Consider the following 71,227-nt stretch of genomic DNA (forward strand, 5'->3'; position numbering starts at 1 on the left):
TGGCAACATCCCATCTAGTAGAAAGAAAGGAGATCTGAGGTGAAAGAAGAGACTTATAGACAGAAGGGAAAGGGAACAAAAAAGTTATACTAGCAAAAGGTGGACTGGCTGTGTCAAGGTCACTTTCCTTTAAGAGATGACAGGGGTCTATCAGGCAGATTACCCTGCTAGTGCTGATCAGGTAATTCCTGATTGACTGGTTTAAGATTCCATTTCGGAGTCAAACTGTAATTAAATTAAGTCTAAGTTTGGTGATGTGGCTTAGCATAAGTATCTCCATATGGGGGCCTGTTGTCTTGTTTTAACAAGATAAACAGATTTGATGGAGAGACATTTCTTGGAATGAAAGCCACGGGCTCTAGATAAGAAACCCTTTTTGTAAATTATGCTCTAATCTAAAATCTGGGTATATGTTTGACTTCATTGGCTCAGTTTAGCCAGAAAAAAAGTAGCAAAGGGAAATTTATGACTGTGGCATAGAAATGTTTTAAACGTATGTTCCTATCACTGACCAATTCCGGCCTACCAGTCTTAATAAAGCTATCTCTCTCCCCCATCACTCTACATCTCAGCCACTTCATGTGTCTTCACTATACCTGTCAATTGGTACTTGAAATACTGTACCATCTATTTCTTTTTCTGACTCACTGCCCTCACTGTGATGTCAGCCACTCAAGGCCGATTTTTGCATTGCCTGGTTCAGAACCTCCAGTTCCTGGTAAAGTGCCAAAACTATAGTGAGATTCAAAATATGTGTCGAATTATTAAATACATATCGAGTAATTATATTAGAATGAAAATACTTTGCAAGTTGTAAAATCAAATTATAACTTATTTTCTCTTTTCTTTCTTTTTTTTTTTTGTGAACTCTACCCCAAAAGTGGGACTTGAACTCATGACCCCCAAGGTCAAGAATCTCACACTCTACCAACTGATCCAGCCAAGAATCCCTTTAACTTATTTTGAAAAGCATGGCATACATAGTACATGTTTAGTGATACCAACTTTTTGACAACTGGTACCCTAGTGAAAATAAAAAGTACACTCACTGATTCAAAATATCTAGGGGTGCCCAACTGGTTTAGCCCATAGAGTATGTGACTCTTGATCATGGGGTTGTGCATTCAAGCCCCACACTGGGTATAGAGATTACTTTAAAAAAAAAATTTTTTTTATTTTTTAATGTTTTTTATTTATTTTTGAGAGACAGAGAGAGACCAAGCGAGCAGGGAGGGTCAGAGAGAGAGGGAGACACAGAATCCGAAGACAATCTCCAGGCTCTGAGCTAGCTGTCAGCACACAGCCTGACACGGGGCTCGAACCCACGAGCTGTGAGATCATGACCTGAGCTGAAGTCGGACACTTAACCGACTGAGCCACCCAGGCGCCCCTACTTTAAAAAATGTTTTAGGAGCATCTGGATGGCTCAGTCAGCTCAGCGACCAACTCTTGATTTCAGCTCAGATCACCTCACAGTTTCATTAGTTCAAGCTCCACATAGCGCTCTGCACCCTGACCATGTGCAGAACCTGCTTGCAATTCTCTCTCTCCCTCTCTCTGTGCTCCTCCTCTGCTCTCACTCTCTCTTTCTAAAACTTAATTAATTGTAAAAGATAAAAATAAAAATTTAAAAAACAAATTTAAAACAATTTAGACATTATCTGCATAAAAATCACACACATCAAAAAGAAATCTATTTTTTAAAATAATGTGTACAACTCTGTGACCATACTAAAAAACCACTGAATTGTACACTTTATTTTCTTTTAATTTTTTTAAACCTTTTTAATGTTTATTTATTTTGAGAGAGAAAGAAAGAGACAGAGCACAAGCAGGAGAGGGGCAGAGAGAGAGGAAGACAGAGGATCTGAAGAAACAGGCTCCAAGCTCTGCACTGACAGCAGAGAGCCTGATGCAAAGCTGGAACTCATAAACCATGAGATCATGACCTGAGCCAAAGTCAGATGCTTATCCAACTGAGCCACCCAGGTATCCCTTTAGTTTTTGAGAGAGAGAGCACAAGCAGGGGAAGAAGGCAGAGGGAGAGGGAAAGGGGGTGGGAGGAAGAGAGAGAGAGAGAATCTTAAGCAGGAACCCCTAAATTGTACACTTTAAATGGGGTAAATGTATGGTGGGTGAATCATTTCTCAACAGAACTGTTTTAAAATTGTATTAAAACACTAGTGGCACAGAGTCTGCTTGGAATTCTCTCTCCCTCTCTCCTTCTGCCCCTCCCCCAGCTCGTGCACACAAACTCCCTCTTCAAAATAAATACATAAACATTTTTTTAAAATGAAATAAAATCATATTAAAAATAAATCAAGTGCACAGTTTAATGTGGAGAGTGGTGGTTAAAAGCCAGCACTGGGGCCGGGTAGCCACTTCCAGCTGTGTGGGCCAGAACTTCCCTTAACCATTCACTTCACCTCCTCGTCCTGAAATTGGGTGATGAGTCCTCTCTAGATAGGTTGTTGTGAGGATGGCATAAGTTAATACATGGAAAGTCCTGGAAAACAGCGTGCCAAGTAGCAAGCACTTACTTAGGCTGCTCTTGTGGACGAAGCTACTGTCAGCCAGGGTGAGGGGTGCTCGTGCCCTTAAGGGGATCATAGCCCGAGGAGCCGACACATCAGTAGAGAAGTTCCGTATGTGCTTAGTGGTGGCCTGTGTGTCAGACAGATGAGGGGGTGACCTCAGATAGGGAGCGGGAAGGTTTATTTTACAAGGTGCTGACTGTCAACTACCCCTGGGAAATGAAGTAGACAGCTGCGAAGTCTGGCTGATGAGAGGCAGGAGGAGCAGCTGGACAAGGACTAAGGGGCCTGTGGACCCGTGGCTGCGAGGAGGGCATTCCTGAGCTCTAACAGCCGTCCAATGAAAGGTCAACGAGAAGTGAAGCCGCCTGGCCTCAGTTAGGTCAACCGTTTCCGCTTCTCTCCTTTTGCACAGGTCTTCAGGCTCATACTTTCCCCTTAGTTTGAAGCGTTCCCCAAGTCCAAGGTCCCCTGGCGGCTTTCTGGCCTCATTCCACGGAGCCCGCCACCTCCTGCCGATTCAACAGGCAGCCCTGCTCTTGTCTTCCTCCTCCCTTACCTGCTCTGGGCTCACCAGCTGTCCTGTCCCTTCACCTCAGCTATCCTTCACAGCCTCTAGGGTCCCAGTTATTGAAGACCATGACTTCGGGAAGACTGTGACCATTACGGGGGCGCGAACGTAAGAATGGATGGACAAAGACACGGCACGATTTGACCGGAGTGCCGACCTTTACTGGGCGACAGCGACGTGAGTGACTGCGCATGCGTAATAGGGAGGCTGCTTGACAAATACGCAGTAGAACCAGAGCAGCCAATCTGCGCGAAGGTGGGCGGGACCGCTTCCGCTACAGGAAAACCCGGCCCACGCTGCTTGGGCCCTAGCCTCACAAGTGGCTTCGCCCCCGGCCCGGCCTCAACAGCCGTCCTTTAGTGCTGATTGGCTGGAAGCCACTGCGGTCCTATTCTGATTGGCTATTCCTCAGTCCTTTGAGCGAAGTGGGAGGCTGGTACTGAATGGCCTCTAGGAAGGAGATTCCTGGACGCGCAGATGTCATTTCTGGAAGGCCTGATTGGGCCAAAGAGAGCCAAGCTTTCACTACACACTCCGAGGGGACTGGCTGCCACACACACCCACATATCCCCCTTCGTGAGACACCCCCCCCCGCACCATTTCCTTATCCCCTCTCCCAGAAGGCACTTAGAATCCGCAGCAAAGGACCCCTTTTGATGTCTCCCCAAGTCACAAGAGTTAGCTGAGCCTAGCGCCTAAAAAGTGAGCTCTCAGACCGCCCCTACCCTTCAGACGGCCCTTGCATCCTGTCTTACTCTCGCTAGCCTCCTCACACAGGCTGTGTTTCTAGCTCCACCCCCTCAACCCCCATCGTCAAAGGCCCCAGATCTGTGGGCCCCAGACCAGTAGGAGCCCAGCACTGTGAACACATATATAGGGGGACATGCTGAAAATGCAGAGAGAGGGGAAGGAGGGTGGGGGATTTCTGAGGGAGACAGAGCACAGGAAGTGGGTATTTAGTGTGTATTTCTCAAAGGGATGAAACATTGGAGACAACTGGAGTAACCTCTCTCCTCACGAATGGGGTCTTTTCCCTACTCTACCAGATGCCCTCGAAATAGACAATCTCAGCCTTTTGAGGTCTGTGACATTCATTCCATCTTGGAAGGTAGGAAAAAACACATTGTACTCCTACTATGTGCCAGGCAAGATACTAGCCACTTCCTTTTTATTTTACCTCTGGTCAATCTTAGATAATTCCTATTTTATTACCTTTCTTCGGTGAAGTGAATGGCTTTGAGGATGCATCTCTTTTTCACAGAGCAATAGTTAGTGTTTGCAGAAAGGGAAAAGCAGTTTGGAGCTGTGAGGAGCTGTGGCAGTGATTGACATGAGCAGAGGCGAGACCCTGAGCGTCAGTGCTGATTTTCAGGCAGCCACTCTTGGCAACAGACTTCCACACAAGGCCCTTTATAATTCCTTGCAACACTGACTCCAGAAGGGGAAGAAAGTGTTCAGAGCTGAATCGCAGTTTTCTCTCTCTCTCAACTTTAGTACCTCCAGGATCTCATCTGCACCTACCCAACCAAGTGTGGCTCTCATTCACCCACTCCTCTCAGCTTTTCATCTCCTGAGGTGTGATTTTCCTGGAAGCCTCAGTTTCTTATTACCCAGCTCTCCCATTTGGTAGATAAGAAATCAGACCCAGGGCACCTGGGTGGCTCAGTCAGTTAAGCATCTGACTTTGGCTCAGGTTATGAACTCTCAGTTCGTGAGTTTGAGCCCCGCAAAGGCTCTATGATGACAGCTCAGAGCCTAGAGCCTGCTTCTGATTCTGTGTCTCCCTCTCTCTATCTGTTCCTCCCTCTGCTCATTCACTCTCTCTCTCTCAAAAATAAAGGTTAAAAAAATTTTTTTAATTAAAAAAAAGAAAAAGAAATCAGACCCACATGGATAGCTCCAGAGATTCTGATGAGGAATGCATGTCCAAGAATCAGGGCAAGTGGCCAGCCCTCCTTGAAGGTGATTTCCTGAAAACAGCCTTCACTGCCAGTCCAGTCTCTCATTTGAGAGGGCAACTGTTCATCCTAAACACTCCTAATGAATGAAAAGACAGTTTAGTAAACACTTCTTACTATGCAAAACTTCTAAAGGTTTCAACACCCAGTTTCATGACCATTCATAAGTACTGGTTTTAATTCTTAGAAGATAAATTCACTAACCTGGGAACTGACTTTATACCACTTCCAGCAGAGAAGGCATTGCTGCCTGCCACTGAGTAAATGGCCGGCCTGTGAGGCCCCTCAGACGGGACAGATGCACTACTCAGCCACGGGGCACCTTACACTTACAGCCAGTTTGGGCAAAAGGAAAAGATGAGGTGGTGACCTACCATTGTGCTTGCACAAGTCACACACAGGCAGCTGGACTCCCTCTCCCTGGTTCTGCCCCAGGCTCAACCTACCCCTCCCTTACCTTAGACTAGTGTCAATACCACCGGTAAAGGTGAAGTTTTCTTTCAACCTGTTAAAAACGATAATATCTCTAGGGCACCTGGGTGGCTCTGTTGGTTAAGTGTCCAGCTCCTGGTTTCAGCTCAGGTCATGATCTCATGGTTTCTAGGTTCCAGCCCCACATTAGGCTCTGCATTAACACTGTGGAGCCTGCTTGGGATTCTTTCTCCCCCTTTCTCTCGGACCCTCCCTAGCTCGCTCTCCCTCTAGCTCTCTTTCAAAATAAATAAACTTTAAAAAAAAGATGATAATATCTCATGGTGGCAGATGGGAGTGGAGGATTCCTGAAGAGGGCAGAAGCTGTAGGGTAGGGCAAAAGTGCTAGAGCCTTTTGGAGAAGTGGATCTGAGATCCTTTTAATATTTCCTGGAGACCTCCCAAAGCAAAAAGGGCACCTGGGACTTACAGTGTCCCCTTTTTACAAATGCCTGCTTCATTGCTGCTTACTCCTCCCTGGAGCCTGGGGGGAGAACTCAACTGACAGATCTGATAAGTTGGGCTGAAACCCCACTCTGCTACCAAGGCACAGTGCGACCTTGAGAAAGACCTTTTCTTCTCTGGAATGTGGTTTCTTCATGGGGGTATCTGTACTGAAGACCCCCTTTCTCTTATGCTGCAGATGTCTCTGTGTGGCTATCAGGGCCATTCCCAACTATAGTTACAGTGAACTGAGCAGCACAATCACATGTCATCATCACCACAAACATTCAGAATAGGCTCGGTCATGGTTCCTACTTTATGGATGAATAAATAGGCAGGAAGAGGGTAAATTAGCTGCTCAAGTGCACATAGCAACTAACTAACAGAGCCTGGATTTGACTCCAAAGTATGTGCAATTAATGGTTTTTTTGAATCTTGAGGTTAACAAACTTTCTCACGCTGGGCCTAGGGGGCATTCATTCCACAAATACATATTGAGAGCAGGATCTATACCCCAAACCTTGAAGGGAAGTCCTGTCATTAATTCCATTTTAGAAGAGAAAGAACTGAGGGGCACCTGGGTGGCTCGGTCGGTCCAGGGTCCGACTTCAGTTCAGATCATGATCTCATGGTTCATGAGTTCGAGCCCCACGTCGGACTCTATGCTGACAGCTCAGAGCCTGGAGCCTGCTTCAGATTCTGTGTCTCCCTCTCTTTCTGCCCCTTTCCCATCCATGCTCTGTTTCTCTCTCTCAAAAATAAATATTTAAAAAAAATTTTTAATACTAAAATCCTTTAAAAAAAAAAAGAAGAAGAGAGGGAACTGAGACTCAGAATAATGAAGGAGCTACCTCAGCTCACCCATTAACCAAATGGCAGGCTGGGAGTCAGCTCTAGCTCTTGAACTCTGTAGAAACTGAATCTTGAAGACAGGGAGCACCACAGCAGGTTTTCATGAAGAGGTGTGACATTCACACTAGGAATATCCTCCCCCTTCCTCCCTCCCCTGCCCTTCAAGTCTTTGTTTTCCCCCTGACCCCAGCACTGGGAGCCTCTGGTGGCTTCTTGTCCTCACTGATTCAATTCAGTCAAAATCTATACTGGTGTCCATGAATGGCAATTGGGATTAAGGGAGGCAACAGTCCTGCCTTTAGATCACCATCCACTGGTAAAAGCAGCAAACAGAGAGGAATTGGGGAGGAGGAAGAGCAGAACAGAGTCCTGGGGTCATCCAGGGCCAAGGGCAAAGGCCAAAAGCATGTGGAGGAGCAGCACATGAGGCAGATAACAGAGGTGCACAGAAGGAAGCAGCGCATTCTTCAGCCGGAGCTGACAGTCCTCCTCCTGGTACCATCCCTGCCCCACACTCTGTGGAGTAGGCAGGAAACCAGGGCCTAAGCCAAGGTGGTTTCTAATCCTAGCCATCAGTCTCCCTGGGCTAAGTGGGTGTCGGAGGCTGGTCAGAGGGTGGGCGATCCTGAAGGATGCCATCAGCCCCAGCCTTCCCCCTCTATAAATACCCAGTCCAGGGAAGCCTGGGTGGCTCAGTCAATTGGGCGTCCGACTTCAGCTCAGGTCATGATCTCGCAGTTCGTGAGTTCGAGCCCCGCACTGGGTTCTGTGCTGACAGCTCAGAGCCTGGAGTCTGCTTCCGATTCTGTGTGTGTGTGTGTCTCTCTCTCTGCCCCTCGCCCGCTCACACTCTGTCTCTCTGTCTCAAAAATAAATAAACATTAAAATGTTTTAAAAATAATAAAATAAAATAAAATAAAATAAACACCCAGTCCAGGGAAAAGCAAGGGGATCACTGAGCAAATGGAGCCTCAGGCTAGTCCCTGGCTCCTAGTTGATTGGATTACACCCTACACAGAAGTCCTGGAACCCCCACTGCTGGAACAAGAACCCAGAAACATCCTGTGTCCCAGCCCCCTGTGGACCCCTCTTTTAGGATCTAGGTGAGCTAAAAAACTCATCCCACCTTCTCCTCAAGAGAAAGGTCTGAAACCCAGCCTATCCCTCTAGCACCACCACTTTAGCCTCTGATGGCCCTGGGGCCCCCAGGAGCTCAGCTCTGCATGGGGTGTGGCAAGACAAGCTGTCTCCAGAGCACACAGAGTTGGGGGGTGGGGGAGGGAGAAGGAGCTACAGCAAACTCAAGGAATCTGACTAGTTCCCTCCTGCCTGATGGCATTGTTGCCCTGGGCGGAGCTGCTGGGTTTAAAGAGCCGGAACCCACCTGCACTGAACACAGCCCCAGAAGCCTCTCTAAACCTGCTTTCTGCACCTGGCTCTCAGGTAAGCAAGTATCTGCTAGGACTTCAAGGCTGCTAAGTGGAAGGGTAGGGGAAGAAGGGTGAAGGTGGAGGAGGTACCTGTCTGAGGAAGGGGTGGTGGATGCCTAGGTATCATCAGTAACAGGATCCACTTTTGAGGGTTTTGAGGATTGGAGGCTGCTTACTCTATGACCGTCATATGGACGGTAGGTTAGCGGCTGGAGGAAACAGAAGCCAGGCATTGCCTAAGGAGTATGTAGAGTGGAGTTGCAACCCTCAATATTGAGGAATCCCAGGGTGGTGAGGGGGGATGAGTCCAAAGGAGGGCTCGCTTCGGAGACTGTTAAAAGCTGACAAACTCCCATGTCCAGAAGCTGCACATTAATAGTCTCTCCCATTCAGGGCAAAAGGATCCCATGTATGTATGTGTGTGTGTGTGTGTATGTATCAAATTGGCTCTATTAAGCAATTCACATATCAGGCAGCATCCCATCTAACAAGTAAAAGGCTATGTATTTGTCTATTCTAACACATTTCATTCCTTACTATGTGCTAGGCATTATTCTTGGGCTTCACATATAGACTCATTTAATTCAATCATAACCTTTTGCAGTTACTATTAATTATCTTCATTTTACAGGACACTGAAGCGTAGAGAGGTTAAGTAACCCACTGAGTCACACAGCTGATCAGTGGTTTTGAGGGCATTAGAGTTCCAGCCCTTTGGGCCCAGCAGATAACAAACATGGCTTCAGTTTGCAACAGCTGACAATATCTATGCTTGCCTGCAGCTAACAACATGCAGAAAGCTGGAAGGGGTCTTATCTCAAGGAAACAGCCACCCTCTGAACTAGTAAATAGGGACATAGATAGTTCTCACTCCAAGGAGAAAGAAGAAAGGAGTAATGATCCTTCCATCCACACACAGTTTCCTGCCAATAGCAGTCTGTACTCAGAGTGGAATTTGAGGCCTCCATGGAGCAAGATCCCAGGCTGGGGCTGGGGTGGGCGGCTCTCACCTGCCTCCACCACCACCTTTCACCTGCTCAGCTGCTCTCCTCTGCTGCTCAGTCCAGGGTGGCCCTTTGCGGAGACTATCTTGGAATTCATCCTGCTAGTGCCTGAGGCCCAGACCTTTGGGAAAAATAGCTCAGGTTGCCTTTGCCTTTTAAGTGGGGATTAGGAAGGCAGCCACCAAAACCTGAGTTAAAACAGTAGCTCCGCTCCTCTGACCTAGGGTCAGGCATCTGATTAACGACTTCAACAAAGACTTTAACAAATCACTTACTATGTGCGAGCACTGTTCTAAATACTTAATAGTAGTAGCTCAATATATGTCACTCCACTAGTCATTACCATCATCATCTCTAGATGAGGAAATAGAAATTAGTAACTTTTCCAAAACCACCTCATGAGCCAAATGCACCCCTGGGATGTATGCCCTGGCTCTTTGCCCCAGGCACTGTGAGCCTGGGGCAGGTCAGGGCTCTCTGACCCAAGCCTGCCACCCTCCCCTGCAGCCCTGCCCTCAAGGTGTGTCATGAAGAGAGTGACCCGGGGCCTTCTTACACTGGCAGGTGAGTACCCCCTCCCCCAGAAGTGAACCTGCTGCCACTCACCCTCCCACCAAGACAGTGAAAACGAGGGCAGCATCTCCCAAAGGGGGCCTGATGTCGAACAAATGTGTTTTCATTTAAACTGTCAATTTAAAGAGCAGCACTAAGGAAATAATAATACAGTTAGGAAGTGGATATTGCAAAAGCTGTCCTAACTAATTGAACTTTGGAAAACCGTAACCATCTGTTGGCATAAAGAGAGAAGCACTTCCTAGGGCACCTGGTAGCTCCGTCAGTTAAGTGTCTGATTTCGGCTCAGGTCATGATCTCACAGTTCATTGGTTTGAGCCCCACACTGAGCATTGCACTGACAACGGAGAGCCTGCTTGGGATCCTCCCTCTCTCTTTTTGTCCCTCTCCCACTCACAGTCTCGCTCTCAAAATAAACAAATAAACTTTAAAAAGAGAGAGAGAGAGAGAAGCCTTCCCTATTCCCTAACAGGGCGTTGGCCAGGGTCTGTGTAGGAAGCTTCTCAGTAGAGGGTAAAAAGATACCAATACACCATCCCATTTCAAATGCAAGAAAGACTAGCAGGAAGCAGGAGAAATAGCAGGAAGGGTGAGTTGCAGAGGGGCCGCAAGCCCATGGGATGAGAGAGAAAATCCCAGGGCTGTATGGGAGTGGGGAAGGTGGGAGGAAGGGAACTGGTGACCCTAGGGTACCCCCTACCCATGAAGCTGGTTCATCTTTGCCCCCTGGGCTGAGGGCCTGCCTGCTGATTCATTTTGAGTCCAGTCACGACCTAATACCACATCCCTCTGTTTTTCCTACCCAGGCCTGCCTGCCTTGGAAGCCAATGACCTGGTTGGTGAGTAAGGCCCCAAACTGCCCTGCTGCTGCTGCCCCACAATTTCCCTCTAGACCCCACACGCTGCCTCCTGGTTCTGGTCCTTATTCTTTCTTCTTCTTCCCCTCCACCCCTTCCCACAGATAAAGACAGTACCTTCTATTATGGTAAGAGCTGATATCCCTCACCCCCCACCCCTACCCTACCTTTGTCAATCCTAGACCTCTTTGCTAGAGCTTAGTGAGGGCTGATGAAGAAAGAGCAGCAAGATGGGGCTGGGACTGGGGACTGCAGACTCAGCATGGTCTATGAAAAGAGTGAAAGGCCAACCTGCAACATGATCTTTGGGAGAACTTCATACCAGCAAGGAGGGAAGGTGCCCACAGGATATTTAGAAAGATTTCTGGGGGAGGGGCTGGAGGCCACTGGGTCCCCAGGTATCTCACCTAATCCTCCATTTACTCTCTCATTTGCCTTCCCCAGCACCCAGCTCTCGGCCTCACAGTGCCCCAGGCAGGTTTCCTCTTCCTTGGCCTGGCACTGTCCTCCAGTGTCCCTACACACTCATCTCCCCCTAGCCTCAGCTCAAACGCCACCTTTCAGAAAAGCCTTCCTTCGTTTTCTGTGCTCTTCTGCTTATGTTTTTTCCCTAGTGCTGTTCCCACCAGACATTATACAGTATAACTATTTACTGGCTTGTCTTTCTTGTTGCCTGGAATGTAAGTGCATTTGTACAAGCAGGTGATGATAAATATCTTTGAATGAGTGGAGCGGAGCCAGGAGGGTGCCAGCTCACTCCCTCTGCTCCCCCAGACTGGGAAAGCCTGCAGCTGGGTGGGATGATTGTTGGAGGGCTCCTGTGCATCGCTGGAATCTTGATAGCTCTGAGTGAGTGGTGGGCTGGCAGCAGCGCATGGGGGAGGGAGGGAGGGGGCCCAGGCTCCCCAGGTTCTTTGCATTGACCATCTCTTCCTCTCACAGGTGGAAAATGCAAATGCAAATACAATAAGAAGCACAGGTGAGATAGGGCCCCTAGTCTATGTATGCACCTGGAGCTGAGCACACCTATTTGGGGGTAAAGTTCTGCAATTTAGAGGAAGAGGAGAGCCTCTTGACTGTCCCTTGAGCTTGCAGTCAGATTTGTCATTCACAGATAATCAGCTCCAAATCACCCCAAATAGGGAAAGCTATAACCCTTGGTATTGTTCTTTTTTTTTTTTTTTAAGTTCATTTTATTTATGTTGAGAGAGAGAGACAGAGGCACATGTGCTCAAGTGGGGGCAGGGCAGAAAGAGAGTATTACAAACAGGCTTGGAGCTGTGAGCACAAAGCCCCACAATGCCCTGTGGCGGGGGCACCAGGAATCTTGGTGGGGGATAAGGGCCGAAGGGGAGATGCTAATTTCATGTGTTCCTTTCTCAGCCCCTTACCTGAGAGAGCCACTCCACTCATCACTCCAGGTGAGACGGGGGCTTCCTCGGCTTCTTTGAGAGGCTTCCAGGCACTCAGGCAGGGTGGCCACAGTATTTGGGTTGTTAAATGCTATGCCATGTGTAAGGTGGGGCAGTCCTATGCCAGCCCAGCCTTGGAGTCTCCGGAGGCTGAGGGGTTGTCTTGTAGTGACCATGTCTGTGAGGACCTCACCCCCATTCTCTCCTCAGGCTCTGCCAGTACCTGCTGAGCACAGGACCAGCTTTGCGGCATCTCCGTACCAGCTCCCATGCTGTTCCCTCCCCACTTGGGGCCCTTATTCTCTACGATGGCCCTTCTCTCCAAAGCTGGGCCCTTCAGCTTCCGTCTGATCAGGACACTGTCCAAAGCTTATTTCTAAATTAAACTGTCTCACTCCTCCCTCCAGTGGTCTTGTGACTCTCTGTGGGTCTGGTTGGGGATAGGAAGGCTGGGCAGAGACTCTGACATCTTGCCCAGGAATGTTCAGGCCCCTCAGTGGCTGCTGGTGAGGGGGTCCAGTGGATTGCTAAGGTTTCCTGTGGCCACATGTCTATCCTAAGGCTCACTCCCTGCATGCCCCCCACTTTGAAAACCTCCTGATAATTGATCTTCTGCCCCTTTCCCTCATCCATGCACTGTGCAAGATACCTCAATGTTATATCAAAAGATCTTATAATTTCCACACCTTGCCTAGAGACCCTAGAAGTCCCAATGAGCCAAGTACCCATGACATCCTCTAACCTAGAATGATCCCCAGGGGCTTGCCCTCCACTAAGGTGCCACCTCACTCAGTGAATGCTGTCTATCATTCATACAGCTCAGTAAATGAAGCAATTCCTTTGTTGATTCACCCCTGCAAAACCCTATATAACCCTCAGACCCACCCACAGACCCTCTGCCCACCCTAGGTAATACCCTACAGAACCATACTATGAGCTACATGCCAAGGAGCCCTGCATAGTGCCCCAATCTAGGTCCCCTAGTATGTCCAAGTCCACTCCCGGAATACCTCACTTGAAAGGTACCTACATGTACTGGGTGGAGCTGGGGAAATCTCTCTTCCACCTCAGTAGCCATCTGTCCTGCAGCCTCATCCTTCATGCCAACCTCCACAGCCCAGGATGGAAGGAGCTTAGGTGCACTTGGGCCAGCCCTTGCTCCCTGCACAGGCCCTGGAGTGGAGGCAGGTCCAGCAGCAAAGATCTGACCCATTACGGCCAGACAGCGGTGCACAGTCTGGATCTGGGGTGATAGGACAGCCATGTTGGTGCATCTTGGTGTTGCCTCAACCCAGCTCTAATGGTGCACTGCTCCAAACCCTCTCTCCACTTCTTAGGGTGGTGTGGGGTCCTGAGGAAAGTATCTGCCCTAGACTTCAGGCCCCTGACTTGTAGACTTGGGTTAGGAAGCCACAGCAGGGGAGTCTGAAAGCTGAGGACCCTGTCTCCTGTTTGGCAGCACATCCCAGGCCCTGAGGTCTAAAAATGAGACTCCTAGATCTGCTTAGGGCCCTTGAAACAGGACATATAAGGAGATGGAGGTGGGGGAGGGTTCCAAGGCTGGCCCAGAGCTGCAGCAGGAACTCCAAGAGCCTGAGACCCAAGACACCTGACTGAAAGTACAGCCACTGTCTCAGTGGGTGACCAAGGGCAGCAGGGAGCCATGGAGGTTAGTGGCTGTGCCAAGCTCATCACCACCAGGACCCATCCTATAAGGCCCTCACCGCCCCAGGATTCTGAGCCTACACATGTCGTGAAGGAGATACAAGTGTTTCAGCAGCTGGAATGTGTGGGCAGCAATTGGTGATATGATCGGGTTAAGAGGTGACATTTGAGCCTGAATGATTAGAGGCGCCAGCCACACAAACATCTTTCCTAGTGGAGAGATCAGAACATGCAATCAACCTTTTGCAAAGACCAGAGGCAAGTCAGTATGTCTGGAATATAGGCGATGAGATCAAAGAGGAAGGAGGCAGGTGGGGTCACTGCAGGCAGAACCACTGTCCCCTCCTGAGGGCGGGACACGGAGCAAGAGGAAACCCAAAAGCATGGGGCTCATGCAGCCCAACACGGAGGCAGCAGCCACAAGCGCTGGGGAGTCAGAGCCTCAGAAAGTGGCTTCCAAACTCCTCTGCAGTCCTGGGGAGTGGGGTGCCAGTCCCTCTCCTTGGAGGAGACCTGGAGGATGCTGGTGTGGGTGGACTGCATTTGAGAAGGTAAAAATGAGCTCCATCAGGAAGGCAAAGTCTGTGGCCATTGGTGGGGCAGACACAGAAGCCCCCTGGTCAGAACACCCCCCTCTGAGAAAGGGAAAACTGTTTTTTTTTTTTTTTTTTTACACTTAAGTTTATTTAAGTAATCTCTACACCAGGGCGCCTGTGTGGTTCAGTTTGTTAAGCCTCTGATTCCTTTTTTTTTTTTTTAACGTTTATTCATTTTTGAGAGACAGAGTGTGTATAGGAGAGGGGCAGCTAGGGAGGGAGACACAGAATCTGAAGCAGGCTCCAGGCTCTCAGAGCCTGATGCGGGGCTTGAACTCACGGACTGAGAAATCATGACCTGAGCCGAAGTCAGATGTTCAACCTCAACCGACTGAGCCACCCAGGCGCCCCTAAGCCTCTGACTCTTGATTTCAGCTCAGGTCACGATCTCATGGTTCCTGGGTTGGAGACCAGCATGGGGCTCTGCACTGATAGTGCGCAGCCGGCTTGGGATTCTCTCTCTCTCTCCCTCCCCACCCCTCTCTTTCTCAAAAGTAGATAAATACACTTAAAAAGTAGTCTCTATAACCCAATGTGGGGCTCAAACTCATAACTGGAAATCAAGAGTTGCTTGCTCCTCTGGCTAAACCAGTCAGGCACCCTCCCCTAGCTGCTTTCTTCCCGAAACACTTAGGTCTCTACAATCACAACCCTGAGAAGCTCTGATGTTGGAAATCCTACCAGTAAGAAGGAAACCCCGCTATTGACTTGGAGGCCTTAATTACTTTTTTGAAGTTTATTTACCTTTTTTTAGTATTCTCTACACCCAAAGTGGGGCTTAAACTCATCAGATCTACTGACTGACCAGACCAGCACCATGGCACCTAAGTTACTCTGACTGAATATTCAGGGATTACAACCTGGGCGCCCACTCCAATAAAGGGTTTCTGGACATGACATTCCACACCCATCATAACATTTTAGTTCCCTGGCTCCACTTGGTGGCGGACCCCAGTCCCAGTCCTACTTTGCTCTCAGCCAACCAAACACAGCTTTATTGCAATTTTGGATGAACAAATTGCACAGTTCCCTCAAGTCCTATAAGCAAGCACTCTGGGGTGAGGGATTCTGCAACCCCTACACCCTCGACATGTGAGGCTCCCTCATTGCCCAGCATCAGTGAGCCTGACTTTGTACAATTACAGGTGGGGACTTGGTTTAGGCTGCTTCTGTGTGTCTAAGGTTGGGGCAAGGGGCTCATGGAGGACGTCTGGGATCTGGCTTAATTATGGGTAGAAGTCAGGGAGTGTGATAGGGAATATAATAGGGAGTAAGTTAGCCTGTGGGTTAGGCAGCTGGGCCCAAGAGTTGGGCTGTGGGTCCCATGAGAAACAAGTCCAGTCCCCACCTTCTCACCTCACCCCCACCCCAGTCAAGAGAGGGGAAAGTAGCCATAGGATGAGGGGTCTCTGCCCAGGCTTCCCTGTGTAGGATCTCTCCCTGTGCTTGGAGACGCCCTCCCTGGGTCCAGTTCTCCTTGAAGGGGCATGGCTTTAGTCCCAATTCCCTTCCTTGTGTCTTCTCCCAGAGGAGGGGTTGCCCAGAGAACAAGAGATAGCAAAGGATAATTTCTAAATAATTGAATACTTAGTATGTGAAGGACACTGTTACAACATTTCACATGTTAACTCAATTTGTATCATTCCATTTGTGCATAGGAGGAAACCAAGGCTCTCAGGGGTTCTCGAAGGCCCTCTTGCTTCTGAGTGGTTTCTGAAGGACTGGGCTGCCCTGCATTTCTGGTATTTATTACTATCTGGGAGAAAAGCCAGTGACTGTGCCTGCTTGGGGACTATATATCCCTCCCCATTGTATGTATATATGTATGTATATGTATTTTTTATATAAGAACTATGCCCAACGTGGTGCTTGAACTCACTACCTGGAGATCAAGAGTTCTATGTTCTGGTCTCCTGGTTGACTCAGTCGGAAGAGCAGGTAGTCTTGATCTTAGGGTCATGAATTTGAGCCCCTGGCTGAGCACAGAGATTACTTAAAGAAGTTAAAAATATATATATTGCATACTCTACTGAATGAGCCAGCCAGGTGCCCCCTCCCCATTTTTAAATTTAAATAATCTTATTCTTTTTCTGATTGCAAACATCTTTTATGCTTGTAACAGAAAACTTGAACACTACAGAGATGCTGAGTATATCATTTTTTCAACTCAGCACCCAGAAATAATCAAGGTAAAAGTTTGATAATATTCTATAACTCTGTTATATATAATTAGTATTCTACATATATACATATATAGTACTCTGTAGTTCTATGGAGACCCAGCCAGGTTGTTACATGAATCAATAGGTCATTACTTTGTATTGCTGAGTAGGAGTCTCAGAGAGAGCTTTTAAAATAAGGGCCTATCAACTAGGAAAAGTTATGTTTTATTCTAAGACCAGTAACTTAAACACTGTAATATTTGTTTCCCAGAACGTAGAGCAGCATCTAACCCTCAATTTTCTAATTTTTAAGTAATTTCTACATCCAATGTGGGGCTCAAACTTAAAACCCTGAGATCAAGAGTCACATGCTCTACTGTCTGAGCCAGCCTCAGCCCTTACCCTCAATTTTTGTGTAAAATGCTGTAAAACCCAGGGTAACAAGTAAGGACCAGTAGCTAACATGAGGGAGTGTGACAGACTGACTAGGTCCTCTGCCTGGCTCTGTAGTGGGATTTACCACTCAAGTTTCAACTCAGTCATTAGAGGAATATTCTTAAGGGAAAATTAGAGCAACTCTGCTCAAAATACACCAGATATCAAAATACACCTATTTATCTTACAGAAAAATCCTTTTTATTTTAAAGTTTTTAAATGTTTTTATTTTTGAGAGCATGAGGGCGAGCATAAGCAGAGAGGGGCAGAGAGAGAGGGAGGCAGAGGACCCAAAGTGGTCTCTGTGCTGACAGCAGTTAGCCCAATGCAGGGCTCGAACTCATGAACCATGAGATCATGACCTGAACCAAAGTCGGATGCTTAACCAACTGAGCCACCAAGATGACCCCCCAAAATCCTCTTAACATGACCCATAAGCCCTACTTGTGACCCCTAGTATCTACCAACATTCCATCTTCACCCACTCTCCTTTCCTACACTTGCCGTGCTTCCTAGCTTTGTACTGTCTGAACACCTGTTGTTCTGCAGCCTCAGCCGTAAGGCATTGCACTCCTCCCCCTGCTGGCCATTCCCCAATTCCGCAGCATCCCTGCACCACCAATGAATTCCTCTCCTTTAGGCCCTTTTTGGAGGCCTCCTGAACACACTACAACTGCACCACCACGATTTGTCCTCATTACTGATCATTGCTGCTTCTTTGTACTCAGCCATAATTCATATACTATTTATGTTTTATTGATTTACTTGCTACGGTCTCCCACCCCTACCAGGATGTAAATTCAAATTGGTGCCTACAGAACTTTCTGAGTTTGGGTCACAGATTTGGCTCTTCTCAAATCACCATTTTATGGTTTCCACTGAGTACATATTGGCCATTTTGAGCTTTTTGTATTCTCAGGGTAATTTTTAAGTCTGGCTGCATGCCTGCCACCAATCATCGCTTAGATGATAATAGCACATGAGTCTTGTTATTATCCTATGCCTCCAATTTATGTACACAATATCTGAACCCAATCAAAAATATCCAGGCATAAAAGACAAACGACACCAGACAACATAAACACAGAAAAAGAAGATGCATTTCAAGGAAAGAGATGGTAGATGGGGAGTCTCAGAAAATAGCAGAATGGATGCATTGTGGGCTAAGCTGTGTACTTCAAAAAGGTATGTTCAAGTTTTAACCCCCCAGTACCTGAGACTAGGACCTTCTTTTGAAATACGGTTTCTGCAGATATCATTTTAAGATGGGGTCATACTTGATTAGGGTGGGCCCAAATTCAATGACTGATGTCCTTAAAAGAAGAAAATTTGGACACAGGTAGAAGGCTATGTGACAAGAGAGGCATGGATGGGAATGATGCAGCTGCACACCAAGGAACGCCAAGTTTGGTGGCAACCATGGAAACTAGAAAGGCATGGAAGGATTCTTCTTTGCAACTTCCAAGGGAGCATGGCCTTGCCAACACTTTGATTTTAACTTCTCATCTCCAAAACTATGAACAAATTAAATGTCTTGCATTATGTAAAAAAAAAAATCAAATGAAAATTTCAGAACTAAAAAGTTTTTTTTTTTTTTTTTTTAAGTTTATTTACTTATGATGTCTACACCCAACACAGGGCTTGAACTCACAATCCTGGGATCAAGAGTGGCACACTCCACCAACTAAGCCAGTCAGGTGCTCCAGAAATAAAAGTTCTTAACTGATAACTGAAGCGTAACAAGTTAGGCTTAGCTGCAGAGAATGAGTGAATTGGGAGATCGATAATAAGGAATATCAAGATAATGTAAGGAGAGAGATGCATTAAATAATTTAAAATTCAACATTTACAAATGACTTAAAAAATGCACATATACTAAACCTGAAATAAATGGAAATTCTCCTAAATTTAAAATTTTAAATGTTTATTCATTTTTGAGAGAGAGCACGAGTGGGGGAGCAGAGAGAGAGAGAGAGGGAGGCACAGAATCTGAAGCAGGCTCCAGGCTCCGAGCTGTCAGCACAGAGCCCGATGCGGGGCTTGAACCCATGACCTGTGAGATCATGACCCTGAGCTGAAGTCAGACACTTAAGCAACTGGGCCATCCAGGTGCCCCAAATTCTCTTATTTTAATAAAGGGAATGAGACCAAAAACCAATCAGTATTTTAAGTTTTTTTAAAGTAATCTTTATACCCAGGGGGGGACTTGAATTTATAAACCCAAGATCAAGAGTCAAATGCTCCACTGACTGAGCCAGCCTGGTGCCCTGCCAATCAGTGTTTTAAGGGAGAAATAACAAAAGCTTTCTCTCTGAAACTGGGAATAAGGTAAGGATGTCCTCTGACCCCAACTTTGTTCAGCATCATGTTTCTAATGATAAAAACCAAACTTTGATCTAAGAGCAGACCACAAGGCAGGAAAAGAATAAAGTACATAGGGATTAGGGGGGGAAAAATCAATAAAACTATCATTGTTTGCAAACAGCATGATTTTTTATGTAGAAATTCTACCTTTAAATTAGCACTGGTAAGTGAATTTAGTGAACTCAGCAAGGCCACAATCAATATAAAAATCCATAGTATTTTGGGGGGCAACTGAGCATCCAACATTTGATCGTGGGGTTGTGAATTCAAAGTCCACATAGGTGTAGAGTTTACTTTAAAAAAATTTTTTTAAATCCTAAATTCCAACAACACTAAGCAAATCAAATCAGAGATACCATGTAAAATATAATAAAATACTGGAAGCAAATCTAATGAAATATGTGCAAGAAATTTTACACAAAAACTAAAACCAAAACTGAGATGCCTTAAAAGAGCCTTATGACTTGATACCTCTGCCAACACCAGAGTATGGGTGGTGTTAGTGCAGAGTGTTGCTCGGTAGCTCCAGGAGCTGCAATTTGAATAGTGAAATAGCTCTGTGAATCAGGGGCATGGCCTTGATTCCTGACACTCAGGGTTTGAGCTGAGACTTGTCAAGAGACACCACACAAAACCATTTATGAACACAGATACCTTGATTATGGGGCCTACTCTGTCCTCTGTGGCAGATGGTGGGGTAGCTTGCAGAACCCCTGGTCACCTATTGATCGGGTAGGAGCAGTTATTTTCATGTGTAAAATAAATCCAAAATCCAAAATGTCTTACCAAAAATTACACCTCTTAGTGATAAAGGGTCTTGACCTTTACTTCAGAGGAAATATTCCAGATGTGCCCAAGGCCAAGTTAGCACACATTTCCTGTAAAGCCTCAGATTGTACATACAGGAGGCTTTGTGGGCTACATGGTCTCTCATGAAAGCATCCACCTCCCTGCCAATGTAGTACAAGAGCAGCCACAGACAAACACATGGACATGGCTGTGTGCCAAAGAACTGGCAGCAGGCCAGATGTGGCCCCAGGACTCTAGCTTTGCCCATCCTTGCCCAAGACTATCAGACTTTAACATAGTGGAGCATGGCAAGATGATCAATGTCTCCTCAGACTACTAGAACACAGCAGGAAGAGTTACCACAGCCCTCAAGAAGACACAGAATGTGTTCTAATGTAATGAGAAGTTAAAATTTTTAATCTCCTCCTCAATGCTGATTGAAGAGAATGTATTCATTAGGTCAGGAGTTCTCAAGTGCTGGAGACTTGATGTATACAGGCAAGGGCACCACATTTTAAGCATGGAGTTATACTGCGATAACTCCTTGATTAATTCCCTGATCATCTGCCATCCTCTACGAGAATGCATCTGTTTGGTGAAACCAGACAAGCAAATTAAAAGGGCATTTTCTTGCCTTTTTAGTCTATGAGCATGGTCCAAACCTCAGACGTGGTATTTCTCCGTATTCATGGTCTTGGATGGGGAACACCATTTGAGAGGTTCCCCTTGGCCTTTCATACCATTATGGCTCTTAATTCACAAGCCAGGGATCCGGGGTGGGGGGCTGCCAACTGCCTAGTGTACCCCTTTGTACTAATTCACTCGGAGATAACTGGAGCGATCTGCAAACTTGTTTGGCCTACAGTGAGATGAACTTGGCCTGCAAATCCATTTGTCCACCTGGCCTTCTCATGCTCCCACTCTAACAAAGATGATCCTGATTTTCAATTAGCTTTCTGCTCATATAGCCAAAGAGGAGGAATAGCTAGCTGGAAGCAGAAAGTTGACAGACCTTAGAGCTGTGCCTGTGTGTGGCCCGTCCATACAGGAGTCTTAGTCTTCACCACAGACCTGGCAGACCCTTACTGCCTTTTGGGCTTTACTGTCCATTAAGGCAATCATGCTTACCTCACATGTGATGGAATCCCTTACCCTATTTTCTTGTACTTCCAACCATGGCTGAATTTCCATTTAGCTTGAAAAGCTGGTTCACTTCCTTAGCACATTCCCTTACCCTTATTAACTTAGAAGTGCCCTTAGGCCCTTCCACAGAACTTTTTAAAAATTAAGTAATCACTATGAAGTGATTGAAGTCACAACCCCGAGATCAAGACTTGCAATGCTCTTTCAGCTGGGCCTGCCAGGACCCCTTCCACAGCACATTTTTAGCTGGTTTTTCCTGGCTGCATATACTAACCGCTAACATGCCCACCTGAATCTGATGACCCCTTTCTCAACACCCAGCATCCCTTCCTCCCATAGGTTGCCTTCTTGAAGCTTCAAGAGTTGACTCCAGCAGATTGTTAGGATGGACGCCAAGCATTTTACTCAAAATTGAAATCCTGAGTCACAGGAGATGCTGGTTATCATTTTACACTCAACCTACTGGTCTAGCATCCTCCAGATCCCCTCCTGGCCACACATATGAATCAGGCCCTGGCTTTTTGGTAGCATGTGCTTTTCCTCCTGCAGTGGGGCCTCCCTTCTGTGTCATGCTATATCCTAATACTAGTTCTTTGGAATAAAAACAACAAAATCTCCTTGAAGGTGCTAAATAGCAAATATTTTAGGTTTTGCAGGCTGAGGCTTATTTTTCAGTCTAATAAGAATGGAATTCATTTGGAGATTTTTAATTGGGATTCCCTGACATGAAGTCATCTGTAAAAACCATCTTTAGGTCACGAACCATGTAAAAACAGGTAGCGGGCTGGATTTGACTGGCAGTCTGCCAATCTGCTCTGGAAACAGTACTTGAGTTGTTTGATGAAGAGGACCTCTTCTATAAATCACCTACCACAGGTGAGGCCTCCAGATAGTTTTACTTACAGGAGGGAGCCACTGCTGCTGGCCCAGCAATTTCAGATAATATAGCACATTCTTCCAGAAAACCCATCCCAGGTTCTTGGAGCCCACTCCTTATCTGGACCCTAAACCCTAGCAAGAGAGATTTATATGGGGCAATATACTTAAAACCACTGCCCACTCAAATCTTGGTCTTCCATGGAATCTTGTCATTGCAGGTTTAAACTCCCAGGTGCTCTACCTGCTTTCTGGGTCTTTTTTACAACCCAGAGGGACCTGCATTCCTATGGTGGACCATTGCTGGAGGCTTGGGAGCATGGTAGACCCATGGGATGGGTAGAGACCCTGTGAACATGGCTCACACCAGGTGCCTCCCCAGAATCTCAGGTTACCTAGTCCTCAGAGTGGATTTTCCTAGTTCAGCCTGCATCCCGGCGCCTCTGGCAATTCCTGGGCACTGCCCATTTGAATCTGCAGAACACCTGCTGGAAGAATGACAGGTAGGGTGGACCTGTGAAGCCATAAGAGGCCGAGGTAAAATTCCATAGTCTACGTAAATGCTTATAAGCTGTGAGAAGCTGCCCAGAATTTGGACACAGGTCTGTCCCAAGCTCATTATGTGAAGTCCACAATAACCTGTACCTGCTCATCTGGGAGTGTTTTGAGCTAGTACGAAAAAAAATTAGCATTTTATATTTAAAAAACGAACAAATGGTGGTTAGTGACTGCCAATGTAAGGCACCCAAAATGAAGGACCTCTAGCTAGAAGAGATGAACAGGACTCCTACATTAAAATAAGGGAAGAGCAGGACATTACAAATGGCTAAGAACAGCACTCTGGTCTCATGGGAGGCTGGGACTGTGTGCTTCTATTTTAATACTCTTGGGGATTTGTATTCAGTCACCATTTCTGCCACTCATTTAATATTTTAAAAATCAAACTTTTAATTTAGCCTTGGCATAGGAATAGAGAAATCTTTCATGTGCTAAATTATTTTGAAATTCACACTGAAATACAGCAGTATTAAAACAAGTTCTCTTAAACCATCCATTTTGCTACTTTTTGGTGAGTATATAGTCGGTGCCAGTCATTGTGGAAAAATCTTTATTTTAAGAAAAAAATTTAGTTAACAAAAAAATTTAACAAGTTTCACTTAGCAAAATACACCCAAAAGGAAATCACAGTACAAAGAAAGTTTTAAGTCAAGGCCTCACCAATTCCTACAGTATTAGTAATGTGTCTCAATTTTCAAAACTAACTTATTTTTAAAAGCTTAAACTTAACCTAAAAGATTTTAAATGAAAATAAACTAGAATGAACAAACATGAGAAATGTTCCTTTTTGAATTAGGGATCTAGCACCTTGAGTTTTCCAAAAAAGTACGTCTCCCCAATGTGTTCACGGTGATGTGGTGTAAAAGATCCATTTAATGTACTCAAAACTACTTTAACTCAGATAACATCACTCTGAAGTATACTACCAAAATGTTAATTGAGAAAAGCTGAAAATAGTTTTAGTTTACTCAATATCACATGCTAGAAGAAAGTTTGCATGAGAAAACACTGAAGAGGTAATTTTTTAATCCAGATTTCACAAACTCATGGTGCAAAATGGGTCCCACATCTTTCTCTAGAGTAGTAACTGCTTTTCACTGCTTGTTGGCTGCCTGTGAAAATTTGATTGCAATAACTCAAATGCTCCTACAAAACTAGTCATACCCACCCATGCTGTTCTGGCCTCCATAGCCAGCCCCATAACAGCCACTCACAGACTGGCTCTCGAGGCCACTGTAAGTGGACTGGGCCGACACCCCCATGCCTTGCATCATCTGGCTGCTATATGCCCCATTGCTGGCCCCAGTTGTGGAATTCAGGAAAAGTTCTATGTATCTGTGTTGCATGTTGGCCCGGTCTTTGGACATTGCTGCCACAGCTTCTTCGTGAGTGGCAAACTCAACATCGGCTTCGCCCGTCACTCTTCCATCAGGGCCAATCTCAATATGGACTCTCACAGGGTTGAGTGGAGAGAAGAAGTTGTAAATGTCGTTCTCTGTGGCTTTGTATGGCAGCCCTCTCATGTGAACACAGTGTCCAGTGGTACTCTGGACAGTGAACTCGCCGTCTCCGTATCTGTGGTCATACATGCCTGAGAGACAATAACTGAGGTCTCTCCCAAACAGATCAGTGGTGAAGCCGTAGCCATCGCTGAGGCCGCTGTACTCCTCATAGCCCCCATAGCCTGCACTATAAGCACCAGACCTCATCCTCTCCAGGCCTGCTTGCTTGACAATGCCAATATACCTTCTGGCTGTGCCAGGGCGGTCATAGGGCCCTGGCCGCTGTACAGACATGAACTTCAGAGGGGGATCCGAGTATGACCTAACTTCTTCCTGACTGCTCTTAAACACTTCAATATACCTGTGCCCTATTCTCTCCTTGTGCTTCCCTAGGGCCTTCTCAGCTAACTCCTGTGAGGCAAACTGCACAAAGGCTTCCCCTGTAATCTTGCCCTCGGGGTCCACAGGCAATGTGATCCCGTTTGGCACAATTTCCAACCCTGAGAAGAACTGAACAATTTCTTCCTTGGTGCATCCAAATGGGAGTCCTCGGAGCCGCACGAAGCCATCATTGGCGGTGTCGGCACTGTTTGGACCACTGTGCTTCAACACCCAATCCATCTCGGTTCTGTGGGACTTGAACACCTCAATGTACCGGTGTCCCATGCTTTCCCTGTCTTTTTTAAGGGCCATTTTTACATCATCTTCTGATTCAAGTTCAACAAAAGCCTCACCACTCTGCCTGCCTTCTCTAGTGTAGATGAAATGAACGCCTGCAGCCCCATCATGTATTGTGCAGTCAGAAAGGAAATTCTGCACATCCTCAACAGAGCAGGACCAGGGCAGGCCACGGAGCTTGACCACAAAGCCTTCACCTCCCTCGGGGCCCAGCATCATGGACACTTGAGAGGATAGACGTCAAACAAGCTTGGGTGCAGCTTTTTGTGGCTGAAAAGAAAGCAAAAACTACTTTACATAATTTTTCATTTATTATGTACAAGAATATGCAGTAAATGTTTTGATTTTACAGACAAAAAAGATTAAATATGTTAAGAAAATATACCAAATACATTTGAGCTGAGTCAATCCCAGATCGCCCCCCAAATGTACATATTACTCAGACTGAAAAAGAATTAGGAGACTTAAAAAAAATAAAATAGGTTTGTCACTCTCAGTTCTATTGGTCAATTATTTTAAGTTCTAGAAGAGAAGACAAAAGAATGAAGTCAGTCAATATTTAGAAACAGAGAACTTTTCAGAACTGGAGGAACACAGGAAATTACACTGGTTGAGTAAAAGTCAAGAGGATCGGTGTACCCTGGTGCCATGATCACAGAGGAATTAATACTGGTTAGGTTAGACCAAGAGCATTTTCTTGTTATTAGAGAAAAAGCAGAGCAAGTAACATATGAAAGGTCCAACTGCATAAGTATAAGGGAAAAACAATTACTGACAAACTACTACTGAGGCATTTTTATAATTTAAATATTTGACAAAAATCACTCTATGCAGCACTCACTTTTGCCAATGTGCAAAAGGATGATTTTGTAATGATTTCAGTCCTTCCCCCTACAACAAAGGGAACTCATATGCTTTCTCCTTTTATTGTACGTGCCCAGTGAAACAGCCCAGGAAGACTAAGGATCTGTTTCACGATTGTACTGAGTGGCTTAGCAGCACACATTTTGGACCAGACAGTTCCCTGTTGTGGGGAACAGGCCTGTGCACCGCAGCATGTCAGGCAGCATCACTGGCCTCTAGCCACTAGCTGCCAGAAGCACCTCCCTCTCCAGTTGTGACAACCCCAAATCTATCTCCCAACATTCCCAAATGTTCCCTGGGGGTAAAGTCCCAGTCCCAAGTGGGAATGACTACTGTAGAATCGGGGTCACCAACTTTAAAATTGGCCCCTGATACTGCCTACAGTTCTACCACACCCCCAACTCTCCCACGGCCCTGAGTAATCTCTGGCAAACTCCCCTAATCTTCTCATCTTTGGGTGATCATCTAGTTCCAAAAATTTATAGGGAAGAAGTTGCTTCTCCCATTAGCTGACATTAGCAGGATCACAATCCTGCTCTGGTCCCAAATCCATTCACCCTCGAGAAATTCTTTATCTTCAGTCTTCACTGAACACAACCTCCTTAGTAATGTGTACGCCCATAATGCCATAATCTACCTTCCTTGACCCCAACTTTCCCTCCAGCTACTTGCTGACCCTCTCAGTAAAAATCTCCTCAGAAGGCAGGCCTCCACTGTCCCCTCTACTGCTCACCATAAAAAGGGCAAAACCTTTCACTCCACTGGGAAGAAAAGAGAATTCTCTTATCTTCATTTTACTTGTTCCCACAGCAGGATTTAAGCACTCCCTTCAGAAATCCTTTCTCCCTTTGGCTCTTATAATGTAACCATCTCCTGGTTTTAGATAGGTTCTCCCAGCTTCTTCCTGTGAGTCCTTCTTCAACATTCAAATGCAGGGAATCACTGGACTTGGGAGTCCTTTTCTAGGCAGCCTCACAGGATCCTGGTCAACTAGTTCTGGGCCAAAGACACCCAAGTCCCCAGCCTTAGGCTTCCTGAGACCCAGACAGGTGCAAAACTCCCATCCACAGCTTCTATACACCACAAATGAAAGCAGCATTTTTCTCTGACACTCTTTTACAATGCTCTGGCTGCAGGTATAAAAAGCCTTACCTGTCATCCCAAGGTTCTAGAAAGAAAATGGAGTAAACCTTGGACAACTTCACCCAATGAATTCATTATCTCTCTGGAATGATCCCATTCACCACCCTAACCCACATTCCCAAATCCTATTCAGGAACTCTTGCATTCAACAAATAATAAAAGTTTCTCACAATTCTATACTCAGTCCCTAGCCATTCAAGGCACAGTAAGAGCTCAGTAACTCCTTCAACTGTCAAACTTTCTTTCTGCATTGCTATAATATCACTTTCTACTTCCTCATTTCTAAATTCCAGTACCAACAGCCCATGCCAGGATACTCTTACCTGGTTCTTCTTCTCCAAGTGTAACGGCTAGCTCTTACTGCAACCCAATCAGCAGCTCAAAGTGTTCTCCTAAAACTGACTTTATGTCATTCTCCTGTTCTAAGTTCTCAGTGGCTTCCCACTGGCATTGGAGCACAAACCACAGTATTAAGGGAATGCTCAGACCTTGCAACTCTGGCCTCCAACACAATTATCTAGTTTACAGAACTCCTATTAAAATAACAAAAAAACAAAAAACCCTCCATTATCCATTTTCTTATGTCTGGAATGTGCCAAGCTTTCTGCTCCCTTGCATTTCACACACATGATAATTATCTCTCCAAATACACTCCACCCAACCTTCTGTCTAGTTAAATCCTACTAATCCTTAAAGTCTCAGCTTGAACATATTACCTTTCCACAAGATCTTCCCCTTTGAATTAAATCTTATGGTTCTACAAATGTGTCTTCAAAACTGCTTGGAAAGCCTACCAGGGACAGACTGTGTCTGTTCCATTGGTCACTGTGGCCCCACCCCCAGCACAGCAGGCCCAAGATTAGCAAGAGATTAACTGATGGCCATGTGAGGTCAACACCTCCCTCTACAATATGGTAGTCTAGGCTGAAAGACATGCAGGAAGCATAAGAGAACACAAACATTTCATAAGAATTACTTAAAATACCTAACATTGTACAGATTATAAATGCTTTGCTTCAGAAAATAAAGTTTCAAAAGCAAAGTGACTTCTCTGAAAAGTACATTCTTTTCTCAAACACATGTCTACTAATATTCAATACAAATTAATTTATGCTCTGGAATTATTTTTCTCTTCCACTTCTCACAAGAAGTCCTAGGACTTGTAATTCCTTATTCTTCTTTCAACGAAACTCAAACCTAATTTTAGATGCAAACATAACTCAGTATCTTCACTTTGCCCTCAGCATCTTCTACATTTGGATTCCTTGTGGAGTTCCACAGTAGTCAGGACATTAACTAAAACTCAGTAGAAGAATGCTATGGATTTCTGCTCAATCTTAAATTTAAAGCTAAAAACAAAACTTTCATTTCACAGTAAGAAAATCTCCTGCTTAAATATACGAAACGTAAACAGAAATTACTTTTTTTTAAAGCGCTCACCTTAAAGAACAACCCGGGGGGGGATGCCCACAGTCTGGAGACACTCCTGGTAGGTAACGAATTGTCCTAAAAAAGAGTGATATGGCCGTCTGCCTCAGTGCTCCAGCACTCACCAGAACAACCAGGGGTGGTGGTGCTGGGGCTGGGATGGGTTTCAGTTCCCTTTCTCCAAGAAAGGGCAGGTTGAGACTGCTGCAGTTCCTTTATAGCCAGAAGTTTCCATAATTAAAGCACACACCCAAGACAGCCCCCACAGCATTTAAAAGGTTTACCTTTTCATAGGGTAATACAGAGGATAACGGCAAGGAAACACCTCACTAGCCTTGATGAGACTTAGAAAACTCTTAAGCTCTGAGGAAATCTAAATACCGAGGGTGGGAGGGGCTTCTTTAGGGAGGAAATGGAGTAAGGCCCGAACAGTCCCTGGTAGGGACCTCAGCGGCAAGAGGTGAGAGACTCCAGATGCAGCCAGACCTTTTCTGGGATGAGCTCCATAGTCAGCTTGCTAGAAACCGTTCAACGGAACTTACAATTTACAAGAATCCTTGGGGGGGTCAGGGTGGAGATATTCAAGTCTTTCCTTCCCAGTTTTATTTGGTAACTTCATTTCTTGTGACCTGTATTTGCTCTAACATTGATATTTTATTTAACTGACAAGAATATAAGATGTTAAATTACGCTTTTCAGTTAAAAAAAAAAAAAAAAAAAAAAAACAAACCAAACATCATCCCTACCACTGTCCACCCACAGCCAAGTGATGAAGGTGTTCCAAAGGACCAGGATATATGAAGTCCAAGGAGTACATGGAGGACTAAACTACATTCTTAGTTTGGAAAAGTCCAGTTAATTTCACTGAGAGCAACTGTGTTAAACGTAAATTTGTCTTAAGAGTCTCCTGTGATTATTACATAAGATACTATCCTGGTACTGTTGGGGGAACCCTGTTTGGGGGAACCCTGTATAACAGTAAAGAATTAACAGTTTAAGAAGCAATTAATTTCAAACTCCCTGGAAGATGGTTTTCAAAAACCTTCAATCGTCCCTCCCTCTTGTCACCAGAAAAGAGTGGAATCTGAAAGGTAGAACCCAGGCATCTTAAATGACCTGATTCCCTTCTTTTATGGTTTACTCCAGCTCCTGGCTCCTTCCAGTGTGTTCTGCAGACCAACATCTTGGGGACCAGACCCTCCTTGGATATGCGCGTGCAGGGGCGGCCAGACACACTAAGGCCAATTTTCACAAGACTAAAATGGGTGTGCATGACCGTGAACACACACGTTGAAGCATACAGAGCACAAATCTCACAAGTACCACGTTATCACTGGAGTGTGAAAAAAAAAATACTGCTCTTCGGTCCCACAACTGGAGATTCTAATTATCTGTACTGTACAGGAAGTTGTTAAAATGTGAGATTCTAAAACAACGCATATGATGGGATACGACAAAATTCTGCATTTCTAACAGACTCCTAGGGCTCCTGGGAGGCTCTCCAGAATGTGCTCTCTCCTTCACTCTACTGGTTAGACGGGATTTAGTTCGGATTCAGGTAGATCCAATCAAGATAAACAGGGCGCGCCTCCAAGTGCCATGACTGATTAGGTTTATCTACGGAGTACACAGGGTGGCTTAAACCCCCATCTTGTTCAGGAAAGGGTATTCAATAGGACCTTGGCTTTACCCCCTTTTAGGTCTGTGTTGCAGTAGGACCTAGGGATCAATTTCGCCTTTATTTGTAAATAAATATTAACCTGCAGCCGGTTGCACGCAAGAGCAAGGTTGTCCTAGGTGTCTTAATTACTCAGAAAGTTCTACTCTTAAACTACAGTGAGAAAGAGACGCTGCCTCAGGATTACGCAATTAACATTTTTGCTCTAAGACTTACCGCTGAAGGGAGAACTGATTTCTATTTTCAAACAAGCGCAGTTTACAGCCAAAGGACCCCTAATTCCACCCGACGCTTAAAAACGCAGAAGGCTCCGGTAAAGTCCAGGTGCGTCTCCTTTTGTTATTAACCTGAAATTGAAACTGCGCTCTTAAGCTCGCAGCCGCGGGCCGCCAGGGGCGCGAATGAGCGATTTCGGCGGGAAGCACAGCGGCGCTCACAGGCGCTGAGCTCCTGGGGCGGGGTACGCGGACGAGGTGCGGGGGGCGCCTCACTCGTCGTCTACCTGGCGGATCCGAGAACCTACGCTCAGCTCAGCCCCACAGGAAGGCCGGACCCCAGAGCGCCCAGTCGCGGGGCCTGGGCGGGATCTGCGGGAGCTTCCGGGGCGGGGACGGGACGAGCGGAGGGAGGGGGGAGGAGGAGGGAGGAAGGAGGAGGGGGCAGAGAGGATTCTCGGGCCTCGCGGGAGGGGGGAAGGGGAAGAGGTCACAAGGCGAAGTCTTCCCGGGCCTGGTGGTGGGAGGGGAGACGGGGGGGAGGGGTAAGTTTACGAAGGCGGGAGTGGGAAGTTCTCGGCCGCCGAGGAGGGAGTGAGGTGGGGCCAGCGTTCTCCGTCCCGGCTTCGCGGAGACGCGGGGGAGGGGGCGGAGCTCCCGCATCGGAGGGGGGGGGCTCTCTGGGGCGGCCAGGGAAGAGTTTCCCGGGACCCATGGGGGGCGGAGCTCCTGAGTCGGGTCGGGGGGACTTCCTGGGGCCAAAGGGACGCTGGGGTAGAAGAGTTCCTGGGGCAATGAGGGGGAAGAAAGAGTTCCTGGAGCGGGGGGGGGGGGGGTGGGGAGTTGCGGAGGAGAGGGAAATGAGTTCCCTAGACTCGCCAGGGGCGGTGGGGGTATACTGGGGGCTGGGTGAGGATGGATGGGCGGGTGGGTGGGGGTCGTCCGCTCGCGGCGGCTCACCACGACGGGTCCGGAGTCCGGAAGGCCGGCGCGCGGGGCTGCGTCCGGGAGGCAGAGGCCGCGTGACTGAGGGCGGCGGGCCGGACGTGGGTCACGGGGTGTAAAGGAGGAAGTGCCACCGACGGGCCCGCCAAGATGTCACCAATGGAAACGCGTCCTGCAGGTGCGGCCCGCGCGGTCGGCCCAGGCAGGAAGTGGGAGGAAGGAGGGAAGAAAAGCAACTAGGAAGACCGTTCCGAGTGAGTTTTCAGGAAAGGTGCCAAGATGGGGAAAAGTCCATCTCGTACCAGCACACGAGAGGGGTAGTTCCGCACGGTTTAGGTTTAAGAAGAAACCGTAGACTCAAAAAAAAAAAAAAAAAAAAGAGGGAAAATACACCAAACCTCTTTAAGAGAATTTAGAATGGAAACTAATGGACAAAAGGGAGAAGCTCTTTCTATATACAGTCTTGTTTTATATATATGGCCATGGGCTCCTATAAATATTTTCCATCAATCTGAAAGATAAATTTTAAAACTCGATTTTTTAATACCCGAAAAAGAATTACATTTCATGAACCACTGAATCGGAATTCAAACGATCTTGAAAATAATTACTAAAGCAACTGCAGTGTGAACAGTGACTGATTTCAAAGAATTTAAAATTTTTAGTTGTAATTATGGTGCTGTAATTTTATTTTTGGAGTCATTACTTAGAGATGTATTTGATGTCTAAAATCTGTTTCTAAATCTGAGTGGGATTACAGATGAAAACAGGGTCTATGACAGTAATTATTTAAACTAGGTGATGGGTACTGGAGTTTCATTATATTTTTGCCTCTACTTTTCTGTTAAACACCTTTATTAATGAAATTACTTAATAAAAACTATTAATCTATTTACTAGAAAAAGCTATGAAATTTAGGATTTATACAGAACCTACTAGAGGAGAGTATGCAAAGCCAGACTGGGGGAAATTCTGCAAGGACAAAGGAGTTCAGTCTTTCATTAGAAAATATCAGTCTTTCATTAGAAAATAGCTCCAAGGAAAAAGACCAAGTGAACACCTAACTGAATAAAAGATTTTAAAAGAATTCATAACACACAGAAGCATATTTGAATTTTGAGTCAAATAATAAAAATTTAAGATTTTGACACTGACTAAATACTTTAAAGTATAAAGTATTATATTTACTTTTTATTGAATTGTAGTTATGTTAAAAAAAAAACTTGCAGAGATTCACTTGGAAGTATTGGGAGATGAAGTAATCTGCTGTAATTTGCTTAAAAATTAAGTGGGGGATGTAAAGAAAAACTGTCCTTGACTGGTTAATTGTTGAAGCTGGGTGTTAAGATTAAAAATTCAGCCATCCCATGGAAAGTGAGTCACAGATACTAAAAACTGAATTAAAGAGAAATAAAACAGTATTTTGAAGAATTAACCACAAAATTGTCCTGTTTTGGGAAAAAATAGTCTACAGAACTAAGGTACCTTGACTGCTTTGTTTTCACTTTAGTTTATTTTGAGCAGAGAGGGGCAGAGAAAGGGAGCCAGAGACAGAATCCCAAGCAGGCTCCTTATTGTCAGTGCTGAGCCTCAGCACACTGGCTTGAACTGACCTGAGTCTTGCAAGAGTTGGACCCTTAACGACGGAGTCATCCAGGCACCCCTTAATTTCACCTCTTAAAAACCTCTTCAAAATATATCCTGGGTAATCTCTATGATTGGTGTGCATTTTCTCACTTATTTGAATATATTTCTTGCAGTTAAGTAAGTTTTACACATGCCTTCTTGGCTTAACTGGTCGGTGACGCTGGGGAGGCGACTGTTAATAATTGATCAGCTATGATAGGGTTCCTGCCCAGTGAAGGAACAACAAGTACCGAAGACACAGGGGAGCATGCTGTGCCCAGACCAATGAAAGAGGAAAGCAGAGAAGATCTGAGACCAATGAAAAGAGGAAGATCCTCCACACAGCTTAGAAAGCCTGGTTTGGTATTTTGTACTTTAGTCTAAGGCCAATGAGAAGTCACTTAATTGTTTCAAAATGGAATGTGGTGTAATTTGAGTTTTTGCTTTTTAACAGAACAATCTAGCTGTTATCTAGAAAACTAATGGTGGGAACAGTTGCATAGGGATATGAGAAGCAATGACACGAGTTTGGGAAAAAATGGTGGTATCCTGCAATAAAAACATTGTGGTAGAAATGAAGCAATTGTGAAAGGATTTGAGTGATGTGCAGAAGATACAATTTGCCAAATTGGAGTCATTAACGAAGAAATATTGTGCACTTATTAAAAAAAAATATTGTGCACTTACAAAATGCAGGCACTGTGCTAGGTCCACAGAACAGTGGACTAGGAAATCAATAAAGAAAGAAAGGTGTATGATGACAAATTCTGAATGACCCAAAACTAGAAAATAGGGATTAATTTACACTGGGGATCTGAGGAAGTGACAAACCAAAAATGCAAGTGAGGGAGAGAGGATATGAAACTTTTTCCCCCTGGTAAATATGTAAGGTTTAAAAGTAGAATTTAGGGGCGCCTGGGTGTCTCAGTTAAGCGTCCGACTTCAGCTCAGGTCACGATCTCACCGTTTGTGAGTCTGAGTGGCCCACTGGGCTCTGTGCTGACAGCTCCAGAGCCTGGAACCTCCTTCAGAGTCTGTGTCTCCCCCTCCGTCTACCCCTCCCATGCTCATGCTGTCTCTCAATGATAAAAACGTTAACAAAAAAAATTTAATTAATAAATGTACAACTTTTTGTTCCTTTGTACATTACCCTTATTCCTTCCTCAATGCTTGTTCAAATTTACTTTTTTAAATGCAGCACTCTACCAGGGTCTGGTTTTTGTGTTGGTTGCTTTGTGGCAAATCCTTTATTTTTTTAAGATTTTATATTTTTAGGGCACCTGACTGGGTGGCTCAGTCGGTTAGTTGAGCGTCCAACTTCAGCCTGGGTCATGATCTCACGGTTTTTGAGTTCGAGTCCCACACTGGGCTCAGATCCTCTGACCCCCCCTCTCTCTGCCCCTCCCCTGCTCTCTCACAAAAATAAAACATTAAAAAAAAGATTTTATATTTTTAAGTAATCTCTATATAGTAGTAGAATTTCTAGAGATTCGAACTTACAACCCAGAGATCAAGAGTCCCATGCTCTACCAACTAAGCAAGCCAAGAGCCCCATTGCAAATCCTTTTAATCTTAATATTCAGCTCTTATTAATTTCAAAAAAGACATTTTTTAGTATTATTTCTGCTGCTTATGTTGGTTTTCCACTTGAACAAAGATGGATCTGGGGAAAAAGCAATTCCTTGCCAAAGGACAGTATATGAGAAGAGCCCAGACCCCTAATTTGTTATGGATAGTTTTCCTGTTCACTGGACATTACACTGGAAACCAAGTCTCTTCTAACCTAGCAATTTTATAAAGTCAGGGGCTCTTAAACATTTCTGGCTGTCAGACAGTCTCTTGAGAATATGACCTAGGTCAGAACCGCGGCTTCAAGAAAACACATCCCCACACAGTTGTACCAAAATTTTCAAGGGACTTGTGCTTCTGAAATGTGAGAATGCTTTAACTTTTTTTTTTCTTAACATTTATTTTCGAGAGACAGAGAAAGACAGACCCTGAGTGGGGTAGAGGCAGAGAGACAGAGGGGAGAAACAGAATCTGAAGTAGGCTCTAGTATCTGAGCACTCAGCAAAGAGCCCACATGCAGGGCCTGAACTCACAAACTGTGAGATCATGCATGACCTGAGCCAGTCGGATGCTTAGCCACCTGAGCCACCCAGGCACCCTGAAGTGAGAAATCTGACCCTATCCAAGTTCAATACATAAAGCTATCTCAGAGCTATAAAGAGAAGCTGTAGATGGATCATTAACATTCCAAATGTTTATTACTATTACTATATTTTTATCCACCAAAGGGGATATAGATGATCCGTAAGAAAAAGGAAAGCTATTTTCCATTATTTTTTAACTATTAAGCCCTTTAGTTTATGTATGGTAGCTAAGTCTGCAGTAATAATATACTGTTACCCCCAGTGTTCATTTCACAAAATCTGTGTTAATTAAAAAAGCTAAAATCGTATAGTACAATGTTAGGTAAATTATAATGCCTATATTAAAGTAAGGGAAAAATTTTTTATCCAACATAGAACAAGCAACTCTTGCTGTGACGCTACTGATTGCATTCTACAGATGACTCAACAATCAAAATCCAATTTTACCACAGAGGGGAAAAAATATATCAGGTAAAGTTTTCCTAAAAAGAAACACTGCTATTTGACTTCCATTGCTAAAGATAAAATCTGTTCTCAAGTGAGGGATTCATCATCTCTATTAACTGGTAGTGCTTTCCCCACCCACAGTAGGAAATCTGATTCTAGCCTAAGAAATATAAAGAGGGGAAAGTGGGGAATCTGTTAAAATACAACTGCTAGGAAGACAGTCTCCGATCCACCTCCCCTTCCAACTCTCCTGTAGCTCTCTCCTCCTGAGTAAGCAGCCCCTGGATGGGTGACCATTTAGACCCAACATTCAGGAAGGCCTGTGGGCTACACCATAGTCTCCTAGAGCCATGGCTGCAGTACATGCCCACAGTCCCTTGAGCCTGGGGCTCTGTGGAGAGCTGACACTTGGTCAGGTCCCATGCAGCTGCCTGCCAGAGGACCAGAGCACACTGCCCTGGGAGAGCAGAGAACAGAACCAAGAGGAAAGGAATGGGACAATGCACAGCAGTGGCTCAAGCACCCAAAGAGAATGCCATGCATCCAGACAACAGCTTAAAACAGCAGTTATCAGGGAATGAGAAGTGCTGAACAAAACCATCCATTTTTTAACAGAAAAAAATGAGCACTTCCAGATACTAAGTTACAGAATATAAAACTTTTTAGTACTAACAATCAAATTTTGAGTTTATAAAGTTAGTAACAAACTGAAAGGATAGCAGCCTAAAAAACACGTGCAAGAAATATCTCAAAAAAGAGAAAAATACAAATGGAAAAAGATGAAATTTGGAGGACACATGATGTAACATGAGACAAAAGAAATAACATGTCAATAATAGGGATTCCAGAAGGAGAAAGACACAAATAGAAGAGAACAGATAAGGAATGGAAGATTTTCCTGGCTTAAGAGAAACGTGGTTGTGTGGTTCCCAACAGATATTTTTAAAAGACATAACCTAGGCATATGTTGCTAAAACTCCTAAATTTAAAGTATAGAAAAAACTGCTTGGTAAAAGAACAAATTGGGTACAAAGGATAAAAATATGATAGCTGTTAACCACATGTGCCTACTGAACATTTGAAATGTGACAAGTACAAATTGACATGTGCTGGAAGTATAAAACGTACACCGAATTGCAAAGATTAAAACAAGAGTATAACATCTCAATTTTAAAATATTGACTACATGTTGGAATATTTTAGATAATAGTTCATGAAAATACATATACTAAATTAAAATATTAAAATTCATCCCAACTTATTCTACAAAGCCAGTATCACCCTTCTTTATGGGCTCAAAATTTCATCATTAGAGTAGGCCATAATCCATTATCTCTGGTGTCCTTTTAAGAAGGGAAAATTTGGACACAAAGAAGATGAGGCAAGATACAAAGAGAGCCATCTAACAAACCAAGGAGAGAGGTCTGGAATATATCATTTCCTCATGGCCCTTTGAGGGAGCCAACCTTGCTGATGCGTTGATCTAGGACTTCTGACCTCCATAACTTCAAGACTACAAATTTCTGTTAAGACACCCAGTCTAGAGTATTTTGTTATGGCAGCTCTAACAAACTAAACACTGATACCAAAACCAAACAGACTTCACAGGAAGAGGTAACTACATACTAATATCTCTGAAGAGTAAAGGTGCAAAATTCCTCAACAAAATACTACAAACTGAATCTAGCAACATGTAAGAAAAGTTATATACACCATGCCAAAGTGGGATGTATCCCAAGAATGCTTAAGGGTGCTTCAATGTTAAATGTTCTTGAATTAGATAGTAGTGGTGGTTTTTTACAACGCTATGAATTTACTAAAAACCTCTCATTTGTACTAAGTGAGCTGTATGGTATGTAAATTAAAAATGAAACAAATTACATTTGTCATTCATGTTCTACTGGACAGCATAATTCTAACCAAATATTGTGTAAAGCAGAACAAAGACCCTAGGAGCTGTCAATAATGGATCATCTTTGCAATGCAGATAGACTAAGCAGGAAAGACTGTAACAGAAATTTGTAATATTCATACTAGGTGAGGATTTCTGTAAGAGGCCTACTGTCTGAGAAACTTAATAGGAATTGAGAATTTTCCATTCTAGTATTTTTTTTTAACCCATTAATGATTATCACTTTTTGTACTGTTTAAGAGATCTTTTTCTTAGCCCAAATCCATATGGATATTTTTCTTAACTTCTGCTTTGTTGTCATCTGCATTTTTGTTTTTATCAACAATCAACCTGGAATTGATTTTCCATTTCCAAGAGTGTTAGAATATTCCAAGAGTGTTAGAATTAGTTTACCAAGTTTCCACAGGTTAATTTTGCTCATGAGCTGAGATTAAAAAATTCCTGAAGAAATTATCAGCTAACCAAATCCAGCAATACCCAAAGCAATAATCATGACCAAGTTGGGTTTATTCTAGGAATGCAATTGTAGCTCATCATTTCAAAGTCAAGCCCTGCAATCTGTCACACTGACATTAATGAAGGTAAAATGAGTTAACTAAGGATTTTTCATGTTTTATGAGAAATGCTAAGAAATATCCTACACAATAGAAGGAAAAAAATAGATGAATTCCACAAACCATGACCCCAAACCCAGAATACGGGAAAATACTGAAAAATTTAATTACATAAATACGAAAAAACAAAACCTAAAACAAAAACCTCCAAATCTCTTATGAATAGCTAAAAAACACTAAGCTAAACAAAAATACCAGGCTAAAGTGGGAAAAATATTTGCAATTTTTTCCCAAAGCATTAATATCCCTAATATATAGAGCATCTAAAAAGAGATAGTTCAACTACCCAAAAAGGAAAATGGACTAGAGGTATAGTAGGCAGAAATGACCTTAAACATGAAAAGATACTCAACTTTACCATTTAAGATAAAATTTGAAATAACATTTAAAATATCTACCATATTGGCAAAAAATACAGAATTTTGAAAACACATTCCCTTGGCAAGGCTATAAATAAGCAGGCACTTTCAAATATCCTTTGTGGAAATATTAAATGGCTCCCCAAAAAGCAAAGACACCTGCAAAGGCTACTCATCGACTCCACTTCTAATAGGAAAAGGCTAGAAACAACCCAACTGCCTACCACTAGAAGTCCAGTTGAATAAACTTTGGCAGACCCACTTAAGAAAGGTACCAAAGACCACTGTGGTTCTGTCAGAGTCAGGAACTAATTTGAAGGGCTCCCAATGGCCAGAAAATTAGAATAATTGTGCACCAAATTATATGACTAAAAGCCACAGTGGATTAAAACACATCCTAATGATACCAGAAAAAGGGTCTTGGCACATGCTAGAGATTCAATAAATTATGTTAGATATTGATACATATAAATGACTCAAAAACTTAACGTGCCATTTATAAAGTACAACTTACAGTAATCAAATGATTAACAAAGAAAATTTCCTTCCTATAAAAGTATTCCTGCTAATAAATGAGACGGAATATTTAAAATATCACTGTTTTAGAAACATCAGCAAAACAAAGGGTCTAGGGAAAAGACCGTCAATGGCTGCTAACTTCACTAAGGGGGAACACCAAGAAATGCCTCAGGGAGGAGTACACAGCCCCACCAGTGAAGTATTCTTTCCAAAAAGAAAACCTCAACAGAACCAGAACTACCGTTTTATAGGAAATGCAGAGGTCAGAGATTCAAACAGCACGAATGTAATCAGAAAAACAGAAAGCCTGAGGAAGGAACTCTGTGACACTCTACCCAATTCTTTAACAAAGAAAAGAATACCTCTAGATTGCACTACTAAGGTAGCTACTTGCCACACTTAAAATGTGGCTGGTACAACTGAGATGTGCTGTACGCACTGGATTCTGAAAAAATTTTAAATATAAATTAAAATTACATGGGCAAATATTTTTTATATTATTTTTTATATATTACATTAAACTAAGTTATTAGAGTGAACTACACCCGTTTCATTTTTCTATTAAAAAATGTGAAATTACTTATGTGGCTTGTATTGTATTTCGTTGGACAGCACTGTTCTGGATTAAAACAATATTAAAACCAAATACAAGGTGTGACCTTGTCTAGATTCCAATTCAAGCCAGCTGTGAAAAAATATTATACAGTCAGGTACATTTTAACATGGGGTACTTGATGATCTCAAATAATTGTTTCTTCAGGTGTAACAATGGTATTGTAGTTCTTTTTTTAATGTATAAATGTAAGCCGAACTATTTATGAAGAAAAGCCTTATTATGTCTGGAATTGTAAAATAAGACTGGTCTTAGGTGAGGCCTGATTCTCCCTCTGACCTTCCCAAGAGGCCTCTAGTTTTCCCCAAGAACAGCAATTCAGGGCAGTAAGTTGGGGGCAGGGTCCTTGACAGAGTAGGACTGTTTCTATCACACAGATCTGAGCCCTAATTGCCAGCTGTATCCATTCCCCCCCACCCCACCCGCCCCGGGAAGTGACTTCATTTTCCCCTGGGCCTCCATTTTCTCATCTGTAACAGGGATAACAGCAAAAGCCCCCTTCCAAGACTCATGAGCATGTGACTTAAAAACATGATAAAGCTCCTAGCTCGGTGTCTAGACCCAGTAAGGGTCAATTAATGTGCTTCTACAAAAGTCTGGGAACCAGAGCTCAGATTGAGGAGGAGACTTCATCCCGTTTTTTGTAACCCCTCCAGGCACTTAGCCTGGATGAACACCATAGGTCTTTAGAGTCTCCTTCACAATTTTGGCCACATCTGACGACTAACCTATTTATTTAATCAACCCTTTCACTAAAATCAATTCGTATTTTTACTTGAATATTTTATGTTTAAAGGGAGCTTTATAACAATGCTCTAAAGTGAAAAACAGTCACTTGTCAATTAAAAAAAAGCAATACCACAAAAAGAATGTTAAAATAGAAAAAAATAAAAAGGAGACCATAATATACAATGAACCGAATCAATTTATGGAAATGCATAAGGCACCAGAAATGACTAAAGATGGACTCGCTTAAAGATTAGTAATTGGTAACATCAGAACAATCTCTCCCAACATTCATTAAAAGTAGAGATTTACTCACATATTTTAAAATGACGAATCTTCTCTAAACACTGAAAATATCACAACACTTTTCACTGACATATCCTAATATTTTATCTAACTGGAGAACCCGAAGTATTTTCACTCACTAAAAATTCAGAAACATAATTAATTAACCATTAAAAACGTGACTAAAAGTAATAGGGAGAATTAGATTAAGATAGGTATTTTCAACGTTGTTTTGAATTGAAAAGCGTATTTATCTGCAGTCTTCAAACCTCTTCCAGCTCCACCAGGTTCCGGACACCTCGGCGCCCCCACCTTCCCAATCCGGCGGTTCCCCCCCTTAGCGCTCTGCCGCTCGCGGGCTCCTCTCCCGCCACGCACGCGGCCCAGGGGCAGGCATGAGCCCGGACGCCCCACAAATACTTGTGAGTATTCGACAAGGAAACACGTTAGTTCATCCTAGGGCCTCCGGGGAAGAAAACTACTGCGAAAAAAGCGTCCCGTGGGCAGACGGGCCGGGACAGAAGAGACGCCGGGCTGGGGTCCTGCAGGAGCTGGAGGGCGGGGGGGGGGGGGGCCAGGCCTGGGGATTTGTCTGGCAGGCAGCTCGTGGGGGGTTCCTGAGAGCCCCCTTAAAGGTACAGATCAAAGGGGAGGGGCCTGTGGCCTCTCAACCGTTTCTATGAAAGACCAGGGGTCGGTCGAGTCCCCGCGCGACTCGCTCGGCGTCACCAGGCCGCCCAGAGCCACTTTCAGCGAACCACGCGGGTTCACTGAAGGTAGAGGGCGCAGCGCGAGCGCCGGCAGAGTCCAGAAGTTTCTTAGGCGCAGTCAAGAATCAGCAAATATATATTCAAGAATACAAAGAAATAAAGCACAAGGAGAAAGAAATGGCCGATTAAGCACGCTCGGCAGAAGTGTGGTCACCAGGCACAGATAACGAGAACCAAAGAGTTTCACCCAAAATGCAAACACAATACCTCTAAGAGCAGGAGACAAACGCAGACGGGCGACCAGGGCACACACGCCGCCCGGAGAGGAAGAAAAGGCCGCAGAGATCGAAAGTGGAGGCTCAGCGAGCGGGAACGTGGGAGGGGGGAGGAGTCAGCTCCCAACCAGTCTGGTGCAACTCAACCACGTGAAAGTACTGCTTTCATTTTTAAATGAAGCCCCTCTCCCACGGTCGCCGGGTGCCCTCACGGTATTCCTGGCAGGGGCGCTCAAGCTCTTCTCCCCCTGGAGTGCGCCTGCCTCCCCTAGTCCTAAATCTCAGCCCAGCGGTCTAGTCTTCGAGAGTAAGGCCCTGGATCTGAGCCCGTGGTCTACTCCCCGACTGTAAAGCCCTTGAACGCTGACCCCACCTCCCCAGACCCAAATCTCAGCCCCACTGTTCCCACCCCCAGGGGGTCCAATTCTCTGTCGGTCCCATTTGTGAGGCCCTTCAGCCTCCGACTCGCTCGCTGCCCGTCCCGCCCCTCACCTCAGGCTCCGAGTCTCCACGCTCCCGCTCTTCTTCACATCCGGCACCACGGTCGTCCCTCCGAGCACCTAGAGGGTGGAACGCGGGGAACTTGGCAGTTGTAGCAGAGGCAGTTGAGGCTTGTTTACCATCACCATGGAAACCCCTGGCAGCGCGCCCTGGGCGGGGCCTCCGAGAGGCGGGGTCTGGCGCGCAGCAGGCCCGAGTGCAAAACTCCCGCCCGTCGGGCGCACGAGGCGCTTCCGGCAGCCCCACTATTCTGGGCTTGCCCGGCCCCCGCTCGCCCCTGCACCCCAGCACCCGGGAGCAACAGCCCCGAGAGCCCGCGCCCCCGTCCCACTTCCGGCCGCTGGCGTAACCGCCAGCCGGTTTCCCCACGGAACCCCACCTTCTTCTCCAGGAAGACGCCGCGCAGCGCTACTTCCAACACGAAGCCGGAAAGACGCAAAGAGCTCGGCGCGGCGGGGCGGGGCCTCCGCAGCTGGCGTCCGGGGGCGGGGCCGCGAGGGCGCCATTGTGACGCAAATGGAGTGGAGCCAGGGATTGGTCGGCCGGGAGCGGGGCAAGGCCCGGCCTGCGGAGGGGGGGCAATGCCCAGGAGGGGAGCGGCGAGATCTTTCTCAGTGAGGTTTCAAGGCGGGGTGCGTGAGGTGGGGGAGATGATGAGCCATATTAAGCTCCTGAGGATACTGACTCAGTACCCCCACTAAACAGTAAACCGAAAGGACCCCTGGATTGAGGGCAAGCATGAGAAAAGAAAATGAGAGTTACTTCCTGTCGCGAAAAAAAATAGGGAACTGAAAACACTAAGACGGATAAAAGCGGCCCAATTGGAGGATGTAGGGAGGGATTAGCAGGTTTACTGAGGTTGCTCACGTATTATCACTTGGGCTGAGAAACTCTATTCTCTGAAGGTGACCCAGAAAGTCCCAGGGAGAATGCAAGGTTTTCAGTCACAGAACACCTGAGGCTAGACTGGATGGAAATGGCGACCCAGCTTGAGTTAGTGGAGATTTTCTTGCTGTGTCCTGGGGCTAATTATTACTACCATTTTATTTTTGGGGACTCTCTTCATGTAAGGGAAGAGATCAAGACGATTGGTCATAGGTTATGCAGATTATTTTAAAATCACTGGTTAGGGACTCTTGGGTGGGTCAGTCGGTTAAGCCTCCGACTCTTGCTTTCAGCTCAGGTCAGGGAGGTTCCTGAGTTCAAGCCCCACAACTGGTTCTGTGCTGACACTGCAGAGCCTGTGTGGGATTCTCTGTGTCCCTCTTTCTCTGCCGCTTCTCTCTCTCATAAATAAATTAAAAAACCAGTATATTTTTAAAAATAAAATAACTGGTTAAATTACGGGAATGCTTGGAGTAGCGGCAGATGATGAGTGGATGACAATATTAGAGGGAGGAGCTGTTTGTCAAAAACAGTTGATTCCAGGAAAGAAAAATGAAAACTTAAGAGCTATCAGAGGGGGTGAAAATGTACAAGGAGAAAATTAAGGCAAAATTAGAAAGTCCTACAAAAATCAGGTAGGTATTCTTGGGAAACCCCACAATGAGTGTTACAGCTCAGGCTGTAGAGAAGCCTGTTTCTGGAGAGAACATGTAAGCAGCAAATTTGAGGCAAATATTAAAATTATATCAGAATTAAGGGACTGTGAAGCCAGATCCAAGAAAATGTGTTCATATACACAGTTCATTGACTCTGAGCCAAATTGGCTCCTTGATCCCTTCATCAATAGTCTTTGAGAGCTTCTCTGAATGAACAGACTAGGGCCCTGGACTGATTTTGAGCCTCCCTCTAGTCCTAGGAGTTATCCCAGGTGTCCACTATATTTTTTTCCAAGACAAGAGCCAGCACAGTCCTATGTAGATACTCTTTCACAGTGAGGGCTGGAATTGCTCATACTAGTGCCACAGATCCAGGCCTTTTCCACAAATGTCCAGTTTACCTCACCAACTGAAAAATGCTTGCCCACACCTGGTCTACTTGGATCACTTCAGCTGTGGGGTCTTAGGGGCCTCCATTTTTTTCACCTCTGTGTCCAAAAAAGTGTCTCAGCTTAGCTCTGAAATCTACAGAGATATGTTTTTTCATTGTTGAGAGTACGTGCAGAGAGGTGCACCTTTAAGGTTTGTGGTTTACAAACAATTGAGGGGTGCCTGGGTGGCTGGATTGGTTAAGTGTCCAACTTCCGCTCAGGTCATGATCTCCCAGTTTATGAGTTTGAGCCCCGCATCCGGCTCTCTGTTGTTAGTGCAGAGCCAGTTTGGGATACTCTGCCTCCCTCTCTCTCTGCCCCTCCCCTGCTCACACTCACTCTCAAAAATAAAAATTTTAAAAATAATAAAAAATAAAAGCAATTGAATTCACCACAAATGAAGATGACCCCAAGATGTATCCTCTCACAGACTGACCCGCCTTTTTATTTCCTGTTGTTTATGTAATTAGATTATCACAAATTTAATACCTTTCAACAAATATTTTAAGGTTTTTTTTTTTTTATGTTTTATTTTTTTGAGAGAGAGAGAGAGCATGCACCAGCTGGGGAGGGGCAGAGAAAGGGGAATGGGATCCAAAGTGGGCTCCGTTCTGAGAACAGAGTGCCCAACGCAGGGCTCAAACCCACCAACCTTGAGATCATGACCTGAACCAAAGTTGAACACTCAATGGACTGAGCCACCCAGGTGCCCCAAGGAGCTTATTTTTCCTTGCTCACACTCCCTCTACAAAATAAATAAAAAATAAGCTCCTTTGTGGAATCCACTGGTCTATAACAACTGGTACAAAAGTTTGTATTGTCTGGAGTCTATTAAAATTTTCTAGTTACTACCTCTTGAAAGAACACTACCTATTAAGTTTTGCCCCCCTCCCTTCCCCAAGAGAGTGTCAATGGGTAGGCAGAATCCCAAGGCTCAGAGAAGGCTTTTACTCAAAGCCACAGTATCTCAAAAAGCAATGACAATAACAATAGCTTACATGTATCATACCTTCACTGGTACAGTCTGAATACTCAACCTCATTTAACAATCCCAGCAACCCAGCAGCAGTAGGTCTTATTGCCATCATCACCACGTAGTGGAAGGAGACTGAGGTACGGAGTCACTAAGGTAACTTCCCTAAGGTCACTCAGCTTGTGGATGGCAGGGCTAAACGCTGGCACTCTGAGGTACTCTGGTTCTATGGTATGCACTCTTAACTGCTGCACTCTTGAACCCAACAGAGAAAGAGATTACCCAGGCTGGTTCACAAGCCCTTTTTCCGGCTCCTTTTCCCATTGAGAGAAGAAAAGAAGTAAAAAAGTAAATTGAATTGTCCAGCAGCAGCATAGATCCTGTCCAAATGTAAGGTTTCTCTTTGAGGCTGGCTGGTCTAGGAGGCAGAGATGAGGGATGAGATAACCCGGGGGGGATGCAGGTTCGTTCAGCAGTCATAGCCTCATCTGGATAATTTTCTTGACCAATCCAGAAAAATGTACATTTGTGAAGGAAGTCAGTTGTATGGTGTCAGATGGTAACTAGACTTACTGTGGTGATCACTTTGTAGTACATGCAAATGTCAAATTATGTGGTACACCTGAAACGAATATACTGCTAAATGCAAATTTTACATCAATAACAAAGAAAAAGAAAAATGCACCTTAGGCAGCACTAATGCTTCCCTAGTGGTGAAGTCAGTCACCACCACAGAAGGCTGGATCCCTGGGTTATTTGCAGTTCAGGGATTACTTTGCAGTTATTTCAAATAGCATTCTGTATTAAGTAGTGAAAAAGGGATTACAGTACCCCGCTTAGATTAATAGGTACTTGCTTGAATTGGGTTTTTTTGCCTAGCAAGACTGCAGGTGGACTGAGGAATACTGGGCAATATTGTGTGGCTGCCCTTTGACCATTTCCTCATCGGGGCTAGCCAGAAAAAAGCCCTAGTTTGGATGTTAGTGAGCTAAGGTCTGTCTTCACTCTGAGTTGTAAGCTTTTAGCTGCATTATGAGTTTTCCCAACCCAAAGCATGTACAGTTAGATGCCTTCATTTCTATGGGGCCTCAGGAGAGTCAGGAAACTTCATTTGGATCAAGATGACATTGAGATGTCAATTATATTTCAAAAAGTGGAAAGAAAAAAAAGATGTGCAAGATGCCAGGCAGCTTGCAGCTCCTCTCTGCCTCCTTTTCTTTCAGTAACTTTCACTTTTAAAGATTTCTTAAATGTTTATTTTTGAGAGAGCGCAAACTGGGGAGGAGCAGAGAGAGAAAGGAGGATAGAGGAGGATCAGAAGCAGGCTCTGTGCTAACAGCAGAGAGCCCAATGCAGGTTTTGAACTCAGGAACTGTGAGATCATGACCTGAGCCAAAGTCAGATGCTTAACTGACTGAGCCACCCACGTGCCCTAACAACTTTCGTTTTTAAAAATGTTATGGAGTATTTAGGGGTGCCTGGGTGGCTCAGTAGGTTAAGCATTCAACTTCAGCTCAGGTCATGAGCTCACAGTCCCTGAGTTTGAGCCCCACATCTGGCTCTGTGCTGACAGCTCAGAGCCTTGAGCCTGCTTCACATTCTGGGTCTCCCTCTCCCTCTCCCCTCCCCCACTCACACTCCATCTCTCTCTCTCTCAAAAATAAGTAAACATTAAAAAAAATGTTTAACTATGGAATATTTAAAACATGCAGAAAATTAGATATTGTACAGATGTAAGATGTTGACATACTATTTCATTGTTTGAGGACAAAAAATTACAGCTAAACCAGTGCTCTGAGGTGCTTTTCAACTTTTTAAAAAACAATTTCTATAATACAATTTTTGAATGATGAAATATTTCAAAATTTGAAAAAATTTTTGAATATAGTCAGTAGGGAGTATTAAAGTTTTGGGATTAGAGAAGTAACAAAATGTATGATCATTTATATAAATTTTTAAAAAGAATATTGCTTGCTGTGATACAAGACTGTATGGGTCCTTGTGTGCTATCTTGATCCAGTTTTGTTTTTTTTTTTTTAATTTTTTTGTTTCTAGGAGAGAGAGAGAGAGAGACAGCGTGAGCAGGGGAGGGCCAGAGAGAGAGGGAGTCACAGACTCTGAAACAGGCTCCAGGCTCTGAGCTGGCAGTCAGCACAGAGCCAGACGCGGGGCTCGAACCCACAAACCGCGAGATCATGACCAAAGCGAAAGTCGGACGCTTAACCGACTAAGCCACCCAGGCGCCCCTATCTTGATCCAGTTTTGAGGCCCTGGCTAGAGGCTGGTCAGTTCCTCTTCCTAAATAAGGCATTAAGTCTGCAACACTAAACATCCCCCTTATCTGACTTATATACTCTGGACCACCATACACCCACCCTAATTACTCCAGCACCAAGTATCAGGCATTCTGGGACAGCCCCTGTGCCCCAGAGCCCACTGAAATCATTCAAAATAGCCAATCTTCAACCTGTTTGCCCTGTCTAACCCTTTCCTTCCAGTAAAAACCACAATAAAGGTGCTTGCCTTGGAGGAGATCCCCCTTGCTCTGCCTCATGACCAAGCTGGTGCTTCCCCTGAGAGGCCTTGGGTGGCATGATATGTTCTCCCCTAAGAGCCATGAGTACAGAAAACTACAGAACTGTTTTCTCTCTCTTTTTAAAATGTTTATTTATTTTTGAGAGCACCCAGCAGGGGAGGGGCAGAGAGAGGGGGAACAGAAGATCTGAACTCTGGTTCACTGACAGGTTGACAAGATGACAGGATGACGTAGCAAGCCTGATGTGGGGCTCGAACTCATGAATGGCAAGATCATGACCTGAGCCAAAGTCGGATGCTCAACTTGACTGAGCCACCCGGGTGCCCCTGTTTTCTCTCTCATGATCAGTATCTGACCTCATCATACCTCACCCAAGGTAATATAGTGAGAACAATTCCTTCCCAGTGTGGCTTCTCTTTCAAAACCATCATGGTTGGATGGGTGGGAGGGAGCCTGCACTGAGGTTGCTGCACCAGCCCCACAACCCCCTTCCCCCCCAGGACTAGTGCCTTATTAGGGAGTGGCCTCTCCTACATCCAGTTCTTCACAGCAGACTTTGTGCCCCCCAGGGGCAAGTGAGCAAGGAGGCCAGAGTTGGCCAATGACTCTTAAGCCTCACTGCATGTGGGGTAGAGGTGACAAGACAGAAGTGTGGGCATAGGCCATGGGGGCTACAGTCCCTGTGAGAGCTGAATATACGCTAAGCATTTTCATGATCTCTGCTTTTGTTAGAAGTTCTCTCTTTCTCTTTTTTTTAATCACTTGAGAATTATTAAGCAGCAGTGGTATCCTGCTAACATGTATATTTTGACTACTTTATTTATGAAAAACATAAATCCCAAATTTTATCCTGCAAAATTGGAACAAATTTCAGATCTTTATGTTTATAATAGGAGTTGTGAATAATGTTCACTTTGAGGGGCACCTGGGTAGCTCAGTCAGTTAAGTGTCTGACTTTGGCTCAGGTTATGATCTCAGGGCTTCTGAGTTCAAGCCCCGCATTGGGCTCTGTGCTGACAGCTCAGAGCCTGGATCCTGCTTCGGATTCTGTTTTCCTCTCTCTCTGCACCTCATCCACTCACACTCGTCTCTCCTTCAAAAATAACAAACATTAAAAAAAAAATTTTTTTTTAAATAATGTCGACTTTGAAAGTTTTTGACCTACAACAGAAAAAAAGAAGGGACAGTTGTAAGTTAAAGTTGAAAGTGGTTTAGTATGTGAGTGGCAATGAGAGACACAGGAAAAACAAACAAACAAACATAGAAAGAAAGGATAGGGCTTACTCTTCTGTACAAGGAAGAAAAAAACAAAAATCAACTGTATCAGGGTACCTGGGTAGCTCAATCAGTTAAGTGTCCCATGGAGCCTACTTAAGATTTTCTCTCACCCTCTCTTCCTGCCCCTTCCCGCTTGCACTCTATCAAAAACCAAAAACACAACAACAACAAAACCTGAATCACAGCCTCAAATCAAGGATCACTAACTCGTCCTAAACTCTTGCGATTGTCAGGGCATACCAAGAGGCAGGCCAATGGGGTACTATTAAGAAATCAGTGTCAGTGGCTTCACGCTGTAGCCACCTGGTTAAGCTGAAGGATATTGCCCAGAATTCCCTTCCCTGTGTGTTTCCATTTGGGGAAGGAGCTTTGAGAAAGATCCCTGTGTGAGGTTTCAGGCAGCGGAACCCACGGTTCCTTATCATCCTAGGTGGGTGGCAGCAGCTAGCCTTATAGCCACTGTTCTTCCCGTGAGGCCTTCATTTACTTTTCCTCTCCTGGGCCACGTGTGTGTTTAGCTCAGGAAGGGTCTTCTACTGGATACCCACACTACCAAGGTCAGAGGCAAGAACAAGGTGAATTTTAGCTTCGTCTCCGACTTGTGAGTTCCAGCTGTTCTGGCTGTCCTCAATTTTACATTGACCTTCCCTTGGAGACAGAGATGGCTTAACCATCTCCTACAGTGGCATAACTTTCAAATCCCTATAACAAATTATATATACACATTCTCTGGTGGTACTCTTCCTGTCTTTGAACCTTGACAGATATGGAAAGCCGCTCAAAATTTTTAGTTCTGCTTATACAATAGATGGGTATTCAATGACATAGCTGAGTGCTTAGTGACCTCCTACTTAATATACTGGGAAAGATAAATCACCTGATCTGATAAGCAGTTAACTCTGCTGCTTTCCTGACATGTGGCAGCAGAATTTATTTTTTAGGTTATTTATTTGAGAGAGATAGCACGAGCAGGGGAGGGGCAGAGAGAGGGAGAGGGAGAATCCCCAGGTAGCCTCCTGTGTCCATTTTCCTAAAATGATGTATTTTGGTACTGTCATCAGATGTACAATATATATATCTACATACATTAAAAAGCTCTCCACAGATGTACCTAAAAGTGTTAACAAGGTTTCCTTCGTGCTCACGCTTTTCTGAATATTGGGATAGCCACCAATTGCAATTATTCCTGCCCTTTGTCTTTTCCTCGTGGTTTCTCCTGTTTAAAAGCAAAAACAAAATATAACTGAGTAAATTTGAAGATGGAATTGGCTTTATCAAGTGATTAATGAATTGGGCAGTATCTCATCAGAGGGATCACTTCAGGGAGTTCTACAAAATTGAAGGCTGTTAGTAGAAAGGAGGGTTGGACAAGGAAGTAATTGGCAAAGGAAACATGAAAGTTCAAGGAGGAAAATAAGAGTTCAGGGTGACAAGGCTTCTCATTGGCTGAGTTACAGCATTTTCTGTTGGCTGGGCTTGTTGCTGGGCAGGAGAATATCTTCTTTCCTCATGCTAGGGTAATAAAGTAGTGCCATGTTCCAGTTGGAGCTGTAAGGTATCTCCTTGTTTGGGGTAACTGACCCATGATGGGGGGGGTAAGAGTTTCCTCTAGAAGTCTTCCCAACTCCAATTTTAGTTCAGGGTTCCTTTATTAATTTTTCACATTTCTTCCTTTGGGTCAAGATCAGTTTCTGAAAGCATCACTGATCAAGATTTAGATTTTCCAAATTCAGTAGCCTTCATTCCTTAGTGTCAAGGAAGGACCATCCCTGAGTATCGTTTCCCATGTCAGATAGAGAGTGCATGGAACTAAAACATTTGACATTTGAGGCCTCATCTGAGTAACAAAAAAAAAAAAAAAAAAAAAAAGGGAGGGGGGTGGTAGGGAGAACTCTCAGGCATTTCTTATCCAAAGTCTATATTTTGTCAAGGTTGTAAGCATTAGAGATCATCTCAAAGTGCCGAGCAAGCATCACACTCCAAACTTAGGAGCTTCATTGTAGCAACCTCAGTTGTAGGTCATCTGGGTGCCCTCCTGAAATAAGTTGTCTCTCTTTGATCTTACAGGTCTTAGCTGCCTATTATCAATGTTAATTTCATTGGCTATCACCAGAATCTGAGGAGCAATACCCTCATCAGAGAAAAAATTTTTACACTTTCTCAATGACCATTTTATATGCACTAGGAATAAAGTGTTAATAAAGACTTGTTATCCTTAATGCCTGTGACTCACCAATATATATACTTCCATATATGCACTCTTAGAAAGAACAGCAGTACAATAAACTAAAATTACAGATGTCAAAAAGACAACATTACTTGTTACTGGAATGTATTTTTTTTTAATTAAAAAAATTTTTTTAATGTTTTATTTATTTCTGAGAGAGAGAGAGAGACAGCATGAGCAGGGGAGGGTCAGAGAGAGAGGGAGACACAGACTGAAACAGGCTCCAGGCTCTGAGCTAGCTGTCAGAACAGAGCCAACCTGGGGCTGGAACCCACGAACCGAACCGTGAGATCATGACCTGAACCAAAGTCGGACACTTAACCAACTCAGCCACCCAGGTGCCCCTGGAATTTTTTTTTTTTTAAAGTAATCTCTACACCCAACATGTGGCTGGAACTCACTACTCCAAGATTAAGAGTCACATGATCTACCAACTGAGCTAGCCAGGGGCCTCTGGAATGTACTTATTCTTGCACTTAATAGAACTTGGCTAATGTTCTGGACATTATTGCAAACCAAATAATAAAGATACCATGTAGATATGACTCAGAGAAACACAGATCATTGTACAAAACCTCATCCCTTTCTTCATCTAACACCCTGGTTCCACCTCCTCCCTCCTCAGTATTAAGGTAGTCCTCTAAAGATAGTTACAGCATACCTTCCTTTAGATTTTCTAACTGCCTTCCCTACCTCCTCAAAACTAGACTTCTTAGTCTTAAGAGGTTTCAGACTGCAAGAAAGGAAGTAGATATGCTTCCATAAAGTATTTTATCTCCCTGTTTAATTACAATAAGGATGTAAAAGTCATTTTGGAATTGTCTATGGAAAATTAAGATATCCATTCTGCTGCTACTACTCACAAGCCTGGCAGGCATCTGCTCACTGCTGGGTGAAACAAGACCTTGATGTGATCACTACTTCTCACAGTAACCCTGAGAGATGAGATAGTTTTATCTAATTTTACAGGTAAGGGACTTATCTAAGGGTGTGAAAATGTCTTAAGGGAAACTAACTCAAAATTAGTCAGGAAGCCTAGAAGGGAGGGCAGTTACACAAACCACTCCTCACAGTTTGCATAATAGAGCAGGAAGGAAGATTTCTTCTCCTCTCAGCCACCAATGAAAGGCTGCATTTCATTTTTACCTGCAGCCAATGAACTCTCATTTTCCTCCAATGAACTTTGTTCAAAACACCCCTCTCAACTTCCTCCTTTCTTCTATTAAAGGATGCTCTCCTCTATTGTTCGATACTTCCCTATGGTTTGCCATAGGGTGCTTGTTCTGAATTGCAATTCCTCTGCCATTCCTGAATAAACTCAATTTTGCAGGCTGAATTGTTTACCTTTTTCTTTTAAAACGTTGACAACGGATGGTTAAACCAGTCTGTCAAACCCTCAAGTCTACATTCCTCTTAAACTCTCTCCTAGATTGCACCTGGACACAGCCACATCTCACTTTGTAGGGTTTCCTAATGCACAAATTACACTTACCATGGTTTAGTAACATATCAGTCCCCCAACAAAATGGTTCAAATTTTAGTTAAAACAGTATATTAGCTGTAATTGCATGAAATATAAACTTTGGCTGCTAGTTCTTCAGGCCATAAATCACTACATAAATCACAGATGTGTACTATGACAAGTGACAAGGCATGTAAGTTCTCTGTCAGGGATCATCACTGTGAGTCTGTTGTGCAGCTCACATATGGACAGAAAAGCATGTGATTGGGTCACCTCTTGTCTCCCAAAGTAAACCTGTGTGACATTTCAAAACAAAACGGATGATCAAAAGAGGGAATTGACCAACAAAGACAAAAGTGGAGCAAATACACGAAAAATGATAATGCTGGGAGCGAAACTGGAACTGAGTGTAAATGGAGTTAGAGCTGAGAGAGCTAATGGGGGAATGTTGACATTGCTGTGGTTCAAGAGACTCCAGATCTGCAGCCAGAGGAACCTGCCAGAGTAGAACTTAACATGAGGAAAGTGTCTGTGACGGAAAGGTTTAAGGTGTCCTAGAGGAGGTGATGCTGCCAAAATAGCTTTGTGCTAGAGAATTCTTGGAGATATTTCTTGGCATTAAAAGTGCAAATGATCAAATGTCGCAAGGTGATCCAAATTTATAAAGGAGTATGACAGTTGGCCAAGGAATTAAAAAGATGCTCTTTCTGTCATAAACTATACAATGAAGAGGCAAGCATTGTTCAGACTACTCTTGGTAAGTTTTTACAAACAAAACACTTTAATTCTCAGTGTTTCCAATAAGTTCCAGAATATAAAAGAAATATTAGTCTTAGCATTGTTTTCATTTCCCAATACACTTATAACTGTCAGAGTTTTTAATGTTTTGGCAAAAGTTTTTTTATCACAGAAATAATATTTATAATCATTTATAATAATAATTTTTCCCCACTGAGCACTAAGATCGCTTTGCACCATTTCAGCTTGTGTGATCACCTTGACAGTCCCACACTACTCTACAAAGTGAGGAACACACAAGCACACTTCTACATACAGCAAAGAATCAGTCTGGCTTAAGAGGAACATCACTAGAATGGGTTCCAAGCCTTCTGGGTTCTGTGCAATAATCTGCTATTTCAGTGACTTTGGAAAACTCGTTTAACTTCCCTGGGCTGAATCTGAACAGTGAAATAGGGGTCTTACCAGTGAATCTCTTCTGGCCAGTCTGACTTCTGCTAACTGACAATCAACAAGTTACTACTGGTAAAGGCTTTTCTATTATCTTCTCAGTGAGAGGGCAACCTGCCTCAATTTATAATGCAGGCATGAATATTGAATCTATAAATAAATCTAATGAATTCTGTAAGTGGCAACGAAAAACATTTTGGCATTTCCTGAGAATGTGAACTATAAAACTCTTTATTTCCTATCAGGATGTCGGCTGAGTCATAAAGTTGGTTTTCATTCATCTTCACCACAGCTGACAGAGGCCCTCATTTCCGTGGCTGGGCTCCCGTGAGCATGGCTCTTCCGGGTGCTGAATGTACTCAGGCAATTGTGCCCCTTAAATGTGGCTTTATGTTTATAAAATCCAAGAGGCTGTCAAAAACCTCACTTTTTCTGTATTTTTTAACACTTAAAATATATATGGGAGTTATATGGGAGTTCTTCCTAAGGATCAATACATGCAATTATCTGCTCATTTTGTTTATTTTTATTTTTACTTGTTTAAAGACTTTAAGTAATCTCTACACACAACATGGGGCTTGAATTACAACCCTGAGATCAAGAGTTGCATGCTCTACCCACTGAGTCAACCAGGTGCCTCATAACATATATCTTTTTTCCTTTTTTTTTTTTTTCTTACAAACAGTTTATTGTCAAGTTGGTTTCCATTCTTTTTTTCTTTTTTTAAAAGATTTTATTTTTAAGTAATCTCTCCACTCGACAAGGGGCTTAAATTTACAACCCTGAGATCAAGAGTCCCATGCTCTACTGACTGAGTCAGGCAGGGACCACCTCTACTCATTTTAGAGCAGTTAACTTTCAAAAGCAATTCATTTATTTATCTGTTCAATGCTCCTGGAGTCCTTCCTTCAAGCAGGAGACCTTTCCAGCTGCCCTGGATACTCAATAACTAAACTGAGTATCTAAACTCTGTGCCTGCCTTTGATTACTGGGGAGCAACAAAGATATTTAACCCTTGTTAAATAAAATTGGGTAGTTTCATTTAAAACACACATGAACACATTAAAAAAAAAAGTATTTCTAGCCATCAGCAAATACTTACTGAAAACTTATTTGAGGCCTGTGCTTAATGGTATGGGAAATAAAGAGAATTAAATTGTTCTGTCCTTACATTTAGAGTGCTTATCACCAAGCCAAGGGATTTTCATTCGTTTCTGAAAAGGCACAATGTGTGTCTTATCAGGCTTATCATATATTATGCCCTTTCGGAAAAGAATAAAAATCTCAGGAGCCACAAGTTAACTAAAAAGACCTTGAAAATATATAATTTGATTAGATCACATAGTAATAAAATACAAAGATTACTATAAAAACAACTCTAATCAATCCTTGTCTAAAATATATATATTGAGCACCTGATAGGAAACTTAAAGTGTACTAAAAACTGTAAATAAAAGCCAACCACATTTAAGTCTGAGAGTGAAAGTCAAGAGCAAACCTTGGCAATGTCTCATATACCTCTTTCACCCTTCTTTTTGGCCCTGAGGTGCTATTCACAAATGAGACTTAATACAAGTTGTTCTCAAATCTTATTCGTTGGATCACAGTGATTTCAGTGTTAAATAGTCCACTTGGGGATACAATTTCATGGGTGACAACTGGAGTTAGCAGAAGTCTCTTGCACCTCCCTTTGAGAAATATTACATCCACAGAGTCGAAGTGGATGGCTAACAATTAGAATGCCGCTGCCCTCTGTTTTCAAGTGAGACTCCCTAAAGGAAACCAAAGCTTATTCTGAAGTAATTAGCATGAGTGTTTACCACAGGCAAGACCTAAGTAACAGGTTCTACCCTCCAGGCACAGTGGAGAAACTCGGTGGCTTAGAGCAGAGCCAGCCTTGGAGAAGCCCTTTCAAAGTGGCAGTTGAAGATGGTAGCATTTCAGTTCCTCCTTTCTTGGTCTAAAGCTGCACTGTGTGATAAGGGGGCCATTTAGCCACATAAGGCTATTGAGCACTTGAAATGTGGCTAGTGTGACAGAGGACTTTTTATTTTAATATTTTAATTTTTTACACGTTTATTTTTGAGAGAGACAGCATGAGAGGGGGAGGGACAGGGAGAAAGAGGGAGACACAGAATCCAACGCAGGATCCAGGGTCCGTGCTATCAGCACAGAGCCTGAACGGGACTTGAACCTACAAACTGTGGGCTGAAGTTGGTCGCCCAACCAACTAAGCCACCCAGGTGCCCTAATTTTTTATTAAAACAATTTTTTAATATTTATTTTTTTGTTTAGAGAGAGAGAGCAGGGGAAGGGCAGAGAGAGAGGAAGACACAGAATTTGAAGCAGGCTCCAGATTCTGCGCTGTCAGCACAGAGCCTGATGTGGGGCTCGAACCCATGAACTGCGAGTTGATGACCTGAGCTGAAGTCAGATACTCAACTGATTGAGCCACCCAGGTGCCCCTAATTTTTATTTTTTAAAAGTAATCTCTACACTCAACATAGGGCTCCAACTCATGACCCCAAGATCAAGAGTCACATGCTTTACTAAGCCAGACAGGTGACCCTGACTTTTTATTTTAATGTTTATTTTGACAAAGAAAGAACAAGGGAGGGGCAGAGAGAGAGGGAGATAAAGAATCCCAAGCAGGCTCCATGCTGTCAGCACAGAGCTCCCCTCTGACTTTTTACTTGTGGTAAAATACACAACATAAAATTGGCCATCTTATGGGGTTCCTGGGTGGCTCAGTTGGCTAAGTGTCTGACTTCGGCTTAGGTCATGATCTCATGGTTCATAAGTGCGAGCCATGCACTGGGTTCTTTGCTGACAGAACGGAGCCTGCCTAGGATTCTCTCTCTCTGCCCGTTGTGTGCTCTCTCTCAAAATAAATAAAATTTAAAAAAAATTGACCATCTTAACCATTTTCTAAGATCTGTGTTGTTAAATACATTTAAAGTTGTGCAGAGACACCTAGGTGGCTCAGTCGGTTGAACATCTTACTCTTGATTTCAGCTCAGGTCATGATCTCACTGTTTGTGAGATCGAGACCCCTGTCAGGCTCTGAGCTGCCCAGAGCCTGCTTGGGATCCTCTCTCTCCCTCTCTGCCCCTTCTCTGCTCATGCTCTTTCTCTCAAAAATAAAATAAAACTTAAAAAAAAAAAGTTGTGCAACCAATCTCCATAACTCTTTTCATCTTGAAAGTCTGGAACTCTACACGTATTAGACAATTCTCCCATTTCCTACCTCCCCACAGTTTCTTGCAACATCACTGCTCTTCTTTCTGGCGCTATAAATCTGAGTACTTTTGATACCTGATGTAAGTGGAATCATGCAGTACTCATGCTGTAACGGCTTATTTCATGGAGCCTGAGGTCCTAAAGTTTCATCCATGTACTAGCATGTCTCAAAATCTCCTCTTTTAAGGTGGGATAATATTCTATTGTATCGGTGTAGCAAATTGTGTTTATTCACTCATCTATCAATAAATTGGGCTATTTCCACCTTTTGACTATTGTAAATAATGCTGCTATGAACATTGGTGTATAGATATCTTTCAGACCTTGCTTTCAATTATTTTGAGTATATATCCAGAAATGTAATTGTTGGATCATATGGTTGAGGATTTCCCATACTGTTTTCCATAGTGGCTACGCCATTTTGCATTCCTGTTGGCAACACACAAGAGTCCCAATTTTTTCACACCCTTGCCTTATTTCCAATTTAAATACTGATTAAAAATACTGATATTCAATTCAGTTACTAGAAACCTTTTAACTATGTTCAGAACCACATGGATATGTGAATCTACTTTTTTAAATGTAAGTTTTACCAATAAAAATTTAACATCCATATTGACATCTGCTGTAAGTGAAAAATACACATCGGGTTTCAAAGATCTAACCCAGTAAAAAATAATATAAAATGTCTCATTGATAATTCTATATTGATTGAATATATGATATCTTAGATATATTGACACAAATAAAAACATTAATATTAATTTTACCTGAAGGGCACATGGGTGACTCAGTTGCCCAAGTATTCGACTCTTGATTTTGGCTCAGGTCATGATCTCACAGTTTGTGAGTTCGAGTCCCACATCAGCCTCTGTGCTGACAGTGTGAAGCCTGCTTGGGATTCTCTCTCCCTCTCTCTCTTAAAATAAACATTAAAAAAAATTTTGCCAGTTTCTTTTTAATTTTGTAAATGTGCTTCCTAGAAAAAATTTAAATTATGTATGTGGTTCACACTATGTTTCTATTGGACAGTACTGCTGTACTGGGAGCCTCCACTCCTACAACGTATTGAAAATCACCAGATTCCAGAAGATAAACTTCTCACAAAGTCCCAGTTGCTTTAATATTTACATCTTCTGTCCTTAATATTTACATCTATCTTTCTTTTACTATGAGAGGATTCCGAAATGAAAACTTCTGGTCACCTTTACTGCAAAAAGCTGGGCTGTTATACCTAGTTCCCCAGTGACTATCTGGTGTTCAGATTTGAGTATCTCATTTTCCATGTTTTGTTGTTGTATTATAGTCGTCTGCCTTCCATTACAGGGTCAATTAACTGCTGTGCCTGGGGTGAAGGCTGGGGGCCACATGATAACACCTCACCAAGGAAATCAGGAGATGTGTTAATATGTTTTCAGAGTAAAAGAGGCAGTTTCCTTCTTCTTTAACGTGACAACGCTGCCTTGACACAACTTACCCCATACCTTTGTGGTTCTTATAGCTTACAGTTTACTTCCATTCAGAAAGCGGTCAGGAATCCTGGACTGACTTATTTCCATTTAACAGCAATGTAGTGGGACAGTACCTGGACCAGGTACAGTCACTTGGAGTGACTGATGGCTACATGCCAGTGGGGTGTGTGGGGACCCAGGAAGGAACCCTGAAATGTTGGGTAGGGAAGAGCCAAAATCTTGAGGCAAAAGAGCTATTGTTGATTGTATTTTTGTCCCTCATACCTAGGCCACTTAAGTTATAATAATCATCACGAGCTCTCGAGCGCAAAAATATAGCTCTTCCCTGGAGGATAATTGTTCATAATTTTAAAAAATATTTTCTTAATGTTTTATTTATTTCTGAGAGAGAGAGACAGCGTGAGCAGGGGAGGGTCAGAAAGAGAGGCAGACACAGAATCTGAAACAGGCTCTAGGCTCTCAGCTGGCTGTCAGCACAGAGCCCGACGCGGGACTCGAACCCATGAAGCTAAGATCATGACCTGAGCCGAAGTCAGACACTTAACTGACTGAGCCACTCAGGCACCCTGAAAGCTTGTTTATTTACTTTGAGAGAGGGAGACAAGGTGAGGATGAATAAACATGCAAAAGGGGGAGGGGCAGAGAGAATGAGAGAGAAAATCTCAAGCAGGCTCAGCACTGTCAGGGCAGAGCCCAATGCTGGGCTCGAAACCACAAATCGCGAGATCATGTCCTGAGCCAAAACCCAGAGTTGGACACTTAGCTGACTGAGCCACCCAGGCACCCCTGGGGATAATTTTAAATCTACAGAAAAGTTGCGAAGACAGTGCAGGGAATTCCTGCATACCCTTTACTGTTTCTCCTATATTTAATGTCTGATATAACCATGGCACATTGTCAAAACTAAGAAATTCGCGTTGGTAGAATACTCTTAATCTATAGACTTTGATCTAGTTTTATCATTAACGTCTTCCTACAGTTCTAGAACCCAACACACAAGCCACATTGCATTTAGCATGCAAGCTTTTTATATACAAAGACCTTGCCCCATTTTACCATTCACCTTAATGTTTTGATTTTTCATTAGGGTACAGATTGTAAGGTTTTACTTTTTTGTGTATGCTTACATATAATTCTTTTGTTTTTTAATTTTTTTTAAATGTTTATTCATTTTTGAAAGAGACAGAGTGCAAGCGGGGGAGGGGCAGAAAGAGAGGGAGACAGAATCTGAGGCAGGCTCCAGGCTCTGAACTCTCAGCACAGAGCCTGACTCGGAGCTCAAACCCACGAATCAAGATCATGACCTAAGTCGAAGTCAGACGCTCAACTGACTGAGCTACACAGGCGCCCCTGCTTACATATAATTCTGAAATAGGAGTTTATTCATATTGGTGATAACTACCGAAGACTACCCAGACATAGTTATGGTCAAACAAAGAAGGGTTAAAACAAATAAAACAAAACAAATCAAAACAAAACAGGGGCACCTGGGTCGGTTAAGCATCTGACTTGATTTCTGCTCAGGTCATGATCTCATGATTGTGGGACTGAGCCATGCATGAGGTTCTGCACTGACAGTGAGGAGCCTGCTTAGGATTCTCTCTCCCCCTCTCCATCTCTGCCACTCCCCTGCTCCCTCTCAAAATAAATACTTTTAGGGGCGCCTGGGTGGCTTAGTCGGTTAAGCGTCTGACTTTCACTTAGGTCATGATCTCGTGGTTCGTGGGTTCGAGCCTCGCGTTGGGCTCTGTGCTGACTGCCAGCTCAGAGCCTGGAGCCTATTTCAGAGTCTGTGTCTCCCTCTCTCTCTGACCCTCCCCTGCTCACGCTGTTTCTCCCTCTCTCTCCTAGAAATAAATAAAAATATTTTAAAAAAATAAATACTTTAAAAAGGTTGGGGCACCTGGGTGGCTCAGTAGGTTAAGCCTCAGACTTCAGCTCCAATCATGATCTCACAGATCCCACATTAGGCTCTGTACTGACAGCTCAGAGCCTGGAGCCTGTTTCAGATTCTGTGTGTGTCTCTCTCTCTCTGATCCTCTACTGCTCACACCATGTCTCTCTCTCTCAAAAAGAAATAAACAGTAAAAAATTAAATAAAATATATTTAAAAATAAATACTTTAAAAGTTTTAAAGAAAACTAACTAAAACAAAGCAAGCCAATGAAGGGTTATTAGCTGCTGTAGTGAAGGAGACCTTACACTGTGGGGAAACACCCAGAGTCTCAGGATGGCGGTATGAAAGACAGCTTATTATCACAGCACATGGGCTTCCCTTAGGTGATTTTGGGGAAGGTCCAAGGAAACAGGGGTCTGTTCTGGTGCTGTCAGAAAGAAGGGGCAATACAGTGATTAGCTTAAGTTTTATCTAGAAAGTAGGAGGAATGGAGCAGGGCTAGAGTTGTCATTGAGAAGCAGTAGTCACTCACGTTAGCTGGGATTGGGATGTTTGGTCATTTTTGTGGTTGCACAATGTGTTTTTATCTGTTCAGCACAATTAAAGTGACTTATTTTCTTCTATCCCATCAGAGAGAGACAGAACTCATCCGATGTCTGTATTCCACAACACTGCTTATGTTCGCAGCAGCCAGGCCAGCTACCAACCTGATCATAATTAAGATGGAGAGCAAGGGGCACCTGGGTGGCCCAGTCGGGTAAGCGTGGGACTTCAGTTCAGGTCATGATCTCACGGCTCCCGAGTTGGAGCTCTGCATCGGGTGCTGGCAGTTCAGAGCCTGGAGTGTGCTTCGGATTATGTCTCCCTCTCTCTCTGCCCCTCCCCTGCTCACACTCTGTTTCTCTATCTCTCAAAAATAAACATTGAAAAAAAATTTTTAAGACGCACTACAGAAATATGACAACTTTTGGTTCCCGATACTGCTAATTCTGACTGTGTACAAGTTCAGTCTGTCTTGTTGAGAGCAAAAACACTGGTGGCCTGGATGTAGCAGGAACTCAAATGACATCGAACTGGCGCTTTTCTCCAGCAATGAAGATCTTACCGATGACATCCTCTACCCCAGCACTTTGTCTCTAAAAAACCGGGCCAGAAGCCAAAACCCTGCTCTCCAGAGGACCCTGGAGCCAGGTAAAGCTACCTGACAGTGCAGAGTAGCGACCCAAGAGCTGCGAGCACAACCTGCGCCCACTCATGCTCTGCTCTGCCTTCTGAGCAGCCGTTACGTCCCTGGTGTTCTCGGCTTCCTCCTTCTCCCTCGTCTGGAAAGGACTCTCATATTTCCTCTCACGGTGGTCTTCTATTTAGCGTCTTTTGGGCTCGCCCTTTGGGGTGCTTTTCAGTCAGTAGCCTCAGCGACTCAAGAATGCTCGGCGGCGCCACTCCCGTACCCGACTGCCAGCCCCCGGCTCCGCCCCACGCTTAGCAGACCAATGCCCCCTCCCTTTCAGGCGCATCACAATGGCGCCCTCGTGGCCCCGCCCACTGAGCCAGCCACTGAGGGCCCACCCCGCCGTACTCTCTAAGTCCTTCCAGCTCCATCTTCCTGGGGACGAAGGTGGGAGTTGGCGAGAATCCGGAAGCCGAGCGGGGTCGCGGGCTCCCGGGGCTGCTGCTCCCGGGTGCTGGGGTGCAGGGTCGAGCGAAGACCCGGCAAGCCCAGAGCAGCGGGGCTGACGGAAGCGCGGCGTGTGCGCGCAGGGCGGAGGTTGTGCACTCGGGCCTACCGTGCGCCAGACCCCGCCCTTCGGAGGCCCCCTCATCCGGGCGCGCGGCCAGGGGTTTCCATGGAGATGGTAAACAAGCCCCAACTGTCTCAGCTACAAACGCCTAGTCCCCAGAGTTCCATCCTCCTCTGGATGCTCAGAGGGAAGACCAAGGTGCGGGATGTGAAGATAAGGAGCGTGGAGATTCGGAGTCCAATGTGAGGGGCGGAACGGGCGATGGGTGAGACGCTGAGGGTCGTACAACTGGGACTGACAGAGAACTGGGCCCTCTGGGGGTGGGAACACTGGGACTGGAATTTGGAGGGGGGGGGGAATCGTTGTAGAGAGAGGCAAGGTTCTTGGCTCTAGAGGGAATCGCTGTTCCGTCTGGGGAGATGGAGACGGGGGGGATCCAGAGGGACCGAGTTTGAGGAATCTCTTCCGTAGGGCAGGGATGTCGGGGAGCCCTAGACGGTGGGCATCCCAGGACCTGCAGGTCTAAGACATCTGCGCCATCCTGCAGGGACACTTTTTTTTTTTTATTTTTTAATGTTTTTTAAATTTATTTATTTCTAGGAGAGAGAGAGAGACAGCGTGAGCAGGGGAGGGTCAGAGAGAGAGTGAGTCACAGACTGAAACAGGCTCCAGGCTCTGAGCTGGCAGCACAGAGCCCGACGCGGGGCTCGAACCCACGAACCGCGAGATCATGACCTAAGCGAAAGTCGGACGCTTAACCGACTAAGCCACCCAGGCGCCCCTGCAGGGACACTTTTAAGGGTATTGAGACGTGGCGGGAAAGAGGCTCTTGATTAAAGGCAGTACATTCACATTTCAAGAGTCACAAACTTGCACAAGACTCTATTACTCAAAAACACTTTTCTTCTCTCTATAGCCCCATTTCCTACTCCCTGAGGAAATATTTTCAAACCTTTGAACTTTTCTTCTCCAGAAATTTTACTTCTCCCCCTTGTATCTGCATCTCTTCTCTGTGCTCTTCCTTCATCTGCTTCAGTAAATATGAATACTTTGGTCTGAAGTATTTCCTCACTGATTTCCTTTGCCACCTGGTCACACTTTGCTGTTGTAATGTGTAGTCAGCCATTTGTTTTTCTTTCCCATTTTCTAGTTATACCCTTGACTACATTTTGCACTGATTCCTTTTTGACAATTCCTCTTGGAATGAGCCTAAATTCAGAGGTGTGGGAGCAGGTCCAGGGCTTTGTCTCAGGCTCTCATATATATTTTCTGTATGATCAAGATTTTTGTGGGTAGTTATTTTCCTCCATTTTAAAAATAAGAAATATGACATATAAGAGATACATTGTAAAACATGTCTTGAAGGTGAAAAGAATACTACTAAAACTAAGACCTGTGTATATACCACTAATCTTAAGAAATAGAACTCTACCCTAATTTATAACCCTTGATATAGTCTTAATCATCAACCAACCTTCCATTACTGTTTTGAATTTGGAACTTGTCAGTTACTTGCTTTTCATTATAATTTAACTAAAATTGTTTGTGTCCCAGGAAAAAAATGTGTGGAATAGTTTTGCATGTCCTTGCATTCTATATGTAAATTGTTTTCTTCAGTGCCTTTTGTTAATCAGCCTTGCCTGTTGTCTTCCCAGGATTATTCCAAGACCAAGCATAACGCTATAATATTTTTTGTTGTGTTATAATATTCCATTTACTTATTTTAATATTTATTTATTTTTGAGAGACAGAGCGTGAGTGGGGGAGGGGAGAGGAAACGGGGAGACACAATCTGAAGCAGGCTCTAGGCTTTGAATTGTTAGTACAGAACCCTATGAAGGGGCTCAAACTCACAAACCTCAAAATCATGACTTGAGCTGAAGGCAAACGCTTAACTGAGCCCCCCGGGCATTCCTATAGTATTCCATTTAATAAGCAGGCAATAACTTATTTCTTCACTATTCTGTTAAAGGACATACAAGTTGTTTCCAGTTTGGGATATTATAAACAATGGTACTTTGAACCAGCATATGTCTTCTGGAGTACATGTGCCAGATTTGTTTTAGATTATCCCTCCAGTGGAATTCCTGGGTTATAGGGTTTGCCCACATTCAACTTCATCACATAAAGGTACTTTTTTAAGTTTATTTATTTATTTTTGAGAGAGAGAGAGTGTGTGTGTGTGTGCACGCACACAGGGGAGGAGCAGAAAGAGAGAGGGAGAGAGAGAATCCCAAACAGGCTCCACGCTGTAAACGCAGATCCAGACTCGGGGCTCAATCCCACGACCCTGAGATCCTGACCTGAGCTGAAATCAAGAGTTGGAGGCTTAATGACTGAGCCAGTCAGGCGCCTGTATAAAGATACTTTTTAAAATAGTTTTATCTGTTTACCTCCCTAACCCCAATGGGATTGCTAGATTATTAAGTGAGTATTTAACTTTGTAAGTAATTACTGAACTTTTCCAGAGTTTCTGTACCATTTTGTATTCCCATTAGCAATGCATGAGAGTTCCAGTTACTTTATATCTTCACTAGTACTTGAAATTGTCATTTCAAAACCTTAAAATATTTGTTATAGTCATTCTAATGGGGTATATGGCTATATTTTATCATGGCCTTAATTTGCATTTCACTAATGGCTAATGTTGATTATCTTTTCATGAACTTGTTTGTCATCTGAACAAGTGTTTTTTTCATTTTTAAAAATTGGGTTGTTTCCTTCCTGTTGAGATTTAACAGTTTCTTATACTTCTAAATACAGGTCCCGATGCATGATTTACAAAGTTTTCTTCCAGGGGCCCCTGAGTGTCTCAGTTGGTGAAGCGACCGACTCTTAATTTCAGCTCAGGTCTTGATTTCAGGGTTGTGAGTTCAAACCCCATGTTGGGCTCTGTGATGGCCATGAAGCCTAATTGAAAAATAAATTTCTTCCAGTTTATAGCTTATCTTCTCTTAACAGTGTGTGGGGTGCCTGAGTGGCTGTCAGTTAAGTGTCCAACTCTTGATTTCAGCTCAGGTCATGAACTCACAGTTTGTGAGTTTGAGCCCCACGTTAGGCTCTGCATTGACAGTATGGGGCCTGCTGCAGATTTTCTGTCACCCTCTCTTTCTGCCACTCCCTCACAGTATTGCAGAGCAAAAAAAATTTTTTTAAAATATGTTTATTTATTTTTGAGAGAGAGAGAGAGACAGAGTGTGAATGGGCGAGGGACAGAGAGAGGGAGACACAGAATCAGAAGCAGACTCCAGGCTCCAAGCTGTCAGCACAGAGTGGGACTTGGGGCTTGAACCCACAAACCACAAGATCATGACTTAAGCTGAAGTTGGTCGTTTAACCGACTAGCCACTCAGGTGCCCCCAGAGCAAAAAACTTTTTAATTTTGACGAAGTCAAGTTTGCCAATTTTTTCTTTTATGGATCTTGCTTTTGGTATCATATTTGTTTGCATAACACTAGATCTTGAAGATTTTTTCATCTATATTTTCTTTTAAAAGGTTTATACCTTTACATTTTACATATAAGTTTCATTTTGAGGTTTTTGTTTTTGTTTTTTAATGAGGTGTGAGATTTAGTTAAAGATTCTCTCTCTCTTTTTTTTTAATTAAAAATTATTTTTAAAAAATTTAAAGTAAACTCTACCCCACAGGTGGAGCTCAAACTCGGGACCCCAAGATCAAAAGTTGCATGCTCTACTGAGTCAGCTAGGCACCTCATCTTTTTTTTCTTTATATATACGGGTATGCAGAAAAATGGCTATGCAATTGTTCTAGCACCATTATTGGAAAGACTACTTTCTCTGCTAAATTGCCTTTGCTCCATTGTAAGAAATCAAATGGCCTAATCCCCATGTGCGTCTAGATCTGGACTCTTTTCTCTGTTCTGCTGATTTATAGGAGTCCCCCCCCCCTTTTCTTTAATGTTTATTTATTTATTTAGAGAGTACACATGAGCAGAGGTAGCAGAGGTAGGGACAGAAAGAGAGGAGAGAGGATCGTGAGCAGACCCCATGCTATCAGGCTATCGGCACAGAGCCCAAGTCAGGCTGATCCCAAGGTTTGTGAGATCATGACCTGAGCCAAAATCAAGAGTCAGATGCTTAACTGACTGAGCCACCAGGCTGTCTTTGTATACACTTTAGAATAGTTGTCTATATCTTATAAAAAATATTGCTGGAATTTTGATAGGAAATATGTTAAGCCTATATATCATTTTGGGAGAGAACTGACATGTCTTTGCTATGCTGAGTCTTCCAATCTCTGAGCATAGTATATCTGTTCATTTACCTAGATCATCTTAGATCTCCTTCATAAGTATTTTGTAGTTTTTTAGCATACCAGTCCTCCATATGTTTTGTTATATTTGTTAAATACCTATGTAATTTTGATTTTGCTGAGTTATCATAAATGGTATAGTTCTTTTAAAAATTTTTTGTTAATTTCAGAGAGAGAGAGTGTGAGCAGGGGAGAGGGGGAGACAGATAGAGAGAGAGAATCCTAGGCAGGCTCCATGTTCAGCATGGAGCCCTGCGGGAGCTCAGTCTTACCATGCTGGGATCATGACTCGAGCTGAAACTGAGAGTCGGCCACTCAACTGACTGAGCCACCTAGGCGCCCCAATGGTACTATATTTTTAAATTAGATTTCCACATATTTTATTGCTAGTATAAAACATACAATTTATTTTTTTAAATGCACTGCATTCTTTAAAATAATTTTTTTCTTAATGTTTATTTTTGAGAGAGGCAGAGTATAAGCAGGGGAGGGCAGAGAGAGAGGGAGACACAAAATCTGAAGCAGGCTCCTAACTCAGTCAGTTAAGTGTCCGACTTCCGCTCAGGTCGATCTCATGGTTTGTGGGTTTGAGCCCCACATTGGGCTCTGTGCTGACAGCTCGCTCAGTGCCTGGAGCCTTTTTCAGATTCTGTACCTCCCTCTCTCTATGATCCTCCCCTGCTCACTCTGTGTCTCTCTCTCTCAGAAATAAATTAAAACATTTTAAAAATTAAAAAAAGGGGCGCCTGGGTGGCTTAGTCGGTTAAGCGTCCGACTTTCGCTTAGGTCATGATCTCGCGGTTCGTGGGTTCGAGCCTCGCGTCGGGCTCTGTGCTGACTGCCAGCTCAGAGCCTGGAGCCTGTTTCAGTCTGTGACTCCCTCTCTCTCTGACCCTCCTCTGCTCATGCTGTCTCTCTCTCTCTCTCCTAGAAATAAATAAAACCTAAAAAAAAAAAAAAAAGAAAATTGAAACATATTATAATGTAGGGGTTTGGTCTTTGTGATTATATGAAATTCTGAAACCTCAATTTAAAACTTTCTTTTTACTGTTAAGTTTATTGTAGGTGTGTTTTGCTCAGCAAAACATGTAACTGAAATTTGTTACCAAATTAAAATAAATGGTTTTTCACAGAAAGATTCATAGGACTCAGGTTATAGTCCTACTTATGGCTAAGATTTATTTATATTATGAAGATGCAAAACAGAATCAGCAAACGTTCATGGGGTGATAACTAGAAGAAAGAAGACTTGAGCTTCCCAGACTCCTTTTAGTGGAGTCACACAGGATGCTCTGAATTCCTCCAGCAGCAAGTTGTGTGAAGTGTTGTTATGAGGGAAGCTCACCAGAGCTAGGAATTCAGGATCTTTCTCAGGAGTCAATCATGGAGGCACACAGCACCGGTGTTACTTGGGGCAGTCACTGAAATTCCAGACGTCCAAAAGGAAAGCAGGTGCTCAACACACACGTTGTTTGTTTAGGTGCAGTGAGCTACTCTTATCATTTAGGGAAAGTTTTATAAAAGTGTAGGCAACCATTTACCAGGCGTGTTCTCAGATACCAGCCAAGGGCTGGCCTTGCAAGCAGGCCTTGTTAAAGTTAGCAGGCTCGGGCCTGCTCTGTTAACTTTTTGGCATGAAATATAAATGGCATAAACAAACCAATTAAACAACAGCAATTGTTGGAATGGATTAAAAAAAAAGACTCAGTATCTACAAGAAAGTCTGTATAGGTAGTTTTAGATAAAGGGATAGGAAAAGATAGAACATGGAACAGTAAATAAAAATCTGAAATGACTGTATTAATGTCAGACAAAATAGATTTCCAAATGATGGAAATTACCAGGGATAAAGAGAAACAGTATATAATAAATAAAGAACTGAATAGCCAAAACTATTTTAGGTAAGTTCTGTGCCCAGCGTGGAGCTCAAACTGATGACTCTGAGATCAAGAGTCACACACCCCACCAACTGAGTGAGCCGCCAGGCACCTTGCCAAAACTTTTTTTTTTAAATGTTTGTTTTGACAGAGAAAGAGAGAGAGAGCACAAGCAGGGAAAGGGCAGAGAGAATCTCAAGCAGGCCCTTGCTGTCAGTGTGAGCCCAACCTGGAGCTCCATGAGATATGACCTCAACTGAAATTAAGTTAGATGCTTAACCAGCTCAGCAACCCATGCACCCCCTTGCCAAAACTGTTTTGAAAAAGAATAATAAAGTTGGAGGAATCATACTACCCAATTTTAAGACTTACTATAAAGCTATAAGAATTAAGATAGCATGGTATTGGTGAAGGGATAGATAAGTGGAACAGAATAGAGTCTAGAAATTGACACAAATAGGGCCAACTGATTTTTGACAAAGTTGCAGAAATTCAGTGGAAAAAGGACAGTCTTTAATAATTCAGTGCTGAATGATTGGATATCCATATGCAGATAAAATTAACGCTCATTGAGACTTCATGCCTTATAACTCAGAACAGATCACAGATCTAAATATAAAACTACAAAATGATTTATAGGTTAAACCCCGTAGAGACCCTGTTGAAGTAACAGCAATTGAAATATATTCTGGGGCGCCTGGGTGGCTTAGTCGGTTAAGCGTCCGACTTTCGCTTAGGTCATGATCTCGCGGTTCGTGGGTTCGAGCCCCGCGTCGGGCTCTGTGCTGACTGCCAGCTCAGAGCCTGGAGCCTGTTTCAGAGTCTGTGTCTCCCTCTCTCTCTGACCCTCCCCTGCTCACGCTGTCTCTCTCTCTCTGTCTCCTAGAAATAAAAAACAAAAAAAAAAAAACAAAAAAACAAACAAACAAAAAAGAAATATATTCTAGGAATACCTCCCTTATGGTCTGTGTAATAGTAATATCACTACTATTGTTTTATAAATGAGGAAATGGAGGCAAATAGAATATTGGTAACGTAAGGGTCCATAGCTTGTAGATGTGTTTTGCAGTAATGGTTTATGAGGGATTTGTGTGACAAATGAAGATGGTGGAAAAACGGGTAGGAAGCAAATGGTCTAGAAGACTCTCAAGAAGACAGCCTCTGGACATTGGAAACTTGGCTTTTCCTGCCGATTCTGTTAATAAATCATACAAATGTGCATCTGTATGGTGTTGCCTATTCTGTTCCTTGGCATTACTGCCTCAAAGGAAATGCCATGATCCATGGACTGGAAAGGTGAAGTGGTTCAGCCCCTGCTGGCCTGTGTCAGTTGTCCTGAGATTCGACCCAGCTAGACTGTCCAGTGCTCCGATGCGCCCTGCCCCCTGCCCTTACCTTACTCAATTTAATAAGTTCTATTTTGTATCTCTCCAATCCATTTTGAGTTTGTCATTATAAATGTCATGCTGTTCTCAGCAAAGTAATACCTTGATACTTCTATATTTATTACAATACAAATAGAATTTAATCACATTTTATTAAATTACAATTGGGGAACAGGGAAGTTTTCAGGTAATTGAATAGTTCAAATATCTTGCTAGTATTTCAGTATTTTTTTTCTTAGTTTGGTTTTCAATTTAAAATATTTTATTTTCTTTTAAGTAATCTTTACACCCAACATGGGGCTCAAACTCACAACCCTAAGATTCAGAGTTGCACACCCTACTGACTGAGCCAGCCAGGCACCCCCAATTTGTTTTTTAAACTTAATTATTTTTAATAGATAATCTACTTTTGTTTCTTGAGTTATTGCATTGATAAAAATTTGGGGACAATATTAGCAATAGTAATACTAAGTAGCCTTGATTGGTTACCAGATTTAATTTGATGGAGTTCTTTTGGTGTTACATCATTAGCTAAAATGTTGCAGGGGTCTATCAAAAACCTTTAGATCTGGGGGCACCTGGGTGGCTCAGTTGGTTAAGCGTCCGACTTCGGCTCAGGTCACCATCTCACGGTTTGTGGGTTGGAGCCCCGCGTCAGGCTCTGTGCTGACAGCTAGCTCAGAGCCTGCAGCCTGCTTCAGATTCTATGTCTCCCTCTCTCTCTGACCCTCCCCTGCTCACGCGGTCTCTCTCTCAGAAATAAATAAAACATTAAATAAAAAACACCACCTTTAGATCTGTTCCAACTTATATTTTCTCCCTGCTCCTTTTCTAAAATCATGTTCAGAGTATCATGGCATCTTATCTGTATTCCAGTCACAAGACCCCTCTACTGGTTATTAATAAAATCCAGGATGGGGTACCTGGTGGCTCCGTTGGTGAAGTGTCCAACCTTTGATCTTGGCTCAGATCATGATCTCACAGTTCATGAGCCTGCATGGGATTCTGACTCTCACTCTCTCTGCCCCTTCCCTGCTGTACTCTCTCTCAAAATAAATAAATAAACTTAAAGTAAAATCCAGGGAGGTGATTTTACCATCTCAGTCACTCTGAGACTTTTTTCCTCCTGACATGATCATGTGGCAATGATACAGACTACTTTTTTTTTTTCCCCCAAGGCTGCTGTACAAATTGCCAGAATCCTGGTGGCTTAAAACGAAAAATCTCTCACAGGTCTCAGGGCCAGAAGTCTGACATCAAGGTGTTGGCAGCATTGGCTCCTTCTGGAGGTTCTAAGAGGAGTCAAGTCCAGTCCTCTCTCCTAGGTTCTGGTGGCTGCTGGCAAACCTTGGGATTCCTTGGCTTGTGGCTGCCCTACAGTCTCTGCCACCATCTTCACATGGCCTTTTCTCTCTGTCTGTATGTCTTCTCCTTTTCTGTATTATAAGGACACCCGTCACTGGATTTAAGGCCCATCCTAATCCAAGATGATCTCTTCCTGAAATCCTTTAATTATCCCTGCAAAAACCCTTATTCCAAATAAGGTCACCTTCACAGGTTCCACGGATTAGTTAGGACTTGGGCATATCTCCTTGGGAGGCCGCTATTTAATTCACTGTACTATTAATCTGTTTACAAAAAAAAAAAAAAAAATCTGTTTACTAAAGGTAATAATTTGCCTGAGCCCCTGTTTTGGTCAGGAATGGTGCCAGGCACTAGAGACAGGAAGGTGACTAAGCGATACCTTTTTAAATATCACAGAGTGTAATTCCAAGAAAAGATATAAAAACCCTCACACCCTTATAATGAGATGTAAGT

General features: G+C 43.8%; 2 protein-coding genes and 1 long non-coding RNA gene across 9 annotated transcripts in view; 1 reads left to right on the forward strand and 2 right to left on the reverse strand.

Moving 5' to 3' along the window:
* Positions 1 to 3,279, reverse strand: part of LOC120249247 — a 3,867-nt gene extending 588 nt beyond the window's left edge. The window contains exons 1-2 of the long non-coding RNA XR_005532814.1: positions 3,094 to 3,279; positions 2,541 to 2,664 (exon numbers count right to left, since the gene is read on the reverse strand). This is a non-coding gene — a long non-coding RNA (uncharacterized LOC120249247). The remainder of the gene's footprint in view (positions 1 to 2,540; positions 2,665 to 3,093) is intronic.
* A 4,814-nt stretch (positions 3,280 to 8,093) lies between these two features.
* FXYD4 (FXYD domain containing ion transport regulator 4) lies at positions 8,094 to 12,510 on the forward strand. The gene is made up of 8 exons (XM_039257742.1): positions 8,094 to 8,273; positions 9,772 to 9,828; positions 10,644 to 10,676; positions 10,799 to 10,822; positions 11,469 to 11,543; positions 11,637 to 11,673; positions 12,078 to 12,115; positions 12,317 to 12,510. The coding sequence occupies exons 2-8, from the start codon at positions 9,792 to 9,794 to the stop codon at positions 12,334 to 12,336; spliced, it is 264 nt and encodes an 87-aa protein (XP_039113673.1). The 5' UTR covers positions 8,094 to 8,273; positions 9,772 to 9,791; the 3' UTR covers positions 12,337 to 12,510.
* Positions 12,511 to 23,230: 10,720 nt separating this feature from the next.
* On the reverse strand, positions 23,231 to 42,329 carry HNRNPF (heterogeneous nuclear ribonucleoprotein F). 7 transcript variants are annotated; one of them, XM_039257747.1, is made up of 5 exons: positions 42,267 to 42,329; positions 41,879 to 41,946; positions 30,204 to 30,334; positions 28,322 to 28,387; positions 23,231 to 25,144 (listed from the first exon to the last, which is right to left on the reverse strand). In XM_039257747.1, exon 5 carries the CDS (start codon positions 25,091 to 25,093, stop codon positions 23,849 to 23,851), a length of 1,245 nt encoding a protein of 414 aa, XP_039113678.1. In that variant the 5' UTR covers positions 25,094 to 25,144; positions 28,322 to 28,387; positions 30,204 to 30,334; positions 41,879 to 41,946; positions 42,267 to 42,329; the 3' UTR covers positions 23,231 to 23,848. The 7 variants fall into 7 exon arrangements, with proteins under 7 accessions (XP_039113678.1, XP_039113679.1, XP_039113677.1 ...); XM_039257748.1 differs by lacking the exon at positions 30,204 to 30,334; XM_039257746.1 differs by lacking the exons at positions 41,879 to 41,946; positions 42,267 to 42,329 and adding an exon at positions 31,163 to 31,279.
* Between the last annotated feature and the right edge of the window lie 28,898 nt (positions 42,330 to 71,227).

The sequence above is a fragment of the Hyaena hyaena genome, unplaced genomic scaffold (assembly GCF_003009895.1).
Source record: "Hyaena hyaena isolate Hyena2069 unplaced genomic scaffold, ASM300989v1 scaffold_631, whole genome shotgun sequence".
Lineage (NCBI taxonomy): Eukaryota > Metazoa > Chordata > Mammalia > Carnivora > Hyaenidae > Hyaena > Hyaena hyaena.

Bases quoted from the DNA above. Each gene is read 5' to 3' on its own strand.
- HNRNPF (XM_039257752.1), bottom strand. From the start codon at position 25,093: ATGATGCTGGGCCCCGAGGGAGGTGAAGGCTTTGTGGTCAAGCTCCGT.
- FXYD4 (XM_039257742.1), top strand. From the start codon at position 9,792: ATGAAGAGAGTGACCCGGGGCCTTCTTACACTGGCAG. The intron at 10,823-11,468 runs GTAAGAGCTGAT...CTGCTCCCCCAG, and splicing joins AGACAGTACCTTCTATTATG to ACTGGGAAAGCCTGCAGCTG. The intron at 11,674-12,077 runs GTGAGATAGGGC...TTCCTTTCTCAG, and splicing joins AAATACAATAAGAAGCACAG to CCCCTTACCTGAGAGAGCCA.